At 40.6% G+C, this 72,089-nt stretch overlaps 1 long non-coding RNA gene across 1 annotated transcript; it reads left to right on the forward strand.

Annotated features, from left to right (window-relative positions):
- The first annotated feature begins 22,202 nt into the window (after positions 1-22,202).
- Positions 22,203-51,668, forward strand: LOC126934115 (uncharacterized). Its single transcript, XR_007718836.1, has 3 exons — positions 22,203-22,276; positions 23,790-23,895; positions 51,125-51,668. It is a non-coding gene; the product is annotated as an uncharacterized LOC126934115 (long non-coding RNA).
- Positions 51,669-72,089: the final 20,421 nt, after the last annotated feature.

Raw genomic sequence — 72,089 nt, forward strand, 5'->3', positions numbered from 1 at the left:
TTTTTTCCAGCCCCTTCTTATGCTAATAGATGTTACTGATCTCACTGCATGCTGAGTCCATACATCATTATCTTTAATAAACATTAATTGAGAGTTTCTCCTATTGTATACAAGGTTCTGTTCTGCACACAGGCAAATTCAGTGACAAAAAAGACATAACCCATTCATTTAAAGACCTTAAAATCTTCAAGAAATAACATTTAGGGTTCAAATACATAAAGTAGTTTAAAAGTTATGTGTTCTGCTCGAGAGGTATAATTCAGAGTGCCAGCCTACAGGCTAGGATGAGGTTTTAGTGCTGGCTTTCTGCCTTTATCCACTGTGACAACTTGAATTAGTCACTTGCTGCTTTTGAGCTTCTATCCCATCAGTTTGAAAACACTACTATTAATAATGTCCGTCCTTCCTTCTGAGTTTTGAGGCATAGATAAGATAAAATTGCCTGAAAACTGTGAAGTGTAGTAGAAATTAAAGGGATCCATATAAATTGAAGATCCCACTCTGTGGGCATGTGCCCACGGAGTGAAGAGTTAATGTCATTTATCATCCACTTATCATCATCATGATTTGTATCTTCATTATTATCACTCAATTCCTTTTATTGAATACCTCCTTACATGTGGTACTTTATTATTCTCCAGTACCCTACAACCAAACTCCTACTTTCACTTGACATATCCAGGTGGTTGTGAAAAATCAGGGTCGACATGATCTATTTAGATGTGGCAGTTGCCATATCACTTTTTGTATTTGTACATTGGTCACTTGTGTAGCAGTTTGTTTGATTTTAGTCACACTATGTTCAACAGAGTGAGACAGTTGAATCTTAATAATGGGACTTAATTTTTCTTTATCACTTTCATAGATGATGACTGTTGTAAATGTTGACAGTGCTGTGACCCAGGAACAATGTTGTTTCTATGGAGGAACTGTATGGAGAGATAGCACAAGTTTCAAATAATCTTAAACAAAGAATTCCTCCATCCAACCCAAGGCGGAGGTCCCAAGAGTGTACTGTGACCCAGTGGTCACGATGCTTGTTGTTAATGTGGTTGTCCAGGCTGAAATAAACATTCTAAGCTGGAAGTAACTCCCCTTTAGAGATGTCTGTGTGTGATTCTGAAGTAACCCAGGGATCAACCTGATATTCATCTTATTCTTCCTATTGTTCCTTTATAACAGGAACTGGATTTCGTTTGAGGGACAATGTGCTTAGCTTCCCTTGTAGCTAGAAGTTAGCAAATTAAATTAAGAAGTGATTCAGGAAAGCTTGAGAAGGGAACAATAGCTGACATGTACTTCCTTTTGTTCTTACCATTTTTTTCTGCTCCATGACTGGATATAAATGTGACTATTGGAGGCCCAGCCAACAGCCATCTTAGACCATGAGGCAATGTTGCAGATGGAAACCATGTGCTCACTGTAATGGAGCATAAAGAGAGAAGGATCCTGACACTCCAGCACTGCCATGTCCTCCTGGACTGCCTCGCTCAGGGCTTCATTCACACGAGGAGGAAGCACATCTATTTAATCACTGCTATATCCAGCCCCTGCTACTAACAGTCAAATGCAATTCCTAACTGATACAGATGACTTCCCCTCAATGAGTAGCATCCTTGTTTCTTTGGAGCTAGCTTCTGGAAACACTGTCTGTTGGTCTACGCTGATTCACAAGCCCCTACAAGAGCAAAGTTGGACTCAGCTTCTGCTAATGAGCAGAGGAATTGCTTGCGAATACAATGCTGGGATTATAAGGTGCTGGCAGCCATGCCAGAATAATAAGGTCAGATGGAAAATCATAGTAGTAAATATCTTCAGTGAATATCCTGTCCCACTCCAGTGCCCTCCAAATACCGTAGCCCAGATCTACAGTTCATGTGGTGGGATTGCAGCCTCTCCTTCCCAGAGTCATCATTTCTGTCTGTGGGGAGAATGATGAGGGTCTTGGGTACTACTCCAAATTTTTCTCTGTGTAGCTATTCAGCAGGAGCCCATATTTGTTCCAACTTGTGACCAAAATCCTTGTTTGCTTGTGTTTTTTTTCCTCTAGCAGTTTCATCTGTAATCTCAAAGACGAACATTGCAATTTGCTCTGCTAATCTCATCTACCTTTGGCTTAGCAATACCCTGTACTGGAAGAGGCCTAGAGGGCACCAGGTACTTGCTGGCTCACTATGTCTTTATATTACAGGATCATCCTCTTGACCATTTGCCTGTAGGCCTTGTAGAGCTATACCCACTTTTGACATGATTTTAAGGCTAAATTTCAGGGAGAAATTTCAGAAAGATTCCTATAATCCTTGAATTGCCGTCTCTTCAAAGAGGTCGTTTATCTTTCAGTGGTATCTTGGCACATTCCTAGGACCAAAATCAGCAGGACAGATCTGAGCCAGCAGACCCAGGGAAGAGGAAAATTCTCTGCTGGTCTTCCTCTTATGGGTGGGTGGGTTTGGTGGTCGTGGGCCAGATCTGAGTATGTTTATCAAAGGCAGTTGCTGGTGCAATTTAAACTGAATTCAGAAATTAGGATGGCAACGCTGCCCACTGTTAGTGAGTTTTCAGTGGATTGTCTAAATGCTATGGTAAGTTTGGTGGTCTGACTATATTTAGGGCCACATATTACTCACATAACCCTGTTTATCTCACATATCCCAAATTTGCTTAAAACCGGGATTGAGTAGGTAGGTGAAGTTGTCAGAGGAGGGAATGAGTAAAATGTCTTCTGTCTAATGACCTGAAAACAAATTTGCAAGATGGTTCTGGTAGAAGGGATTTTTTGCTCTTGGAATTACTTGTAGTTAAATACACAAAGAGTATAGCCAGAAGGAAGGGGTTTGAAAAGATAAAATACATCTTTCCTTTTGAAATCTTTTTTTTCCCCCAACATATGTGACCTTAACCCAAACCCTAGTCTTTAATTCCATTTTGCTGAGATTTAAATAAAACAAACTAAAAATCGCAGGGAAGGCTGCCATAGTGTGTGTGTAGTTTTTTTTTAAACTTTCCCCTTTTTTTCAGGAGATTTGGGTAAATGAATAAATGTACTTAAGAAAAAAATCAGCTCAGCTGGCACAAATCACTAATACCATGGGCTAAAGATTCCGCTATTATTTTTACAAGTCTTGATAGTTATGTAACTGTCTAGACAGCACTGTACAGTAGAAATATCATTTAATGTGTATGATGCATAAGTAATTTAAAATTTTCTAGCAGCCACATTAAAAAAGGTGAAATTGACTTTAATATATTTAATTTACCCCAATTTATCCCAAATACTATCATTTCAACATGTGGTCAATGTGAAAAATCAATGAGATATTTTATACATTGTTTTACAGAATATCCCAATTTGGACTAGCCACATTTTAGTGGCCAATAGCCACTCGTGGCTGGTGATCCCTGTATTGGACAGAATAAGTCTAGAGGACAGAGATCGTATCTGATTTACTCTATTCCCTTCCCAGTTTAACAAACCAGTGCCTAAATAACTGATTATTATTTTTTAAAGGACTAATTTTTGATCATGAGCGTTTAGAGTACTAATGTCTCATTAGACATTCTGGGAATAGAGCTGGTCAACTAGAAAAAGGAAAAGTTGCTCCCCAGAGTTGCTGGAGACCCAGGCTTTTTGAATAGAAGAAGAAATGTCCCTAGAAGAAATGTCAGGCTGTGGGTTCCATGTTTTCTAGAAGGAAGTTACCCCCTTACAAACAGGCAGGTTCAAGGCATCCATTTTTTTTCTACCTGTAGGGGGAGCTCTTGGCCCTTCACTCTTAATAAATTCCAAGTCTGGTTCTCAGAGGCCGGCAGTTTGGAGTTCTTTCACCTGGGTCTGTGGAGAGTTTGTTTTTGGCTTCAAACCAGCAGTGCTTTCGCAATCTCCACACGTTACGGCTGCTGAAATGCGAGGACACCAGCCGGGTGGCGGCTTGAGTCTTGTGATTCCCAGGCAGTCCGGCGAAATGATAAACAAAAGTCTTTTGTGCAATATTAATAAGCTTTAAGCACTCCCCAGCCGAGCCCCTTGTCATCCAAGTAAGTCATGTGTATCAAAAGCCCTTATATGTGAAAGTTTGTTTTCATATCTGGCCAGCGTTGAATGGAGCCCCCTTTGCCATGTTGTAAAACAAACATTTGTTTATTTTGTGAACAGTGCTGGCAGTATGATACAGGAACTGGGGGCTGAATGCAGAGACCCCTTTCCAAGGAGGCGCCTTTGAAAACCTTTCTGCTGGACCATTCCAACTGTCAACTGATCTTGAGTTCTGTTTACATTAAGACAATAACAGTGTTTCCTAAATAAATAAGTTAGGGACACCCGTGGGCCTTAATGAAACCCCATAAATGGGATGGAGGGGTGGGAGTGGGGGAAGGAGGCTTTTGTGCTGTGCAGAAACAATGGCTAGTTCATCTTACGGTGTCCCCAAGGCTTGTGTTTTTAAGACAGAAGGGGGCCTTTGTGTTTATTACACTGATAAAAACTCCCCTGGCAGGGCTTCCCCGGACCGATGGCATAAAAGATGTGACATTCGCCTGTGTGAATGCCACACTGCCAAGCAGACATTTTCCTAAGCAGAGAAGGCCGGCCCCCACCCCCCGTTCCCCACCAGTTGATCAGCTAACCTCTCCTGGTGTGTAGAGAAAATAAATAAAAACTGTAAGACTAAACCATCTGCTGCTGGGGGTGTCTGGCTTCTTTCTTGGTTGTGTTAGAGCTTCCAGGAATCCATCCATTTTGGTTTCTGAACGGTCCAAGTTGTCTTCAGGTAGGATGGACATAGAGGCAGGTGGTTGGTTGGTAGTGGAGGAGGAGATGCTGGCCTGGGAGTTTGGGTTTCAGTGGCTTTTCCCGGGAAGCAGGAATTTCACCTTGTTTCTGGAAGTTACATTTCTGAGTAAAAGAGGTATGCTAGGTGAAGACTGAAGGCTGAAGATGAGGAACCAGCAGGGCTCACTGCTTGTAAATTAGAAAATAATTTTCTAAATACTATGTTTCTAAAACAAACTTTCACATATAAGGGCTTTTGATACACATGACTTACTCGGATGACAAGGGACTCGGCTGGGGAGTGCTTAAAGCTTATTAAAGTCTCTAAAATAGAGACTGTCATATAAATATTTTCAATTGTAAGGATTTCTTATTTGTTCCACAGAAATATATTTCATATACATTTAATGTTAACATTCATATAATTGAGACAAATCTGCAGGCTGTGATTACTTATGGCTTTTTGACACATAATAGCATCATAGTTTCCCAGAAGGATTTTCAAATAAAGTAGTTTACTTTTCAGACTATGACAGTTACCTCCTTTTACAGTGGTTTCTTCTCTACTTTCACTCCCTTCTAGCCCTTCTTATTTGTTCAGGACAATCTTTTCCCCTTCATGGGCTCCTCCAAATATCCCCACACAAATATTACCTGTTCCTTCTTATAAGGCTGATTCTGGGATATATTCATATGTTAAATGCAACTTGTAGTCACCATTATAAAGTTTGAATGTGTAATACATTGAATAAATTCCTAATTGTCATAGTCTAGATATGGGTAAGATACACTTAGTTTTAGAGTAATTTCTCATTTATATACTATGTCCTCATCCTCCAGTAGCTTGAAATTTTTAATGTGGTCGGTATCTTTTCAGAAGTCTGCTCAGTTCAATGGTCAGAACTTCTCAATCTGTGAGAGTAATGGCCGTGTTTGACCACATGACTATGACCCCACTCTCCAGCCCATGTCTGATGGGACTGTGTGTGGACACTTGGAACAGACTGAGCCGTGTGTTGTCATGCAGATAGAGAGAGGGAGGGAGGTGGGAGAGTGGGGAGGTGGAGAAGAGGAAGAGAGAGAGGGGGGAGAGGGAGGAAAGGAGAGAAAGAGAAAGGGAGAGAAGGAGACAAAAGATGGAGAGAGGAGAGAGAGAGAAAAGGAGAGGCAAGAAAGAGAAATGAGAGAGAATGAAAGGGAGAGACGGAGGGAAAGAGGGAAAGGGAGGGAGGGAAAGAGAGAATGCAGCAGAAAAATGTTTCCTGGATTTCTAATTATTTTCCTGCCCATAGTTTCAGTTATTCAGTCATTTCACAATGCTGGCTGCATATTTTTGGCTTTGAATTTGGAGAGACACCCCACCCTAAAAGAATTCTTGTAATAAATTTCTCTCCCCTCTTTCTTTCTCTCCTTTCTCCTTTCCCTCCTTCCCGCCCTCCTTCCCTTCCCTCCCCTCCCCTTCCCTTCCCTCCTTCTCGGTCTCTCTCAGTCTCTCTCAGTCTCTCTCAGTCTCTCTCAGTCTCTCTCAGTCTCAGTCTCTCTTAGTCTCTCTCAGTCTCTCTCTCTCTCTCTCTCTCTGTCTCTCTCTCCCTCAGTCTCCCTCCCTCCCTCCTTCTCTTTATTTTCTTTACTTTACCCTTCCTTCCTTCCTTCCTTCCTTCCTTCCTTCCTTCCTTCCTCCCTCCCTCCCTCCCTCCCTCCCTCCCTCCCTCCCTCTCTCTCTCTCTCTTTCTTCTTGTATATGCTAACTTGGTTACTAATACAGCCTACAACAAATGGAACTGGGAATAGATATCCCTTGGTGATGTGCAAATCCATGTAGCTTAATAATAAAATAATGAATTTGGATGTTGACAAAAGTTTTAGCTGTTCTTTCCTGCTGACATGTGGGGCTGTCAGGTTGAAACATGGTATAATTCCATTTATGATTCTGAAGCAATGGAACCTCTGTGAAAAACATTTTTTCCCCTTTAAATTATTGACACTGTAAAAAGTAGCTTATTGCAGCTGCTCCAAGTGCTGGACAGTTTGGATGATCTGACACGATGCTTTAATCTAAGACCTTGGGTGACCATATCCATCAATTGACCCAAAGGGCAAAATGAATAGAACGGCTCCTCGTGCAGCTCCGGATAAATATGTGCGGTTAACGGGAGGCAGAGCGTAAAAATTTCAGGGCTCTTTGGTCTTCTTTGACAAAATTAAAACAGAAATCCAAGAAAATCTTAAAAGGCCCCACACCTTCTCACCTGTGTCCTAGGACTTTCCCTCTTAAGGTAGCATGAATGCTGAAGAGCTGAGGCAAACTAGAATCTCCTCCTACAACGGATGCTCTCCAGAGGATGTTTGGAAAACCTGGCTGGACACCATGGGCTATTAGTGATCTTTTATTTTTCCTTTCTTTTCTTTGCTTCTATTTGTTTATTTGCTTTTAAATCAGGGAATAGAAAGGGGAATATTGGAAGATGAGAGTGGAATGTCCTCCTTAAAATCAGAGGAAGGCTTTTGTATTGGGAAACAAAGGACACAGATTTCACTCTTTGGAATAAATTGTAAATCGTGCCCCCCTCAACCTACTGGGTGGTATTGTCCTACTAAAAGACCTGACTCTGAAAAAACATACTTTCTCCAATGCCTCTCGCTTGGGAGCTTTGAAGAGTCTGGTAATGTGGGGAGGTACTGACATTTTGGAAACTCCAGACTGTTTCTGCCAATGGAGTGATTGTGTGTGTGTGTTTAAATTACACACGATTGGACTAGCCTTTATGACTGTGATTGTACAATAAGGAGCAATGGGCAAAGCTATCAAATCATTTTAAATTGGCCTCTCAGTATCTTTTCCCTTTGCTGACTAGCTGGAGTTTATCAGTGGACTGACATATTTCCTAGCATATGTGACCTCAGGCAGTCACTCTCCATTTTTTTTCCTGCCAGTGTTGTGTTCATTCATTTAATTAAAGTGTACCGAGTGCCCAGAAAATGCCTGGAATCGTGCTGGACATGATGATCGCTACTTAGAGCAGAACTGCGGCTGCTCCATGGAGCCCAGGCTGACCCAGCCAGTGTGAGCCAGGGAACCAAGCGGTCCGCACGTGAAGTACCCAATGCCCAGCCTCAGGCAACATGCAGTCTGCTTAGTGAGATGAAGGGCATGCCTATGAGGAGCTCCCTGAACAGTGCCATCTCCACGGAGGCAGCAAAAGGCAAACAAGGACTGCCCGCAGGCAGAACAGATCTTGCTGGAGTGGTCACCCAAATCTTCACTAAAGAGGGATTTTGGCTACATCTTGAAGGACAGGAAGGGCTGGGGAATGCATAAGTGGATGCTAGAGAAGGGAAAGGAGTCCGGGAAACAGTGTAACTGTGCTGGGGAGACCTGGGTTGGAGCTTGAAAGTTTGAGAGGATGAGACGTTGGTTTTGGACAGAGATTGAAGAGCCTTGAATACTGACAGGAGCTCTCCCTTGATCCTAAAGGCAACAGGGTGCAACTCTGGAATATTTCCCACCCTTTCATAGGCCCCTTTTGACTCCATCAATGAAGGTTGCAAACTTGGGCATTGTCTTCTTTCTTCTTCCAGGTGAAGATCTCCTCCCAACCCCCAGCAGACTCTCGTTTGTTTTTCTTCTAACTTTGTAGTTAAAAAAAAAAAAAAAAAAAAAAAAAAAAAAAAAAAGGAACTTTGGATTAAAAGCTCAGTTAAGAAAGTGCCTGACAAGCCGACATAGAATGGTGTGGAACTGGTTGTTTGCCTGGGGTTTAAAGGTGGTTTCCCAGAAAAGCTGTCTTACAGAGGGCCTTGCAGAATGCAATGCATGCATGTGCAAGGGGTGTGCGTGTGTCTGTGTCTGCGGAGGGTGGGGGTGGTATGGAGGAAAGGACATTTCTAAGAATATCTGGCAGGTTGGTGGTAAGTTTGCCAAGAAGGTTTATACTATCTTTGTGTGTGTGTGTGTGTGTGTGTGTGTTTGTTTTGAGATGGAGTCTCATTCTGTTGCCCAGGCTGGAGCTCAGTGGCATGATCTTGTCACTCTGCAACCTCTGGCTCCAGGGTTCAAGCGATTCTCCTGCTTCAGTCTCCCAAGTAGCTGGAATTTCAGGTGTCTGCTACCACACCGAGCTAATTTTTGTATTTTTAGTAGAGATGGGGTTTCACCCTGTTGGCCGGGCTAGTCTCAAGTATACATGTATACATGTATATGTATACATGTACACATATACACAAACACAACATATACATATATACACATATGCATTTATATATACAAATATATTGAAATATATCCTAGATAAAAGGTTTTAAAACAATCTTCATGAATGTATGTATTTTGGGTTTTAGGACAGATATTTGGTCTTCTTTCAGCATATACATCTGTTAAAAATTTTCCTTCTTGGATAATAGGTTTAGTCTGCAGAGCACTGTCTTTCTTTCCTTTGGATTATTTTGCTCTTCACCCAATGTATTTTTGACTTTGATGGCACCTGCCTTCTCCTTAGGGGTTGCATACTGTGTTGTAGAAAGAAAGGAAGGGCTTCGGGGGGAGAGAGTAGGGTGAGTACATGAGACCAATCTGGGTAAATGTCTTCCTAATTTAATCCTCTTATTGGAAAAGAGTGTTATGAATGAGCCCCCAAAGGTGTGCTTTTCACACACACCAGCCCTAGAGGGACGAATCATGGCTGTAAATGCACCTGTGTAAGCACCAAGTTAAGTGGGATTTTATTTTTGGTCTCCAGAATAAAGGTAGGTAGTGGTTCTAGCTGAAGGACTGGAGGTATGTGCAGGACATCCCAAGCTGTGACAGTTGGGCAGGCTGAGGGAGCGGTGTGAAGACCGCAGCCAGGCTGCAGAGGGCAGTGTGAGACCATGGCGTTGCCAGCCCTGTGGCAGGGCCAGTGCTGTTCTTAATATAGGCCACCTGTGGTGTTTCAAGATAAATTATGTTAGATGGGGAAACTAGTCTATTGGATTTGCAGTAAATGTGTGCCAGTTTGCTTTACCCCCAAAGAAAGTCTTTCTAGGATTTTCCTCTCTTCGCCAATTTCAAGACATTAAGTACTAAGACTGGCTGAGTGGCAAGCTTGTACCCGTTTCACTTTTCAAGGACATGAATGTGTTGTGACAATTGAGATGATATTTAGTGCCTTATGATGCATTAAAAATTAACTGCCTTGGGTGCTAATGCAGCTCTGGGTAGGGAGAGACACTTCTTTCATAATAATAACAACAACTTTGGCACCTTTTTTCTAGAATAGTAGGAACTGTAGCAAGTTTGCTGCAGGAGGTTTTGCTCTGGAGCCGGTTCTGGGTGTTGAGCATCCTGTGAAGGTGGGATTCCAGGAGGGGAGGAGGTTGGTGGCTCTCAGAGGGAGTGGCTGGTCTGGTGTAGAGGTTAAGTGCATGCTTTAAATTCAAATGGACCTGGGTTCAAATCTGCCTCTCATTTACTAGGTATAATACCTCCTCATTTTCCTCATCTGTAAAGTTTGGATAATTGTAGGAAAAGGATTTCCTGGAGTTGCTGGGTTAAGTGAGATAATATATGTGGAATGCTTAGCACAGTGGCCCATAGTAGGGGGCCTCTAGAATGTGGTATCATTACTGGCATTCAATTCCCAAATATTTATGAAACACCTGTTAGGGGATTTGATAGTGAACAATGTCAACAAGACCCTTACCCTCTGGTCTGGTGAGAAAGACATCGAGTACTTGCTGCATCGGGGCAGTTCTGAGGAAAGCATAGCACAGTGACAAGGAGTATGGACTCTGGTGCCACAGTGCCTGGGTTTGAATTCAGTCTGTTACTTCTAGCTGTGTGGCCCTTGGAAGGCCACAGACCCTACCGGCATCTACCTTCTGAGATCACTGCAAAGGTTAAATGAGTGAATACAAAATCTGAAAATGTTGCCTGGCATGTAGCAAGTGTCAGCATCACACGACTGCTTTTCATCACAGAGTGGGATGAGCTTTAAAAGGAAGAGGATCAGGATGCAGGGGAAGTGTAAAAGAGAAAGATGTGAGTGAAATTCATCTAGCGAAGTTCTACTAAGGAGGGGAATGAGTCACAAAGTCAATTCGGGGTAGAAAAGGAGAGGTAGATTTACACATGTGCTCTTATCACATAATCTCCAAGATGCATTATCAGGGGTAAAAAGCAATGGGACAGGCCAGTATGCACAGCATGCCCCCATCTAGGTAAAAATAAATTTATCATCCTATCATCTATGTATGCATATATGTATGCATGTATGTGTGTAGCATCTTTCTCCATCTCTCATCTATGTATCTATTATATATGTATCTATCTAGCGTCTATCCATCCATCTATTTAATCATGTACTATTTTAGGCAAGGTTCACTGAGGGATTGCTAATACTATTGCTTGGGGGTGAGGGGGTGATCTGGGGAATTGTAACAGAAAGAAGAAAAAACAAATAAACTAGACAAATGATCGAGTAAGAAGATAGACACCTTTATGACCTTCAGGCTAAAAGGCAAATAGCAAAACCAGGGCTAGCTTTAGGTTTCTGGTTAAAGAGTCCATGCCACTGGTTCCTGGTAGGAATGGGCCTACTAGTCTCGCTAATTTATTTTATTTTGGTAAAGGTAGTTATTTTTATTAAAATGCTATATATGCTAATATGAATGGGTCTATTATTATTTTCAAATAAATACTTAAAATATTTCTTCCTATTCATTTCTAATATGGGAAAGATGATGGATATAACCTATATAAATAAAAGTTATGTGGGGACATTGGTTATTTTTTATTTTTTGAGACAGAGTCTCACCCTGTCACCCAGGCTGGAGTGCAGTGGTGCGATCTCGGCTCACTGCAACCTTGGCCTCGCAGGTTCAAGAGATTCTCCTGCCTCAGCCTCCCCAGTAGCTGGGATTACAGGCACCCACCCCCATGCCTGGCTAATTTTTGTATTTTTAGTAGAGACGGGGTTTTGCCATGTTGTCCAGGTTGATCTTGGGCTCCTAACCTCAAGTGATCTGCCTACCTTGGCTTCCCAAACTGCTGGGATTACAGGTGTGAGCCACCATCCCCGGCTGGGGAGTTCTGATTCTTAACTGGCTTCACATCAGACACAGGCCAGCACGGTACTTATCGGCTTTGACACTTCATGGAGCCTCAGATGCCAAGTGATTTAGTTACAGATTTAGTAAGTCCTCTGCTGTCGATACTGTGTTTCCCAGGGATTGCAGCATTTCCTACCCATATTCTCATTGTTAATAGGAGCAGGCTGGAGGGCTCCAGGGAAGCTTAGCAGTTCAATGGCTCCTTACAAATATCACTCCTGCTACTGTTACTACTGCTACATAATATTTATTGAGCGCTTATGTTTTCCAAATACTGTACATGGGCCCACCCTATATTAGGCACCAGACGTTATTAGCAGGTGGAGAAGAGCACCTGCCCTCAGAGCTGATTAGAGGTATACTGGTTGGGTGGTATGGGGTTGGGGATGGATGGACTGGAAAAATGCTTGCCTGTGATCTGGAGAACTGAGCACATGTGCTCACCTTTTCCTACTTGCCCTTTCTTGATTTGAGAAAAGCCAAACAAAACAAAACTGAGCCCAGCCTGAAGCAACAGGAATTTTCAGTGTGGAGATATCTGGTCTGAAAAGCCTTCTAGCTTAAAGGTTGCTGTGGTGTGTGAATGTCTGTGTCTCTCTCAAATTCGTATGTTGAAATCTTAACCCCCAATGTAATGGTATTAGGAGGTGAGGCTGTTGGGAGATAATTAGGTCCTGAAGGTAGAGCCCACATGAATGGGATTAGTCCCCTCACAAAAGAGACCCCAGAGTGCTAGCTCACTCCTTCTGCCGTGTGAGGGCACAGAGAGAACCAGGAAATGGGCCTCATAGACACCAGAACTGCTGGCGCCTTGATCTTGGACTTCCAGCCTCCAAAGCTGTGATAAATTTCTGCTGTTCAGAAGCTACTCAGTCTATGGCATTTTGCTGTAGCAACCTGAACAGACTGAAACAAAGGCCGACGTGAAACATCCCTCTTTCTCTTCTGCTTGGAGAATGGTAGAGGACCACTTAATACATTTAAAAAAAATCTCTCTTAGTTTCATTTCAGTAAAGGAGAGGGGAGGGAAGGAGGGTGTCGACCTGTAACAGCAGACCTTCTTCTCTAGGACATGCCCTGCTGAAAAATCACACCTATTTTGTTTTTTTCAGTTTCACTGGGACATGGGACAGACATTGTTTACTTGTTATTTGAAAGCTACAAAAAGGTCTGCGTGACCCCAAGTTTTTCCCTACAGGCCTTCTGCGGTGCCTGCCACGCCCACCATTAGCAGGACTCCTCAGGGACCTCTGGGAGCTGTGTTCACTTTAACTGACTGGACACATTTTCACGCTCATTTGCACGGCTTAGACTCAGGCATTGGTCTCTGTTCAGCACGCCAGCCCTCACCCAGTGGCTGGCACCCAGTGCTCTCCAGCTGCCCTGAGTCCCACGCCAAGTCCCTCACCACCTGACACATAAATGTTCCTGACCTTAATTCTCACATTAAGACTTATCTGTTCCGTGTCCCAGTTCCCCTGACTGCTTTCCTAGCCTCTAGGTTATTTGTAGGTAACAACTGGGTATTCATTAGATCTGGGGCTTTAAACTGTATTCTAAAGAACCCAAGAGAGCCCACAAAAATGCCTTTGGGGATACAGTAGAGTTGGAAGAGGAACCAGGATGAGTGGGCCCAGGCCTGCAATTGATTATACCAGCATAGCACCACTTGTGTGTTTTATATACTGCTACCTCCTTATAAGTGTCCCTTTGAAGGGTCTTGTTGCTTTAAAAAATACTTGGGAGGCACTTCATGGGACTAACTTGTGCAAATGGGCATCAGAATGCCTTTCTTTGAGTTGTCCCTGTCACTGGGAACTTGACGGGGGAAATGATCAAATGGTTTCATACAAGAGAAGGTGCTAGTGGCTGAGATACATATTTCCATTTTTTTAAAATGGTTTTTATTGTGAAATAAACTAACAAATGAAAAGGTGCACGAAACAAAATCTCATTATTCAAAAATGGACCACAAAATAAGTGCTCACATAACTCCTACCCAGGTCAAGAAATAGAACATGACCTGTACTTCAAAGTTCCCTTTACCTTCTCCTGCTTCTACCTGTCACTATCCTCTCCAGCTCCCTGGAAAATTAACCCCTCTCCTAAGCTTTGTGGCAGTCACTTCCTGGTTTGTCACCTTAGCAGTCAGCCCTAAACATTACACTTTAGTCTTGCCTAGTTTTGAACTTGATATCAATGAAGTAATAAATTCTGGCTTTTTTTGTTGTTAAACATTATCATCTTTCTTTCTTCCTCATTACTCTCCTTTCCCAAGAAATGCATTCTACAAATATGAGGAAGGATCGCAGTAATATTAATATTTCTACATTATAAGACTGAATAATGAGAAAAACTAGTCAACAATGATTCTTAACAAATGTCTCCAGCTTGGAGGTAATTATAGTGGGCAGGTATTAAAATAAATATGGTGTCATCATAATTAGCATTTATGAAATAATGTTCACAGGAAGAACTTTCTATTTTAACTTCACAGATTCTTACAATTCTTGAGAAGCAGGTATATGGCAAACAAATATTTGCAGCTTCTTCATCTTTCTTTTCCAAAATATCCTTGGTAAGGGCACAAAGGGACATGCCTTATTCTAGGGTGGTCCAGAAAGACAGGGGCAACTGGAAATATGAGTGTCCCCCTCTGACTTGGGTCTGGCCTTCTGCCCCTGTGGCCCCTGCCTCTTTCTGATGGTAAATGCAGAGAGATGGTGATGGATGGTTTGTCACAAATAGTTTTCAGTTTACCAAAGTGCACCTGGCTTTCTCTGAACTTCTTTGAAATGCTTTTAGAGCAACATGGAGAATGGAATTCAGCAATTCTCCACAGCTGCGGTCAGAATACAGCGACCCCAGGAGCAGCTGGGGGCAGTTATTTTCATGTTTTGTAGTTGCTGTTTCCTTAAAAGCTTTTTCAGAATGTTCTGGAAGGTCCTGTGGTATCCATATTATAAGAGATGGTGTGTGGGGCAGACTCTTGGATTCTAGGCCCTCATCCAAAATTTGGCAAATATTTGTCTCCACTTCTCACCAGCAACATGTTGTCTCAGAAGTACTTGCCCTGTGCCCTCCCGTGTCAGCCCAATAGGCCCACATGCAGGAGTGACTCTCCTCTAGAAGCTCTGTTTAGTGAAGGGAACCCTCAAGTAGAAGCAAGGAACCCTGGGATCTGGCATCAGTCGAAGATTAAATCACCTCTTTGACCTTTTGTCAGTATCTCTCTCTTCTGGCCTTAGTTTCCCACATCTGTAAAATGAGGATGTCGGACAGAAGATCTTAGAAGACTCTTTCTGTAGGGAATTGGCAATGATGTTTTAAGGTAAGAAACTGATTGTAGGGGATGGGCACGGTGGCTCATCCCTGTAATCCCAGCACTTTGGGAGGCCGAGGTAGGCAGATCAAGAGGTCAGGAGTTTGAGACTCAGCCTGACCAACATGGTGAAACCCCGTCTCTACTAAAAATATAAAAATTAGCTGGGCATGATGGCATGTGCCTGTAATCCCAGCTACTCAGGAGGCTGAGGCAGGAGAATCGCTTGAACCTGGGAGGCAGACGTTGCAGTGAGCTGAGATCGCACCACTGCACTCCAGCCCAGGTGACAGAGTAAGACTCCATCTCAAAACAACAACAACAAAAAACCAAACAAAAAAAGAAACTGATTATAGCAGAAATCCGAACTATTTCCTTGGGCAAGGCTGTTTTTACATAGAGACAGATTAGTAAGCAGAATAAGTAGCCTCTCTTGAGGCTTTAATGGATGACAAAGGACTGTATTATTATTATTATTTTTAGATAAGGTCTCACTCTCTCACCCAGTCTGGAGTGTTGGCTTGCCATCTTGGCTCACTGCAATCTCCGCCTCCCAGGCTCAAGTGATCCTCCCACCTCAGCCTTCTGAGTAGCTGGGACCACAGGCATGCACCATCATGCCTGGCTAATTATTTGTAGTTTGGGTAGAGATGGGGTTTAGCCATGTTGTCCAGGCTGGCAAAGGACTGTATTTTAAAACAAAACATAACACCCCCATAATCTTTTCCAAAACAAATGAACAGTTCTCACTTTTTTAACTACCCCATTAACAGTGCCTGAAATATCACCAATGGATCCTTCCCTTTTTGCAGATTTTGTGATTTTCTAGAGTTCATAAAAAAAGATATAAATGGCTCTAAAAGGAGGAGTAGACAATACTATTATCAATGGGATTAGTGGACTTGACAAGAGGCAGAGATTCTAGCACTGTTCCTGGTTCTATGCTTGTGAAGCAGCTCAGGCAGTTCCCAACTTGAAGGGACATATTCTAAACCAGCACTTTGCAAGCTTTGATGAATCTACAAATGACCTAGGGGAACTCCTAAAATGTAGTTTCTGAATCAGTAGGTTCTGCATGGGACCTGAAAATCTGCATTTCTAATAAGGTTTCAGGTGATGTGGACGCTGCTGGTCCACAAACACATCTGGAGTAGCAAGAGTTTATAGCACATGACTCTCTCTTTTGAACATAGCTAACTGGACTGCAGGGGCCGAGCCCATGACTCCAATCCAGTCAGTGTGTAAGCTGACCTCTGATCACAAAGGAATATTGGGTCGATCAGGAGTTTAAACAGGAGAGGTGGGCAGTGGTTTAGGAGTAGAAGTTAAAAAATCTAAAGAAACACAGAGACACATACATAGAGAAGCTGCCTCATTTTAATGACAGAACATTAGAGAAGGACCCTGTGAAGACTGTCTTCTGCCGGTGTGAGTTATGTCTAGATCTTGAACACAGAGTGACCTTTGGCTCCTGTCTCCCCCATGCAGGCCCGACCCTACTCCCTCTTTATCCATCAGGGCTGTGTGCTGAGATTATTTTCAAAGTTCCTGGGGGGCCAACCAGGTAACTGGGGCTTTAATTGAATCCTGAAAACTCTATGTTGTGAAGGAAAAGCTGGAGTTTGGGTGGGGATGTACACGTGGGTTGGGTCTCAAAGTAAAGGGGCTTTGGATTGCTTGAAAGCCTTGGATGCTTGATGGCAGAGGTTTGTGTGTGAGCTGAGAGTGGGTGGAGAAATAATGGAAGATGAGGAAGAGTCATATGTGACAATTTTTTCAGGGCTGCTCAAGAATTTTGCCAGTAGTGCCAATCTATTTGTAGGGATTTGGATGACTAGCTCACCTATCTTTCTAGAATGTTTTCCTTTCCCCTCGCTTTCTCATGGTTGCCAACAGAGTACACGGCCTAATTCTAACTCCTTGACATAGTTGATTGGTCCAGCAGTGGAGAGCTGATCCAAACTGGGCCAATGTCCTCTTTTCCCAGGAATTTGGAATTGGTCCTAAGAGTCAATTTTGACTCTTTCTTGGTATCAGGATTTGTATCATGCAGAACTCAGGAACCACTGAAAAAACGTTTTCTGCTATAAAAAATGTTTCTGGCAAATAGGAAGAATGACTCTACAATATGGCAGAGGAAAATGGAGCAGATACACTGGAAAAAATCAAACAGATGCACAGAAAGAAGAAAAAACTGGTTCCCTGCATGATTCTAGTTCTTGTTCTAAATGGTTTCTGAGACTAAAGTGCATCTATCCTTGTATTCCCTGAGATATTCCAATATCCTTTCAACAATTGTTGTTTGTGGCTTAAGCCATTACAAGTCGGGATCTGCCATTTGCAACTGAGAAAGCCCTAATGAAAACATGCTTTAGAGAAGGTCTCCTGGAGCTGAGGCAGACCTTTCTGGTTCAACTGCAATGATAGATGGAAGGTAGCAGTGGGCCCAGATCAATAATATGCCATGGAGAGTGCCACTCCTTCTTGTTTATCAATAGTCTCATGATCACTAGCTTGAAGGATGTTCACAAGATACTCCATCCATTCATCCATGCATCCATGCAGCCAGCCAGCCAGCCAGCCATCCATCCATCCATCCATCCATCCATCCATCCATCCATCCTCTATCCATCTATCCTCTATCCATCTCAGAAAGATTTCCTGATTTCCTCTGTTGGCTAGACTCTATGCTAATGGCTACTCTGTGACCTCTGGCTACTTGTTTTCATGTTGTACCCATATTTAGTATGTGATATTATATTAAGTCCTAAAATTATGGTAACACAGAACAGGCCCATTCCCCCACAGTTTGATTACCCCCCATAATATTTCTTTCTATGTTGTACAAATGTGAAATGTGTAATTAATACTACCTCTTCTTGAGAAATGTCCTAAATCCAATATCCCAAATGCATTAAATACGTCATTTAGGGGTGTGTGTGTGTGTGTTTTTAGACGGAGTCTTGCTCTGTCACCTAGGCTGGAGTGCAGTGGTGCAATCTCAGCTCACTGCGACCTCTGCCTCCTGGGTTCAAGTGATTTTCATGCCTCAGACTCCTGAGTAGCTAGGACTACAGGCGCATGCCGTCACGCCTGGCTAATTTTTGTATTTTTAGTAGAGACAGGGTTTTACCATGTTGGCCACACTGGTCTCGAACTCCTGACCTCAAGTGATCCGCCCGCCTTGGCCTTCCAAAGTGCTCATGTAGGTGTTTTTATTTGAAACAGAGAAGAGGCCAGGTACGGTGGCTCACCCCTATAATCCCAGCATTTTGGGAGACAGGTAGGAGGATGGCTTGAGCCAAGAAGTTTGACACCTGCCTTGGCAGCATAGTAAGACCCCATCTCTACAAAAAAGTTAAAAAATTAGCTGAGTGTGATGGTATGCATCTATACTCCCAGATGCTTGAGAGGCTGAGGTGGGAGGATCGCTTGAGTCCTGAGGTTTGAGACCAGCCCAGGCAACAGTGAGACCCCATCTCTACCAAAAACAACAACAACAAACAAAACAAAACCAAAATTAGCCTGGCATGGTGGCACACTCCTGTAATCCCAGCTACTTGGGAGGCTAAGGGTGGGAGGAGTGCTTGAGCCCAGCAGTTTGAGGGTGTAGTGAGCTATGATCACCCACTATACTCTAGCCTGGGCCACAGGTAGAGACCCTGTCTCTGAAAAATTTAAAAAAATAAATAAATAAATAAATAAAATAGAGAAGGGTGTCTCAGAGTCCCTGTCCAGAGACAAGGACACCATTCCTGATGGGTGTTATGTTTGGGATCTACTGGCTCTTTGCCCAAGTTCTTCATTTTCTTTTTGAAGGCTTAGGTGCTGGTTGAGAGGGTGATGTAGGTTAGCTTGGTTTTCAGCTGTCCTAACCCCTGTTTGGACCATAGATCTTTTCCAAGTATCCTGGGACCCCAGAATCGTTCACTTTTATTTCATTTCTGCTGAAGACTCCTAAGAAGGGAAATTTTCATCTCTGAATTCAAGCCTAAGTCAGAGCTTCTCCCACAGATAAACTTTCTCAGGAGTTCTTGCCAAGAGACCTGGACTAGCAGGGCTGGACGTAGTGTGCCTTGTGTTAGCTGGTTGTAAATGATCTCACAATCCTGAGACACCTATTGTGTTGAGAAGCTTCAGAGCTTCTCTCAACTCTGAGATTCACAGAGAGTCAGTTCACTTGAAATGTAAATGTCTTAGCCTTTGGAAGAGAAAAAGAGAAACTGTCATTGCGTGTTGGAATATGATCTAGGTAGAGCAGTGGTTCTCAACTTTGAATCACCAGGGGAGCTTTTAAAAAGCATGAATGGCTGGGCATGGTGGCTCATGCCTGTAATTCCAGCACTTTGGGAAGCCAAGGCAGGTGGATTACTTGAGGTCAGGAGTTCGAGACCAGCCTGACCAACATGGCGAAACCCCATCTCTATTAAAATACAACATTAACTGGGTGTGGTGGTGCATGCTTGTAATCCCAGCTACTTGGGAGGCTGAGGCAGGAGAACTGCTTGAACCTGGGAGGCGGAGGTTGGAGTGAGTCCAGATCGCACCATTGCTCCAGCCTGGGTAACAAGAGCAAAACTCCATCTCAAAGAAAAAAAAAAAGAAAAAAAAAGCATGAATGCTGGGCCTCAACAGAGTAAATGAATCAGAGTCTCTGGGTAGAGTCTGGGCATGGTGCTTCTGAAAGCTTCCCAAGGTATTTTCATGTCAAAGTCAAGGATCTGGGTCTAAGAGATAAGTGAGAGATGGCCATTTAATATGGTTTGGCTGTGTCCCCACCCAAATCTCATCTTGAATTGTAACTCCCGCAATTCCCATGTGTCATGGGAGGAACCTGGTGGGAGGTAATTGAATCATAGGGGCGGGTCTTTCCTGTGCTGTTCTTATGATAGTGGATAAGTCTCTTGAGATCTGATAGTTTTAAAAATGGGAGTTTCCATGCAGAAGCTCTGCTTTTCTCTTTGCCTGCTGCCCTCCATGTAAGACGTGACTTGCTCTTCCTTGCCTTCTGCCATGATTGTGAGGCCTCCCCAGGCATGTGGAACTGTAAGTCCATTAAATCTCTTTCTTCTGTAAATTGCCTAGTCTTGGGTATGTCTTTATCAGCAGTGTGAAAATGGACTAATACAGCTATGTTCTAGCTCTCCTTTTTTGACATTCCTGGGATCCTGGAGAAGGGTTATATTTCAGGGATGTTGTAGAGCTCTAGGCTTTCAGGGCACATCTATCTTTTTTAATTTTATTTTTTTTTACATTTAAATTTATTTGTTATTTTTAAAATTTCAATAGCTTTAAAGGCAAGAGTGGTTTTTAGTTACATGGATGAATTATATAGTGTTAAACTTTGAGATTTTAGTGTAGTCAGGGCACATCATGTGGTCAAGTGTTTAACCAGTGACTCTTGATAGAGAAAGAAAAGGAAGATCTGTTGGTGTTTAAGAATTTGATATTTTGTAACTAGGATGAGTGGGCTGTGCTCTCTGTTTCCGTCAGGTTCCATCATTGCTCAGGGCACTGCATCTCAGCTTCCCAGAAAGAGCTGATAGTTTCTGGCCTGGCCTTCATTGTTTGGTTTGGAAGGGCTTTTGGTTTGTCTGTTACTTTGTCCGTGCCCTGTGAGTGAGTGACTGGCCACCCAAAATGAGTGATGCTAAAGGGATAGGAACCAGAGAATGCAGATTCAAGACCAACCTCTTTATATTAAGGAAGACTGGGCTTTGGGGAAAGAGGAGATCCAAAAAAATCAAACAAGAGAGGGGACATGTGTGGCCGTAATATTCTAGAGACATCAGGTATCACTCAAGCCATGTGGAAAGTTGAGAGTCTTCTTGTGGTAAACACACAAAAGTTAAGCTGTTCCTCACAAAAACTTGGGTGCTTGTAGAGAAGATCACATTATCTAGGTTATCATTTGTCTAGATTTTGCTAATCCCAGAGTGGCCAACTTTTGTGCTTGAATAAAGTCACTGCTGTGCGTTTGGAAGATGTCTTTACTTGCCAGAATGAATAGAACACCCTGAAAGTGCCTGGCTTCAGCATTTCAAAGTGAACTGGAACCTCAGGGTCCTTCATAACAAAACTGACTTTGGTCTTCTGGTCTTCATGAAATATTAGCGTTTCAGTGAATATTTCTCAATTTCATCCACCCCAGATAGTTCTTACTCAGCCATGCGCTAACAATTTTATTTGTAGTTGGTTCTTAAATGGAACTGGAAGTACAGCCTAGTCTATCAATTATTGATAAATTAACCAATAACATTTCCTTTGTTTCCTTGCCCGCAAAATCTCAGAATCAGAACCTTTGAAAATGGCCCCATGTTGTTTCTAAAGTCTCTGGGATGATCCACATTCTTTGTTGTTTTCATATGCCAGAGTGCACAGGACTTCTCCTACTTTGTAAAACGTTTCGACATAAATGTCTGGTTCTTCTGAACACTCTCATTCCAAGCACAGAATAATTATTAGCTTGGAGAGGCTCTGTTATTATTTTTGTTTTTCATTTTAGTTTAAGATGTTGGGATCCCTGCCTATGTAAATGAAGTCAGGAAAGACACTGAGATGTTAGGATATTTCTATTTTCTTCTTTCCTTGGTAGGTTCTCCTAAAAGATGTCAGCGTTCAATTGTTGGCTAGCAACCTGTGGCATTTAGTTATTCTTGACGTTTAATCCATCATGGTGTGGAAAAAAAAGAAAATGTAGCCTGTCTACTCCTCCTACTCTTCCAAGAGAAACAATAGAATAATTACATTGGTAACTAAAGTGCTAGGAATAATGAGAAACCACATAAAGACTAGCATGATGTTACTCTTAGAACATTAACAGGAAACAAGTTCTAAGGCTATCTCCTCCTACTTCATTTTTTTTCTCTTCCTGTCCAGATAATCATGAGTCATCATCCTGTATAAATGAATAATAGTTTAATTTAAAGAAGCCAGTATTGTTTGGAGGTCGTTTATCACTTCACGGCTCTCATTCACAGTCAAGTCATGTGGAACTACACAACTTTCTTTTTGTGCACTGGAGCTGGAAATCTTGTTGAGTTTGTGAGGCCTTACTTCTGCATATTTGAATCTGGTGACCAAATTAAACATTGTTCTAAGTAAGCGGGTGGGTGGGGATGGTGATGGGCTGGGACTGAGGTGCGGAGACGGAGAGCTGCCTTGAGAGATTTTGGGCTTTTGCACTTGTGATTTCAGGGCATGGAAGCGGGATTTGGGTTTGAATAGTAGTATGTTGATAGTGGAGTGTGTGATAGAGAACTGATCCTAAAACTTAATATTTCAATAAGAACAATCGTAAAGGACAGAAAATGGGACACTTTTTAAAGGCTAACTAAAGAAATTGGATTTATACTGTTAGGACTAATGATTGAAAGCAAAGGAAAACTCAAGCAACGTTCCTCAGCCGGCACATTCAAATGATAAATTGCATTTAAGCACTGAAAGAAACAACAGCTGCAGTTAATGAAAAGCCAAATTTATCTAAATTTCTCCAGTTGATCAGTCAAAATAATCAGTACGGCTCTCACTCCGTAATCACTTTTTGGCGGGGGAGGGGGAGGAGAGGGGAGATGGGAGACAGGGAGGACAAAGAGAGAAGATAGGTTTTTATTTTAAAAGGTATGGCTTCCAAAAAGGAACTGTAAAACTACTGAGTTGTAGAAAATTCATTTTCTTGTTATCAATATCATCAATACTCTAGATTTGTTGTTTTATTTTTAACTCTCCTAAGGATAATGCAGTTGGCTCTTGTATGGAAGGAAGCCTATAGACGTGGGCTGGAGGCGGGAAATCCAGGGGCGGGTTGTGATAATGATACAAATCTGAAATGCTTTCCAAAACATCATATGTCCATTGAGCTGTTTCATTATTACAACACCTGTGAAATAGACAACAGGTATTGTTCGTGGCAGTTTTACACAGACAGGTACCAAAGGTTTGGGGGGGCCAAGTGACCTACCCAAAGTCAGCTAATAAGCTCCTCTACAAGCTGGGGACAGAAGAAGATGTCCACACTCCTCACCAAACGCTTTACTAGAAAACGGAAATAAATTCTCCATGCCTCATATCCTTACTTGGTGAAAGCAGGAAAATCCTGTTGCAGAAACCACTTGGAGGAGCTGCCATCAAAGGCTGCCTGGGGCCAGCTTCCCTCCAGCACAGAGCTCTGTGCAGAGCCTGCATGTGGTGTGGAATTCCATTAGAACTTACTCACCATATGTTTGTCTGCTGGTGCTCAATGGAACCTGAGGGAGGGCATAATGGATCTCCGTTACTAAACCGTGTGGAAGGCTTCCAGAGATTTAATAGTCTACCTCGAGGTGATGAATAGAGGCACTCTTGTGTGCCTTGCATAATCAGGGAGCCTTGGTGCTCTGAATGCGCCACGCTCTCCTCCGACACCCTTCTGGAAAAGTCTGTACAGCTGGCACTCCTGGAGTCATTTCAAAAGTGGAGATGGGCGGGGAGGGTGCCTTCCTCTCATCTTCCTCGAGAAAAGATCTGCGGGATGAGATTGCACTGATAGCTGGAGATTTTGAGTAGAAGGAAATAGGCTAGAGGATTGGAGAGGAGAGGGAAGGCATTCGGTGACCTGGATTTCCCTCCTTGCAGATGTAGTGGTCTGATCATTCTACCAAGGCCATGACTGTGAAGAGCACTGTGGGTGATGGCTGGTGACCCACGGGAGCTGGCTTGTGCACGGCGCCCGAAGCCAAAGGTGAGGGGCCGCTGGTAGCACTGAACCATGAGGCTGCCAAATGGCCATGAAATTCTATTCCTTCCAGTTAATTTTCTCACTGATGTGCTTTTAATTCATATGGCGTAGGAGCGACAGAAATAGAACTATGGTAGAACTTTGCTGGTTTGTCTGCCAGGGAACTGAACACTTGAAAAGGTAGGAGCGCAAGGAGACTGAGCCCATGAACTCAGGAAGGGCAGAAACCAAGCTGCTTCTCCAGTGGATTCAAAGTCTAGATAGCTGTGAGAGTGGGGGACATGGAGAGTGCAGGTTATTCGTTCTTTTTCTCATTCCTGTGGCTCTTTACCATCCCCTCTGGTCTTCCGCCATCTTGTAGGTAACATTTCTCATTGCTGCCTCTTCTCTTCTCTTCTCTTCTCTTCTCTTCTCTTCTCTTCTCTTCTCTTCTCTTCTCTCTCTTCTCTTCTCTTCCTTTTTTTTTTTTTTTTTTTTTTTTTTACGGAATTTCGCTTTTGTTGCCCAGGCTGGAGTACAATGGCGCAATCTCGGCTCACTGCAACCTCCGCTTCCCGGGTTCAAGCGATTCTCCTGCCTCAGCCTCCCGAGTAGCTGGGGTCACAGGCATGCACCACCACGCCCGGCTAATTTTGTATTTTTAGTAGATACGGGGTTTCTCCATGTTGGTGAGGCTGGTCTCGAACTCCCGACCTCGGGTGATCTGCCCACGTTGGCCTCCCAAAGTGCTGGCATTACAGGCATGAGACACCGCGCCTGGCCTTCCTTTCCTTTTTTGACAGTCTAACCCACACATTAAATCCTACCATGAAAACCATAGCCCATCCCTCCAGTATGGACTGTGCATTGCACCAAAATATGAGGGCATTTTTGGTACCTGGAGCCATGTTTGAAGTGGATGGAATGCTGAAAGCCGACAGAGAGCCATCTTTTCATGGACTTGCCTGCAGGTCTGTGCATGAAGGAATCTTGTATAATTCTTCCAGTTTAAGCAAACTATGAGGTATTCGTTTTTCATTTATTCAGCATCTACCATGTAGCAAGTACTTGTCAGACATGCAGAGTACAACAACAAACAAGGCTTGGTGCTTGCCCTCTAGAGGCTTTCTGGGAATGCATTAAAATAAACCAGAAGTTGGTGAAGTGTTAGATGTGTGGCAGAATTTCCTTTTCCTATCTCTTTGTTTACACAGGGAACTCCAGGAATTGGGAGAGGATAATGGGGCTAATTGTAATGTCAAGGTAGAGAGAGAGTTTGTAATGTGACTTAAGGTTGGGAAGGGGCAAATTTTCTTTTAGGATTATAAAGTAAAATTATATCAGACACTAGCCAAGGGTGCAGTTGGGCATGAATCACTTATCTAGACCTAATGGGCAGTTATTGTCAGATTGATCTCCCATGCCAATGGGAGATGCATCTGAAATTGTTTTCAGATACTTGAGGAGAACAAAAGAAATAAAAGAGGAAGCTGAGCCAGAGAGTGGGCCACCTCCGCTCCCTCAACTCCTGGGGTCCAAAGCTCCCCTTGTCTTTCATCTAGAAGCAAAAGAGGGAGAGAATAGCTTAGACCACAACACATGGCAGGCTTTGAACCTTGCAAGGTCAGGGATGCACCAAAGCTAAAGGAAGAGAATTAATTTCAGGAATGGAAAAGTTTGGGACTTCTGGAGCAAAGAAACTAGGAGAAAGAACGTCAGAAAATTTGGGTAGTTCAACTAGCCTTTACTTGTTTATACTTGTAGTGCTGGTGTTATTCTCAGGGTGTACTTGAAGATCAAAATAAGAGTTTCCAATCCAACTAGGGTAGGAGGGTTTAGGGGAGAGTGGAAGAAGTGTACCATCATCTGTAAATCCTGAAGCATCGTAGACATTAGCACAGGACAGTCAAACAGAGGCCAGCAGATATTAGCTCTGTTCGTTATTCTTCACAAATTCCTGTGCTTTCTCTGTATACACCTTGTCTTTTCTCCTTTGCAACATTATCTTCATGAGGATTCTTTGTTCTTTTCTACCAGGCTAGTGGTTGTGGATATACTTGGGACTCTTCCTTTTCCCAGTGCTAGACTCTCTAGTTAGGAGGATCAGTAGGTCTCTGGGGAGAGAGTAGGAAATTCAAAGGTCATAGAAAGATGAGGCATGGGACAGAGAGCTGCAGGGAGAATCATTACTCTTTCTTCTCAGCCATAAAGTTTTCTGCAGTGTGACACCAAGTTGGCCTTCCAGGCCTATTTCTCAGTCCTGCTGTAGTCACCCTGGCTTCTGGGCCTTCCCTTGACGTTCCTTGGCTTCTTTGTCATGCTATTGTTTACGAAGTCTCTGGTTTCCTTTACCAGTCCTAAAGGGGATGCTATCCATTTTCTCTCAATCCTACCTGATGTAGCTTTCGGAAACGCACAAAAGACTCTTTTTACAAACTCCTTGAGCATTTATTGGCAGAATGTTGTTCCTTAGAGGTAGCTAATTTTTTTTTTTCTTTCTTCTAGATGCTTTTGAGATTTTTTTCTATGATTTGCTGTTCCAAAAATTCATGAGAATGTGTCTGGATATGGATGTGATCCCCCTTTCAAAGTTAAAAACCCAAATTCTTCTCTCTAGGCCTTTTCCATTTTTTATCTGCAAAGTGGAAATAACTACTTACCTTCAGATTGTTGGGAGAGTTTAATAAGATGAAAGACATAAAAGCACAGTATCACCTGCAAGTTTACCCCCTCCCTACGTCAGCAAATCCATACCTGGCCAATTAGCAAGAGTAGAAGATTTCTAAAGGTTCCCCAGTAGCCTTACATAGGGAAAGGTGGTGCTTTCAGCTACAGAATATCTTCTCAGCATTTGTAAGCTTCTTTAATTGGTAACAGATCCAATGATCCAATCCAGCAGCTGCAGCAGGTAGAAGGGTTGAAAGATTCTAGAAGCTGCCTACTCCTGCTGCGTTAGACATTTACATTATAATCTTGGCCTCGTTTTCCTGTTTATCTCCTTAAACTTTTTTTTTAATCAGCTTTTCCCTCCAGGTGTGATTTACATACAGTTATATTCACCCTTTTAAGTGTTCAGTTCATTAAGTTTTGGCAAATATTTATCATCACTGCCTCATTATACTCACGATAAAGAATATTCCCATCACCCCAGAATCTACTTCATGCTTCTTTCCCTTTAATCACCTCTGCCTCCTTCCAGTCCCTGGCAATCACCGTTGGGCTTTCTATCATTTTAGTTTTGCCTTTCCCTGTATTTCTTATAAATTGAATCATACAGTTAGGTAGTTGTATGTCTTGGGTTTCTTTCATTTAGCAAACTGCTTTTAAGATTCATCGATGTTGTTTTATGTAGCATGAACTATTTCCTTTATATTGTTGAGTAGTATCCCAATGTGTAGATATACCAGAATATGCTTGTTTATTCATAGTTGATAGACATTTGGGTTATTTGCAGTTGTTGACTATTATTAATAAAGTGACTATGAACATTTGCACACAAAACATTGTATAGAAATATGCTTCCATTTCTCGGGTAAATACTATGAGTAGAATTGCTGAGTGATATGATAAGCGTATGCCAAAATGGTTTCCAAAATGGCTGTATAATTGTATATTCCCACCAGCAATGTATGAGTTTCAGTTGCTCCATATTCTCATCAATCCTAGGTATTGTCAGTCTTTTTAATTCTAGCTATTTCAGAGAGAGTATAGTGGTATTTCATTGTGGTTTTAATTTGCATTTCTCTAATGACTAATGACGTTGAACATCTTTTTATGTGCTTATTTGCCATTCATATTTTCTTTGTTCAAATCTTTTACTCATCTAAAAAATCAAGTTGTCTTATTATTGAATTGTGTTTTTTAGTATGTTCTGGATTCAAGTCTTTCATCAGATACAAATTTTGCAAACATTTTCTCCCACCCGTTTTGTGGCTTGTATTCTTATTAATAGTCAATTTTAAAGATCAAAAGTTTTTAATTTGACAAAGTCTAATTTGTCATGTTTCTCTTTGTATTTTCTGTGTCCTATTTTTGAAATATTTTCCTAACCCAAGATCACAAATATTTTTTCTTATGGATTTTTTTGAAGTTTTATAGTTTTAGCTCTTATATTTAGACGTGTGATGCTTCTTGAGTTAATTTTTATGTATTGTGAAAGGTTAGTGTCTAGGCTTGTTATTTCTCCAAATGGATATCCAATTGTTCCAGCACTATTTGTTGGAGAAAACTATCTTTCCCTATTGAATAACCTCGACATCTTTGAGTAGATCTATTATTGGACTCCTTTTTGTTCCACTGATCTGTATGTCTATCCTCATATAAATACTATACTGACTTAATTATTATAGCTTTACAGTAAGTCTTGAATCAGGTGGTGAACACTTTCTAACTTTTTCTTTTTCAAATTTATTTTAGCAATTTCAGGTCATTTCATTTCCCTATAAAATTTAGAATCAGCTTACCAGTTTCTGCAAAAAGACTGCTGTGATTTTGATTGCGATTGTATTAAACCCTTAGATCAATATGGAAAAGTTGGTACATTAATAATTTTGAGTCTTTCATTCATGAACATAGTATGTCTATTTATTCAGATCTTTAATTTCTTTTAGCAATACTTTATTTTGTAGTTTTTAGTATGTCAGTATTACACATATTTAGACAAATCTCTAACTCTTCATATTTTTGACACGATTGTAAATGGTATATTTATATTTTAAAAGTAAACGTCCAATTATTTGTTGCTAGTATATATAAATGCAATTGATTTTTATATATTCATCTTGTATTCTGTGATCTTGCTAACCTCACTTTTTAGTTCTGGTAGCTATTTGTATATTCCTTGGGATTTTTCATGTGGACAATTGGGCCATCTGCAAATAGAGACAGTTTTACTTCATTATTTTAACTCTCTATGATTTTAATTGTTTTTTCTTCCCTTATTGCACTGGTGGAATATCAGTACAATGTTAAATAGAAGTGGTGTGAGCAGAGATCCTGACCTTGTTCCTGATTTTAGGGAGAAAGCATTCAGTCTTATCTCCACATATGTTAAAATTCCAGAATACCATTTTCTTATTGTTTTAGATAGTCAACTATCTTTTTAAAGACATTAAAAAATCAGATTAAAGTCTTTTATACTCGCCATTTCCATTGCTCTTCATCTCTTTGTGAAGATCTAAATTTCCATCTGATATTTTCCTTCTGCCCGAGGAATTTTAACCTTTTTTTGTAATGCATGTTTGCTGACAAAGAATTATTTAGGCATTTGTTTTTCGCAAAACATCTTTATCTTGTCTTCAGTTTTGAAAGGTAAGTATGCTGAGTGTAAAACTCTACATTGACAGTGTTTTCTTTTAGTATTTTAAACATGTCTCTCCATTGTCTTCTGTCATGCATATTTTTGGAGAAGTCTGCTGACATTCTTATTTTTGTTTATTTGTATTAAGTGTGTCATTTTTTATTTGGCTGCTTTTAAGATGTTCTTTTTTTGGCACTTTTATGATAATTTGCCTTGGTGTGATTTTCTATGTCTATTTTGCCTGAAGTTTGTTGAGTTTCTTGGATTTGTGGATTTACAGTTTTCATCAAATTTAGTTTTTTGGCCATCATTTCTTCAATTTTTTTTTTTTTCTTTCTGTCTCAATCCCTAGTCCTTTTTTCCTTTCAAAACTTTAATTAAATGTATGTTAGACTGGCTGATATTTCCCCAAATGCACTGAAGTTTTGTTTTGCTCTGTTCATTTTTTAAATTCTTTTTTTCTCTTTGTGCTTTACATGGAATATTTTTTTATTGCTACGCTTTCAAATTCACTTTTTGTTTTTGCAATGTTTAATATGCTGTTAATCTTGTCCAGTGTATTTATCAATACATATCCCTAGAAGTTCATATAGTTCTTTTTTATATCTTCCACGTTTTTTCTCATCCCATTTATGTTTTGAGAAATATCCTTGAATATATGGAATATATTTTTGATAGTGTTTTTAAGTCTTCTCTAATAATTTAATTATTTCTGTTGTGTCTGGGTCAGTTTCGACTGGTTGAATTTTCCCCTAGTTATAGGTCATATTTTTCTGCTTTTTAAAACATGCTTATAACTTTTTATTGGACTCTAGTCATTATGAATTTTATGTTCATTCATGCTGGGTTTTGCTGTATTCTTTAAAGCATGTCGAATTTGTTCTGCATATAGTTATATTACTTTCATATCAGTCTTATCATTTCCAGGCATGCTTTTAAGTTTTGTTAGGGCATGTCCAGAGCAGCCTTTATTCTACTGATCATTTAGCTTCACTATGAAACCACCCCCATTCTGAGGACTCTTCAGTTTCCTGTGTATCATGAGATCCCTCTTCTGTGGTGGTTTGGAATTTGAACATAAACTCTTCCTAGCCATATGTGAACTATGAAAATTATTTGATCTATTACTTTCCAAAGTTTCACCCCATATTATGTACAGATTATTTTTCAAAGACTTGAGGGCATCCCTCTGTAGTTCTCCGGAACCCTCTATGCAGCCCTACTTACTCTTGTCTGCAAATTCTAGACACATTGGCCTCCCTGTCTTTGTTTCCTAAACTTAGTGAGAAAAAGTCGACTGAATTCTCTTCCTGTTTGAGTTCTCCCTCCTGTACTGAGGCCTGGAAACTCTCTCTAGGCGGTGATTTGGGTTAATTTTACTGCTCATCTCATTTGTTTCCTTTCTCTCACAGATCATAGTCCCGTGCTATCTGCTGCACATGTCTGAATACTATTTCATATTTTTTGTCTGATTTTCAGTTGTTTACAGAGACATTTCCCATAGCAGTTAATTCTTCATTGGCAGAAGTGATAGTCCTAGACTTTTAACAAAGGAAGCAATTGATGCACAAATACGTTCCTTATATTTTTTTAAAAAGGGCAAATAATACTGGTTAAATGCAATTCCCTCTAGACTTCTTCACCTGTCCCCATCCAATGTCACCTCTACCCTACATCAGTCCTTTCTGTAGAGGTAACTACCATTACCAGTTTGGTGTTTATTTTTTCTATTTTTTCTGATCTCATTCCATACATTTACAAATTTATATTTGTTTAAATGGGAATATGCTATGGTTTTATATTTTTTGAGATTTGACCATTTTTGTATAAGTGAAATTTGTACAACTTGTCATTTTCACTTAGTGTACGTCTGTGATATATTGCCATATGGGTTTAAATAAATATTCTTTTAAACTGCTGCATAGTATATTAATATGAATATGGACATATGATATACTATATAGTATCTAGTTTATCCATATGAATATGTTTTAATTCATTTAACAACTTCCTGTCTTTAGACTTCTTAACTTTCTGACCAATAAGTAGTTATGGACTACTGAATATTTGATTTAAAAAAACAAATTGTAACCAATATTAATCATTCAGAATGGTGGTTAATATGTCAATTGAAATAACATAAGATTAAAGCAAATAATCCCTGCCCCCAGGTTATAAAATGGAACATTGCTAGCTTTTTAGAAATTTTCTTTGTTTCTTTCTGACATAATTCCCTCTACCCTTCAAACATAACTACATACTACTCTTCTGTGGTAATCATTTCTCTTGTTTACTTTATACTGTTACCACTAATGCACATCAGTAAATTGCATTGCATTTCCTTCTCTTTTTGAACTTAATACAAATGGAATGACACTGTAAATATTGTTTTGTCACTTGCTTCTTTTTCTCATTTCTGTTTGTGAAATTCATTGACATGTATTATTGATATGTACTTAATTTTATTGTGGTATATTATTCTACTTTAAATATGCTACACTTTATTTTTTCCACTTCTACTGTTGATGTACATTTGGGATGTGTCCAATTTTAGGCAATGTTCCTATGAACGACTGGTACAAACCTTCCAAGGCATGAGTTTCTCTGGTGTATATATCTAGAATTGCTTGGTCTTAATGCATGCATGGGTGCTACATTTTTAGGCATGGTCAAATTTTTTCCAAAGGAGTTTTGCAAATATATACCTCCACAAACAGTGTTTGAACTTTGACATTGCATCCACATCCTCACCAGCACTTGGTATTGTAAAACGTAAAATTTTCTTTTTTTCTTTTTTTTTTTTTTTTTGAAACGGAGTCTCGCTTTGTCATCCAGGCTGGAGTGCAGTGGTGCGATCTCAGCTCATTGCAAGTTCCACCTCCCGGATTCACCCCATTCTCCTGCCTCAGCCTCCCGAGTAGCTGGGATTACAGGCGTCTGCCACCTCGCCCGGCTAATTTTTTGTTTTTTTTTTTTAGTAGAGACGGGGTTTTCCCATGTTGGCCAGGATGGTCTTGATCTCCTGACCTCGTGATCCACCCGCCTTGGGCTCTCAAAGTGCTGAGACTACAGGCGTGAGCCGCCGCGCCCAGCCAACATAATTTTTTCAAATCTCATACCAGTGTAGTAATTACTAAGTGTTCTTTTAATTTGCATTTCTTTATTAGTAAGGTCAAGAACCTTTTTATGTTTATTGACTATTCAAATTTCCTTTTTATAATTAATTAATTAATTAATTAATTTTTATTTTTTTGAGACGGAGTCTCGCTCTGTTGCCCAGGCTGGAGTGCTGGAGTGCAGTGGCGTTATCTTGGCTCACTGCAACCTCTGCCTCCCAGGTTCAAGCGATTATCCTGCCTCAGCCTCTCAAGTAGCTGGGACTACAGGTACACGCCACCATGCCCGGCTAACTTTTGTATTTTTAGTAGAAATGGGATTTCACTTTGGTGGCCAGGCTTGTCTTGAACTCCTGACCTTGTGATCCGCCCGCTCTTTGGCCTTCCAAAATTCTGGGATAACAGGTGTGAGCCACTGTGCTGGGCCTCAAATATTGTTTTTTAAAGTTGAGTCTTTTGTTCATTTCTTTTTCTTGCTTCTCCTTTCTTCCTCTTTTTTTTTCTTCATCTTTTTTTTTTTTTAAGCAATTTGCAGAAATTATACTATAATCTGGATTGTCATTCTTCTTTAATTACTTGAGTTGCAAATATTTTCTATCAGTTGGAGGTTATCTTCCCACTATCTTTGTGGTGTCTTTTGATGAACAAAACTTCCTAATTTTAGTATAGTCTAATTTTTCATTTTATTTATTACAAAGTTTACTTTTTGTGTCTTATTTAAAAACTCTTATATACCAAGAAGATATTAACTAAAATATTTTATCTTTACTTTTCATATATAGGTGTTTAGGATTAAATAACTGGATTGATTACCTGTATATGTATATGTAGATAAAGGTAAATTTTAATTTTTCTCTAAAGAATACCTGATTCTGATAGCACAATTTTCTTTTGAAATTTTGTTATTTTTTCCACTGAACTACAATGCAACTCAATTATATATCAGTTGTCCTGGTATGTATTGTTGAGGTTCTGGGTTCTCTGTTTTGTTTGATTTTCTCTGTTTCTACCTTTTAGCCTATACCAGGCTGTTTTAATAATAGTAGCTTTATAATAATTTTTAATAATTAGTAGAACAAGGTCCCCTCTCCCCAGTTTTCTTCTTCATGCTTATCTTGGTCAAGAATAGCCAACACTTTAATAGTTTCACATGAATTTTAGAATCAGCTTTCAATTTCAAAGCACTCAAACATACACGTACATGCACATTTCTTTCCTCACTTCTCTCTTCACCCTCCCTGTGCCATTCACACACAACAAACTGTTGAGATTTTGGTATTTATTCTATTGAATATATAGATCAATTTAGGGAGAATGAACATCTTTATTACTGGAGTCTTTTAATCCCATATAGTCTACTTTGTATTTATTTACATTAAAAATCTTTAAAAGCAGTGTTATTTTTTCTGTAGAGTTTTTTTATTATTTTAGTAAATTTTTCCCTAGATAATCCATATTTTATAAATGGTGTTTTAAAAATGTCACCTTCTAGGTAACTGTTGCTAGTATATAAAAATGTAATGGTTTTTATATGTAATTTTATATCAAATATTCTTGGTAAACTTGATTCCTGTTATGTATCTGAACAACAGTTTTATTTTTTCCAAATCTTTATCCTTTTTATTTCTTTGCAGTATTGTCTAGGATCTCCAGTATATTGTTGAATAAAATTAGTGATAGTGGATATTTTTGTCTTATTTGTAATCACAAAGGGAATACTTTTAATATTTTACTCTTAAAAATGGGACTTAATATATATTATATATATGATTATGTATTTTTAAAAAAATTATTTATTTTCCCCATAAGTTATTGGGGTACAGGTGGTATTTGGTTACATGAATAAATGCTTTGTGGTAATTTGTGAGATTTTGGTGCACCCATCACCTCAGCAGTACGCACTGCACCACATTTGTAGTCTTTTATCCCTCATCCCCCTCTCACGCTTCCCCCCAAGTCCCCAAAGCCCATTGTATCATTCTTATGCCTTTGCGTCCTCATAGCTTAGCTCCCACATATCAGTGAGAACATATGATGTTTGGTTTTTCATTCGTGAGTTACTTCACTTAGAATAATGGTCTGCAGTTTCATCCAGGTCACTGCAAATGCTGTTAATACATTCCTTTTTATGGCCGCATAGTATTCCATTATGTATCTATGTGTGTATATATATATAAATATGTAAATCACAGTTTATCCACTTGTTGGGCATTTGGGTTGGTTCCACGATTTTGCTATTGTGAATTGTGCCACTATAAACATAAGTATCCAAGTATCTTTTTCGAATAATGACTTCTTTTCCTTTGGGTAGATACCAGGTAGTGGGATTGCTGGATCAAATGGTAGTTCTACTTTTAATTCTTTAAGGAATCTCCACACTGTTTTCTATAGTGGCTGTACTAGTTTATATTCCCACCAGCAGTGTAGAAGTGTTCCCTCTTCACCACATTCATGCCAACATCTACTGTTTTTTTTTTATTTTTTGATTGTGGCCATTCTTGCAGGAGTAAGGTGGTTTTGATTTGCATTTCCCAGATCATTAGTGATGTTGGGCATTTTTTCATGTTTGTTGGGCATTTGTATATCTCCTTTGAGAATTGTCTATTCATGTCCTTAGCCCACTTTTTGATGGGTTTGTTTGTTTTTTTTTTTTTTTGCTGATTTGTTTGAGTTTGTTGTAGATTCTGGGTATTAGTCCTTGGTCAGATGTGTAGATTGTGAAGATTTTCTCCCACTCTGTGGGTTGTCTGTTTACTCTGTTGACTGTTCCTTTTGCTGTTTAAAAGCTCTTTAGTTTAATTAGGTCCCAACTATTTTTCTTGGTTTTTGTTTCATTTGCTTTTGTGTTATTGGTCATGAAATCCTTGCCTAAAACAATATTTAGAAAGGTTTTTCCAATGTTATCTTCCAGAATTTTTATAGTTTCAGGTCTTAAGTTTAAGTGCTTAATCCATCTGGAGCTGATTTTTGTATAAGAGACGAGGATCCAGTTTCATTCTCCTACATGTGGCTAGCCAATTATCCCAGCACCATCTGTTGAAAAGGGTGTCCTTTCCCCACTTTATGTTTTTGTTTGATTTATTGAAGATCAGTTGGCTTTGGTTTATTTGGTTTATTTCTGGGTTCTCTATTCTGTTTCCTTAGTCTATATGCCTGTTTCTATACCAGTACCATGCTGTTTTGGTGGCTATGGCCTTATAGTATAGTTTGAAATCAGGTAGTGTGAAGCCACCAGATTTGTTCTTTTTGCTTAGTCTTGCTTTGGCTATACAGGCTCTTTTATGGTTCCATATGAATTTTAGAATTGTTTTTTTCTAATTCTGTGAAGAATGATGATGGTATTTTGATGGGTATTGCCTTGAATTTGTAGGTAGCTTTTGGCAGTATGGTCATTTTCACAGTATTGATTCTACCCATCCATGAGCATGGGATGTGTTTCCATTTGCTTGTGTCGTCTATGATTTCTTTCAGCTGTGTTTTATAGTTTTCCTTGTAGAGGTCTTTTGACTCCTTGGTTAGGTATATTTCTAAGTATTTTTGTTTGTTTGTTTTTTGCAGCTATTGTAAAAGGGGTTGAGTTCTTGATTTGATTCTCTGCTTGGTTGCTGCTGGTGTATAGAAGATGGGAAATTTGCTGAATTTTTTTATCAGTTTTAGGAGGTTTCTGGAGGATTTCTTAGGGTTTTCAAGGTAAATGATCATATCATCAGCAAACAGTGACAGTTTGACTTCCTCTTTGCTGATTTGGATGCCCTTTATTTCTTTTTCTTGTCTGATTGCTCTAGCTAGGACTTCTAGTACTATATTGAAGAGGAGTGGTGAGAGGGGGCATCCTTGTCTTGTTCCAATTCTCAGAGAGAATGCTTTCAACTTTTCCTCATTCGGTATTATGTTGGCTGTGGGTTTGTCTTAGATGACTTTTATTACATTAAGATATGTCCCTTGTATGCTGATTTTGCTGACAGTTTTAATCATAAAAGGATGCTGTATTTTGTTGAATGTTTCTTCTGCATCTATTGAGATGATCATGTGATTTTTGTTTTTAGTTGTGTTTATGTGGTGTATCACATTTACTGACTTGTGTATGTTAAACCATCCCTGTATCCCTGATATGAAACCTACTTGATCATGGTGGATTATCTTTTTGATATGTTGTTAGATTCAGTTAGCTAGCAAGTATTTTGTTAAGGATTTTAGCATCAATGTTCATCAAGGATATTGAGCTATAGTTTTCTTTTTTGGTTATGTTCTTTCCTGGTTTTGTTATTAGGGTGATGCTGGCTTCATAAAATGAATTAGGGAGGGTTCCTTCTTTCTTTATCTTATGGAATAGTGTCAAAAGGATTAGTACCAATTCTTCTTTGCATGTCTGGTAGAATTCTGCTGTGAATCTGTCTGGTCCTGGACTTTTTTTTGTTGGTAATTTTTAAATTACCATTTCAATCTCTCTGCTTGTTATTGGTCTGCAGGGGGTGTCTAATTCTTCCTGATTTAAGCTAGGAGGGTTGTATTTTTCCACCTCTTCTAGGTTTTCTAGTTTATGTGTGTAAAGGTGTTCATAGTAGCTATGAATGATCTTTTGTATTTCAGTGTTGTCAGTTGTAATAACTCCTGTTTCGTTTCTTAGTGAGGTTATTTGGATTTTCTCTCTTTTTTTCTTGGTTATTCTTGCTAGTGGTCTATCAATTTGATTTATCTTTTCAAAGAACCAGCTTTTTGTTTCATTTATCTTTGTTTAAGTATTTTTTTTTTTTTTTTTTTTAATTTCATTTAGTTCTGCCCTGATCTTAGTAATTTCCTTCCTTCTGCTGGACTTGGGTTTGGTTTGTTCTTGTTTCTCCGGTTCCTTGAGGTATGACCTTAGAATGTCAATTTGTGATGTCTTTTTGATGTAGGTACTTAGGGCTGTGAACTTTCCTCTTAGCATCACCTTTGCTGTATCAAAGAGGTTTTGATAGGTTGTGTCATTATCATCATTCAGTTCGAAGAATTTTTAAATTTCTATCTTGATTTTGTTTTTGACCCATTGCTAATTCAAGAGCAGATTATTTAATTTCCATGTACTTGAAGAGCCTTTTTTTTTGTCATATTACTAGGCTTGGCTTCCTTCTCATTTGGGTAGGCTCCGTCAGAGGGAAGGTCTAGGGTGAAGGCTGCTGTTCAGATTCTTTTGTCCCACGGGGTATTCCCTTGATGTATTACTCTCCCCCTTTTCCTGTGGATGTGGCTTCCTGTGAGCTGAACTGTGGTGATTGTTGTCTGTCTTCTGGGTCTAACAACCTAGCGAGTCTACCCAGCTCTGGCCTGGTACTGGGGGTTGTTTGCACAGAGTCCTGTGATGTGAACCGTCTATGGGTCTCTTAGCTGTGGATACTAGTGCCTGTTCTGGTGGAGATGGCAGGGGGTGTGCAATGGACTCAATGAGTGTTCTTAGCTTTGGTGGTTTAATGCTCTATTTTTATGCTGGTTGGCCTCCTGCCAGTAGGTGGAGCTTTCCAGAAAGCATCAGCTTTAGTAGTATAGAGAGGGACTGATGGTGGTTGGGGTCCTAGAACTCTGAAGATTATATGCCCTTTGTCTTCTGCTACCAGGGTAGATAGGGAAGGACCATCAGGTTGGGGCAGGGCTAGGCATTGAACTCAGATTCTCCTTGGAGTTTGGGTGGATCTTGCTGTGGCTGCTGTGGGGGATGGGAGTGATGTTCCCAGGTCACTGGAGTTGTGTACATAGGAGGGTTATGGCTGTCTGCTGAGTCATGCAGTTTGTCAGGAAAATGGGGGAAAGCTGGCAGTCACAGGCCTCACCCAGCTCACATGCAAAATGAAGGGGTGGTCTCACTCCCACTGTGCTCCCCCCAACAGTCCCCATCTGTTTCCAGGCAGAGGGCATGATGGAGGGCGTGACGGGGTTGAAAACCTGCCCTAGGCTTTCCACCTCCCAGCTACCAGAGAAAAGGGCTTGGTTCTTCCCCTGCCTGTGGAGTCCGCATGCCAGATTTGCGCCCTCCCCTGAGTTCTGGCCAGGAGGCTTCTTGCCCTATTCAAATTGTTAGAGTTCAGTTAGAGATTTCCTTCTCCCTGTGGAGTTGTAACCCCTGCTCCTCTTTCAGTGGAACCCTGCGGTGTTAGGCAGGAATAGCCAGCTAGGCGACCCAGCGAGCGCCCACAGCCTTTCTGCTGCTTCCTCTATCCCTGTATTTCACTCGACTCTAAATTGGCTCAGCTTCAGGTAAGGTTGGAAACTTCTCCCACAAACAGACCTTCAGCTTCTCTAGTGTGTGTTTGGGAGATGAGGGTCTCCCTTTCCCACCTCTGCAGTTGGGGCACTCACAGTATTTGGGGTGTTTCCTGGGTCCTGCAGGGGCAGTCTGCTTCCTTCAGAGGGTCTGTGGGTCCTCTCAGGATTGCTGGTTTGTTCTTGCAGTCGATCTGGAGTTAAAATTCACACTGCGAGCTTCCGTAAACTGTTCTGTCTGGAGCTGCAATGTAGTCCTGCCTCCCATCTGCCATGATGATCTCTCTCTCTGTTATGTATTTTTGAAATTATTACTTTAAAAATTAGTTAAGAATGTTCCCTTTTCCTATTTTTCCTAATAGTTTTTACTTTAAATTATTAAAGGATTAAAACGCTATCAAATGCTTTTTAATGCAGTTACTGTGATAATCACATGATTTTTCTCTTTTGCTCTCTTAATGTGTTGGATTATGTTAACTAATATTTTTAGTGTTAAACCAAACTTAATCATGATGTATTATTCTTTTTATACACTGTTTTATTTTGTTTTCCAAAACTATGCTTAGTAATGCATGCAGTACTCTTTCCTTGAATGGTCCTTTTATATTTTGATATCAAAGTTAAGTTAGACTCATGCTCAGGATGTAGAAAAAGTTAGGAAGCATATGAAAAAGCAAGAAAAAAAATACAGCTTCAAAGACAAAGCAATCATCAGATCAGAATAAAATATGGCACAAATGTTGGAATTACCTGACAGGGATTTAAAATAAATATAACTAATACTTTAAAGGATCTAATGGAAAAAGCAAACAACATGCAAGAGCAGACAGATAATCTCAGTAGGGAAATGAAAACGACAAAAATCATCACATGGAAATACTAGAAATAAAAAACACAATAAAAGAGATGAAGAATGCCTTTGTCAGGCTCATCAATAGACTTGACACATCTGAGGAAAAAAAACAGTGAATTTAAAACTAGATCTACAGAAATTATTCAGACTAAAATACGAAAAGAGAAAAATGAAAACGAAACAAAAGCATCAGAACAGACTATTCAAGAATTCTGTGACAATATCAAACATTTAAACATATGTATATCTGGAATTCTAGAATGGGGGAGAGGAGGAGGAAAAAGAAGAAGAAGGAGGAGAAAGAGGAAAAAGAAAAATTGGAAGAGGAGGAAGAAGAAGGAGGAGGAGGAAGAAGAGGAGGAGGAGGAAGAGCAGGAAGAGGAGAAGTGAAAAAAATGGGGAAGGGGAAGAATAAGAGAAGAGGAAGAAGAAGGAAGAAGAAGAAGAAGGAGGAGGAAGAGGAGGAGGAAAAAGGAGAAAAAGGAAGAAGAAGGAAGACGAGGAGGAGAAGAAGGAAAAGGAAGAAGGAGGAGGAAGAAGAAAGGGAAGAGGAGGAGGAGGAGGAGGAGGAGGATGAGGAAAAAAAAACAAACCCAAAGCCGAATAACTTGAAGTCTGATGTTCGAGGGCAGGAAGCATCCAACATGGAAGAAAGATGTAGGTCAGAAGACCAAGCCAGTCTAGTCTTTCCGTGTTCTTCTGTCTGCTTTTATTCTGACCATGCTGGCAGCTGATTAGATGGTGCCCACCCAGACTGAGGGTGGGTCTGTCTTTCCTGGTCCTGACTCAAATGTTAATCTCCTTTGGCAACACCCTCACAGACACACCCAGGAACAATGCTTTGCATCCTTCAAGCCAATCAAATTGACACTCAATATTCACCATCACATGGAAAGTCTTGATTTTTCAGAAAATTTTTGATGACTTGGAGTTCCTTTTTATTCTTCCTATGTATAGTGTCATCTTGATTACACTTATTACATGAACAAACCTCGACAAACCCTAGTTTGTAGCTGGCTGGCACCTCTTGACTTTCAGAGTGAATGACTATTTCATCACTGTTATATAGGGCATAGGTTTCAAACCAAAATGTTTAAATGATGGGTCAGTGAATGTACATGATGGAAGCATGCAGTGAGTATAACAGACTTGATATTCTCTTGGTGTATATCCCCACTTTTCATAGTGACACAAATAACAGAGGAATAGTTCTCTATTACAAGAAAAACAGCAGCAGAAGCATGATGGTAAATGGCAGCTGGCATTGGGTCTCAGTGTCAGGGAATCAATATGGAATGGTGGCAACTGGCAAACTGGAAAGCACATGCCTTGTCTAAAGGGAGCAATTGTTATTAGGCAAGCTGATTGTTGCCAGGTGAATGGATAAGCCTGTTTAATAGACAGATCTAGTTTTCAGGAGATGTCTGGAAATCAGGGTATATATGTGAAATCTCTCATTTTGAATATGCTATCAACTAACATATTTTTTTTTTTTTGAAAGAACAGTTGAGGCAGGAGAACATAGGTGGACCAAATAAGAACTTTGTGTTTGCTAGTTTTCCTGCAAGCAGAGTTATTCTCATGCAGACCTTTTGAAATGGAATCATATAATCAACATACAACTGAAAAGATCAAGGCTTAGTTTAGCAGAAAGTTGAATGACACATTATTAATCATATGATATTTGTTGTTTGAATTAAAAATGCTTATATGCTCTCCTCCCAGCATTTATTTCAATTAGTGACTGATTTGGTTCAGAAAGTTGAATTTCAGTTTCTTCTTCAGGAAAAAGTGAAAATTATTAGAAGTAATAGGTTTAGGGAAGAGACTAAGTCCCATTTGGACATCATAAGGTGGAAACAACCTTGTTTTCATTTAGGTAAGCAAAACTTTGGTTTTCTTTAAGCAACATAACAAGAGAGGTTGTCATTTTCCAAGTGTGAAATATTAACCTGACAGGGCTAGGGGACAAATATCAAAGTTAACACATGGGTTACATTTGCATGTTTTCTTTCATCACTGTCCTGAGAAACTGTAAGTGATTTTCAGCTATATGTTAAAGCCTGTCTGTGTATGTAAGAGCAAGACTTCAGCAAGTTTGTTAAGTGCCTCCTTCAGTTTTGTTCCAGAATAGTGGGAACTGTTTGCAGAAGGTATGAAGCCATGAGAACTTTCTCAATCCTTTTGTGTAAATGTTTTGATTAATACATTGTACAGGATCTAGTATACTGAGAATAGGAAGTAACTCATTCTTAGCTCTATAATTTTTTTTTTTTTTTTTTTTTTTTTTTTTTTTTTTTTTTTTTTTTTTTAGATGGAGTCTTGCTCTGTTGCTCAGGCTGGAGTGCAGTGGCATGATCTTGGCCCACTGCAACCTCTGCCTCCTGGGTTCAAGTAATTCTCCTGCCTCAGCCTCCCGAGTAGCTGGGATTACAGGTGCATGCCACCGCACCTAGCTAATTTTTATATTTTTAGTAGAGACGGGGTTTTACCATATTGGCCAGGCTGGTCTCGAAAACCTGACCTTGTGATCCACCTGCCTTGCCCTCCCAAAGTGCTGGGATTACAGGTGTGAGCCACTGCACTCGGCCAAAATTTTTTTTTAACTAAAAGTGTGTGTGTGCATGTGTGCGCGCACATGCACGTGCGCATGAGGGTAGAGATAGGAGAAAAGGAAGACTGCGATGTAGTATTTAATGTATTTTTATATTTAAAATGGGTTTTTGTAGACAACATATAGTTGTGTCTTATTGTGTATCCATCTGACAATCTCTGACTTTTCATTATGTTTAGATCATTTATATTTAAAGTGATTAGTGACACAATTGGATTAATATCTACTTTATTTATAACTTTTCTTTTCATCACTTTTTCTTTTCCCCCATTTTTTGCTTTCTTTCATTTTAGTTGAAAATTTTATATAATTTTTTTCCTCTTTTTGCATACCAAGGATACTTTTAAAAGTGTGTTTTTACACTTGCCCTATATTTGCAATATAAACTTATTTACTAATTTAATTCCATTTTCAAATAACACTACCTCACTTCATGTGTAGTGCAGATATCTAATCATAACAGAGTATTTCCAATTCCTGGGATGTAGACTTTTTTATTTCATTTGTTCAACAAAATTAATGTAGGATAGATTCTATGTCAGGCACTGTGCTAGTTTTGAAGAGTACGTTGGTACGTTGTAACACTGTCACAGTCTGCCCTTGTGGAAACTGTTTTTCAGCGGGGAGACTGACATGAATGAATCTATCACACAGATACAGATTGATACATGCTGATCAGCTTTATTTAGTCCTAATGCAGGCTTGCCACTGAGGGCAGTTTAGAATCTCTTCTGGGAAACTTCTCATTTCACTGGCCTCATGTCTCTGTAGCCATTGGTTTTCCTGAAGATGACAGAGAAAAGCTAGATGATTTCTTGATCAAGAATTCTGAGAATCCTTATTTCTGAACTGAATCAGTTTTTGAAGGGCACAGGGAAGTATAAACTGTCTTTTCTTTTTTTTTTTTTTGAGACGGAGTCTTGCTCTGTCGCCTAGGCTGGAGAGCAGTGGCGCCATCTCGGCTCACTGCAACCTCTGCCTCCAGGATTCAAGCGATTCTCCTGCCTCAGCCTCCTGAGTAGCTGGGACTACAGGCACCTGCCACCAAGCCCAGCTAATTTTTTGTATTTTTAGTAGAGATGGAGTTTCACCATGTTAGCCAGAATGGTCTCGATCTCCTGACCTCATGATCCATCCGCCTTGGCCTCCCAAAAGTGCTGGGATTACAGTTGTGAGCCACCACACCCGGTCTATAATCTATCTTTTCTTTTGACAGTTTTATTCTCACTACCCGCCCCACTACCCCAATTCCCCCCAAATTGGATTACTCTAGAACGGTTCTTTTTCTTCTCTTCTCTCTCTTCTACTTTTCCTCAAATCTGTAATAACAAGTAGTGGCAGGAGGGTTGATGAGTTTCACATGGGATATGGGTACATGGTTTGGGTCCTTCTTTTTTCCTTTCCCTAAAATGGACTTAAAGCTTATTTCAAATGAAATAATTTGCATAATTTTTATGGGGCATTTCTGAATTGGTAGCATGATAGAATAACCAGTTTCATGCAAATGGTAACTGTGAAACTGATTATTGCTGTGAAAAAAGTAATCTTTATTTTTCTATAACTCACTTTACCCTGACTTTGGGCTTCTATATATCATGCCTGATGCAGAAAGCTTAATCTTGTTGCCTTTTTCCTTCATCACCGAACTTGGATTGTCATTCTTTATTGCCTTCTTTCCTCAGCATTGATGGTAAGTTGTATGTGGGCAGCTGACACTCTGAGATTGTTAGAAAAAAAATGTTTTTATTTATTTATTTATATATTTTTAACTCATCCATTTTGTTACTATTCTGTTACCTTTGAAATGTCACGTATCCCTTTGACCCTTGGGCATGTCATCCATCCACTCTGGCACATATCCCATCCAAGATGGCACTTTCTTGGATCTGGTCTTTGCTGTCTGTCACCACGGCACCCATCAGAGGGGTCTCCTTTTTGTATCCATCACCATGTCTGCTGTTCATTCTCCAGACTGAGAGGGAGAGGTGAAGGGAGTGCAGGGGAACCTAAACACGCTGACCAGCACTTCACAGGAGCATCATCAGGGTAACTTCTGGCTCATCTCTAATGGTCTATAGAGTTTTTCGAAAAAGGCATTGGCTTTATGGGTTAGGGCTATTTATGTTCAAATGATTTTTTTTTTTGACCATGGTGAATTATTTATCTTCTTGAACATTAGTTTCTCCATCTATAAAATGAGTGTAATAAGATCTACTTCAGTGAATAACTGTAAGTTTAAATGAGATGCTATTTGTAAATTACGTGATATACTTCCTGGTCCATAATAGACTTATGTTCAACTTCTACCCTCTAACAATGATCTGTAGGGTCTTAAGCAACTTCTTTTCTCTGGTTTTGAATTTCTTCCTTGACAAAATTAGGTCTATGGTAAAGGTGGGAAGGAAGGGTGGGAGTGATGAAAAAGAGGAAGCCATTAAACCAAGTAACATTTAAGGTTCTTTCCATTTTTAAAGTTCTATGATTCTTAGTTGAGGGGACAGAGGGAGTCTGTTTTATTAAAAGAAGTAGCCAGCCCCCTGGAACATAGAGCCAGCCTTGCCATGTACTTCTGTGTGATTCCCTGGCTCTGGGACTTCAGCAAAGGCCTTGGCCATGTTCTGGAGCTACAGAGTTTCCTTGGCTGTAGCTGGTCACTCACAGCATTGGGTGCACAGAGAAATGATGACTCTGCAAATGAATAAAAACAAAGATGCTATTTTTTTTTTAGAGGTTCCTAGGCTATCTTCCTTCTTACTTCCTCCCTCAAACAGAACTTTGAGAGCATCAGGCATTAAGACATTACTACCAGCCAGGCATGGTGGCTCACACCTGTAATCCCAGCACATTGGGAGGACAATGCAGGATTGCTTGACACCAAGAGTTCAAGACTAGTCTGGGCAACATAATGAGACTCCATCTCTACAAAAAATTGAAAAAATTAACCAGGCATGGTGGCCCATGCCTATAGTCTCAGCTACTTGGGATGCTGAGGCAGGAGGATTGCCTGAGCCCAGGAAGTGGAGGCTGCAGGGAGTCATGATCATGCCGCTGCACTCTACCCTGGGGGACAGTGAAATCCGGTCTCAAAAAAAAAAATCTACTGCTATTCAGCTACCACTTGCTGCTAATTTTCCGTGAGTCTCCTTTGTGTCACTTGTGTTCAACTTATGGCAATGTTTTCTGAGAAACACAACACTGTGACTGAGCTGAGCATGGGGGCTTGCCAGGTAATAGTTAGCCTGACTTGGGTGGAACAGAGCCAGGCAGAGCCTGAATCATGCCCCTGACATTTGCTGGCTCTGTGACTTTGGAAAAACTTCTTATCCTCCCTGATACTTAGTTTCCTCATCTACAAAATGGAGATGTTGGGTACCATGTACGATCAAGCTCAATAGTAGCACAGAGAGTTGTAGTGAGGACCAGTGAGATAATGCCTGGGGCATTGTAAACCTGAGTCCTAATTCTCATCCAGGAGAAGACTGCCCTGGTGGCAGTTGCAGCTCTGTCACTTGTAGATGGGCTCTGGAGCAGGGAGTGGTTTCTGAGATGTGCCCCCTTTCCTGTGGTCCTCACCGCTGTCCTGAGGCTTGCTGTTCCTGGGTTGCACTGAAGGATTACAGCTTTGGGTTCCCTTCTTCCTGACTCACAGGGCCTGGGCAGGCCCCTTCATTACGTGATTTGTAGTCATCATGATCATCTTACTCGTGAAAAAGAAGCATGCTTTAAAATCATCTGGGGCCCTGTTGAATGAGTAAATACTTTCTTCACCAGGGATTTCTAACCTGGCATCCAAGGACTTTGGGCTGCAAGTCTGTGACTCCATGAAGTGGTCAGTCAAATTTTGATGTCAAAGACCATTTTTTCTGAGGAGAGGTCAATGTTTCCCACAGTTTCTCAAAGGCAGCTGTGTCTCCGAAAAGGCTGCAGGCCACTGTTTTCCCAGCACAGTACGCTTTGTTGATAGTAAAAGTGCATTTGACATGTTAAAAATCACACCTTGTGGGATGAGCAGAACTCTAAGAGGATCCTGGTGGTGAGGCCTAGAAACCAGGAGATGTGAGAGGAAGGCTATTCAATGGCCCAAGTGTGAGTGACTGGCCTCTGTCATCCTCCAGAGTGACTGGAAGGCCGTTCTTTCACTGAAGATCAATTGAAGTCCACATGCTCCAAATGCAAATTATTTGGTGGTGACCTCCTAGGACAGCATGGAAAAGATAATTATTTTTTGGACTTAAAACTACAAGGGAGCTTAAAAATTACCTAGTGTATGACACAAAGGAGACCTCAAGAGGTTAAGTGACTTGCCAACAAGCCAATGGCAACCTATGGCTTGAGTTGTACTCTCCTGACCTCCCCTTTCCGTCTTCCTTTTCTGAGAAAATTCTTGTAATTATTAGCTCCTGCAGACTCACAGATCATAAGTAGTTGGCTATTAGGGAAAATGCACAGAAGTCTTCAAGAAACCATAGGAAAACTGTAGAGATCATCTGGTAGCAGAAGGCTGAAGCAGGAGGACCGCCTGAGCCCAGAATGGGGAGGCCGCGGTGAGCCACGATTGTACCGCTGCACTCCAGTTTGGGTGACAGAGTGAGACCCTGTCTGAAAAAACAAACAACAACAACAACAACAAACACACAGAAAACTTATGGCAATTGAATTCTGGCAATTGAAGCTGCCAGAATTTAGAATATCTCCTGTTTTCCCTATGATTAGACTTCCTAACCTGGTTTAAACAGTTAACAATTCTGTGACAAAAAATTTATTTTTTTCTGACTATAAAAACAAGGTGGGAATATATAATAACAGGAAATTTTAAAAAGATGAAAGAAATCATTTGTAACCTCATAACCTTCATAACTAAGGGGTAACCCCTCATCGTGACTTGGAATGTTAACTTTTGATTTTCTCTTTATGTGTGTGTGTCTCTCTCTTCCTGTAGCTCTTTCTCTGATGTAGATTTTGATCATCCTGTGTCAAGTGCACTGCATCCTGCTTTTTTTCATTTATCATTATATCATCAAATATCTTCCATGCCATTAAAGAAACTTTAAAAAATATCACATGTAATGGTCACTGGGAGGCCATTGCATGACTTGACTTTGATCCCAGCTTAATTTAAACTTGACCCTGTGCCTGGGCATGTGTATCCATGGATATTGATATTCTAAATAGTGCTGTGATGAACATCTCCACCATAAATCCTTGTTCATACCTCTTATGACTTCCTTGGGGGCAGATAACTGGAAGTTGAGCTACTTGGGCAAGAGGCATGACCTTTTCCAAATCTCTTGATATCTACTGTCAAATTCAGAGACACTTTAAATGTGGAGAAAAGGTCAATGGAAAATGCTCTCCTCACACTTCTTTTACGAGACCGATTTACTGAACTTGCTGACCCAAACCAAATTTTCTTTCCCTAACTTTAACGTATCTGAAACTTGATAATTATTAAAAAGAATCCTATGTATATGGTAGATGCTCAATGAGGTGATTTCCTATACATTCATAAGGCAATTACTGAGCACTTACTGTGCTGAACAATGAGGGCAGTTGAGGATAAACAGATGATGAGAAAAAGCAACTCCCTAAATGATGATGTGTTTGAATGCTATTGCTGACTGAGTGGAAACTTTGGCTTCTAGGCACCATCTATGCCTTAAGTGAGGTTTCAGAGGCTGTTAGGATTAGTTATTGTATTTATTTACACAGTTTATTTCTTTGAGTCTTTTCCTGACCCTCCCTCAATTCTGAAGAAGTTATGTATGATCTCTCTCTCCCTCCTTCCATATGCTTTCCCCTGCTTACTGGGAACAGTATGGAAATACTTAGTTTACTGAGTGGTATTTGGGAAAAAAAAATGTATACACACACACACACACACACACACGTATATATATATATAATAATTTGCCCTTTTTTCCAGAAAGACAAAATGCTTACCCTTTCTCCTGTCTCTGTCTGCTTTTACCAAGGGCACTGAAGTTTTAGAAGGGTGCAGCAATTCATTTGTTCCCTACAGTAAGTCAGGGAGCATTTAGGAAATAGTCCTTTCCTCCCATTATGCACTCTACTCTCTCCTTCCCATTTCGTTTTCCTTCCTGCCTAATGGTACTTATATTATTTGGATGGAAAGGGGGCAATTACCCACATAAACATGACCACTATAGCGATAAAAGTCATCTATAATGTGATAATGGGTGAACAACAAACTAAACTTCTTTCCAATAACACCAGCCACAATCTATGTTTAATAAGGTTAATGTCTTCATACTGCTATTGGCTGAGGCTAAGAATGCCAAGGACAAAAGAAAGACCAGCCGGAACCATGATTTTCAGAAATGACTGAACCTGATTAGCATGCAAGCCCAGGGAAATGGGAAAGCAGGTGATGTTTGGATGAAGCCAACCTCATTTTTTGAGCTTAGGCGTCCAGTCCAATCTGGGAAGCCCCATGTCTACTGAAGAAAGGTGTAGGCTTTTGTTTGTTTTTTTTTGTATTTTTAGTTTGCTTGTCTAAGAAGAAAGCGAGCATGTGCCTTTAATTACTTTATCTTTATGTGTATCCCTTTGCTAGAATCCAGTTTTACTGAACATTTAGAATGTCTTTGCTCTAAAAGCAAAAACTTGTTTGAATAAGGACTAATTTTTCAACATGTAGACAAATATTTGAATAACTGGTGGAAATAACAAATTACTAGCAGAAAGTGACTTCATTGCTCTTTAAAGCAAAAAAGCACCCTTGGGAATTTCAAAGAAATGACTCCATTTTCATATCACTCCCTGTGGTAGCCATTTGATCTTGCTCTGGGGTAGACTGGGATGCAAGTTTATTTTTAATAAGAGGGCACCTACACATTTTCTCTGGGAAAACAAGCAGAGGAATGGATATTGGGTGAAATCAACCAAGATCTCTAAAAGTAATGATTATGTTTTAGTTATTTTCTTCAAGCAAAACTTGCTTGTAGGCACTGCCTTGAAGCAGTGTTGTTCTTTCCAAGAAGTTTAACGAGTGCTCATTATTTTGGCCATTTGCACTTTCCTGTTTCTCAGATTCCAACTGCATAATCCAATTACAGTTTGTGGATCTGGTTGGAAACTGGGTCAACAGGGGAATTCAGATTTTGAGCCATGTCAGTTTTGGGGAGAGAGAACTATTGTTGGATCCAGAATGGTGTTAAGAAGCAAGCCTTTGACAGAGTCAGGCCATCTGGTTTAATCTTGGTCTAGTTCATCCCAGTTTCGGGTTCTAGGACAGCAACTTAGCCATTCTTTGCGTAAGCTCTCTGGGTCTCAGCCCTTCATTTATATGAATGTCTGCCTCATAGGGTAAAGAAGGGATTTGAATGAAACCATGCACATGAGGTGCTTGGCATATGGCAACCGATGAATCTGTGTTACCTGATACTATTACACTGAAAACACAAAAATGGTAATTTTCTTGTTTCAGGATTGGCAGAATAGCACTCAGTAGATAAAACCAATACATTTGCAATCCACATGTGGCTTTTTCTCTAACCTCACACACATGCAAACCACTCCTCACACATATCACTGAATTTTCTTTCTCTGGTGCACAGACGTTTTTACATGTTGCCTCTAGAGTAGGTTAAAAAGTTTATATTCTCTTTTAAGATGTTTTCCTTTTATCTGCCCAGTGATAATCATTTCCTGTACTCTATCTACGACATCATTTTCAAAATATGTTAGTGGCTGGTTTTTCTGGCATCGAGCCGATATTGCTGGCCTGAAGTTTCTGGAATCAAAACGTGGATTTCACAAAGTCTTGCTGAAGGTTGGGCATGAGATGTGTACACAAAATATAAAGTACGCAAAGTTGAGCATCCTAAAACACATACCACCTTGCCACTTGGATGAAGTCCAAGTTTTGTTGCATTTTCTGGCATTGAAGCCTTTTGGACTGGCGCCCAAACCCCGCATGTTTCTCTACCTGAGGTCTCTGGACGTCATCCCCTTTAGGCTTCATGAGTTCTTCCACGTGCCAGAAATAAATGCAAACTTTTGCTTGTTTGGGCATTTTTCTATGAGGACTTGTTAGATTTCGTTAGATTTTCAACATGGGCTTTGACCTAAAAAGGATAAACATCTTTGTCTTACCTGAACCTTCCTTCCACCCTTCTCATGCTGGCATCCCACTGCTATCTGTAGCTACATGCTCGTCTCTACCCCAGGGTCTCTTCTCACAATATTTAACATATTCTGCTTTCCGACATGCCCACCACCCCCTGCTGCATCAGCATTTGATACCATCATTTGTTCTGTGACCACATCCACATTTTTTGGTTCATCCTCTTATTACCTGAACAATTTTTTAATCTAATATTTTTTCCTTCAAATCAACTATTCACTTCAATATGTTTAAAAAAGAAACTAGTGGATAGGTAACAAAAGATAAGTATGAAAGTTGGAGAAGACTATGGCCTCAGAGAAAAAATATTTCTATTGAAGCAGAAATAAAAGCCAAAGACTGGTGATGTCAGAGGAGAGGAGAGGATGTCAGAGGAGGGGAGACCCAGAGAGGATTGCGTGTGGCACTGGTCATCTCTATTCTAGGGGATGAGAGCAAAAATCATCAAGAAAAAAGTGGGAACTGGGGATGGGCAGCAAATGAGGGAGTCTGGCTGACGTGTGGGAAAGGAGCTGGCACTCGTGTGGGAGAGAAAATGTATGTAGGGCAGGAGTGGGAAGGAGGGGAGCTGGGAGACAGGGTTCCAGAAATGGACACAAAGTGTTGGGTGAAAGATAGTGCCTAGGGTGAGGCTGTAAACGCAAAAGTTTTGGAAGCTGCAAAAAGATAGAGGCTGAAGAGGGCTAATGGGGGATGGGTGAATATGGAGGCGAAGGTGATACAGACTGGAGGCTAAGATTTTAAAAAGTGCATTTTATAGAGGAGGGTGTGGGGAGGGAGTGCAGAATGTCCCAGAATAGGGGTCTGGGGAGCTGGGAGAGACACTGTGAAATGGGCAGGGGCAGCGTGTGTGTATGTATGTGTGTGTGTGTGTGTGTGTGTGCGCGCGCGCGCGTGCGTGTGATGGGGAGAGGGTATGAAGAAAAAATGGGAACCATTTTCTTAATGTTGAAAACTACTGCGTTACAGTCTGTTCTTAAATCTGGTACAGAAATCTGAAGACCCGACTTTACTATTGGCAAAGACAGATAAACACTCTACAAATAGTGCTTGAAAAATGCCACTGTTTGGTTCAGATGGTGAAGAGGAACTCAGGAAGCCCTGGCAGTCTCTAGGAGGCTAGGGCAGTGGTTCTCAAATGATAGGGTGTGCAGAAATTCCCTGGAGGACTTGTGACAAAAAAGATTGCTAGGCCTACTCCCAGGGTTTCTGATTCAGCAGGTCTGGGGATGGAGCTCCAGTATCTGCATCTCTAGCAAGTCCTCGGTGGTGCTGATGCTGCCGGCATGGACCAGTTTTGAGAACCATACTTGGAGAAACACTTGGTTAGGAAAACTATATCTGTTACAGATTGATCAAAAGGCTCTTAAGTTCCTTTTGTACAATAAATCACTGCAATATAAAATGAGGTAAATGAACATTCTCTTTGAACTCTAAACTTCTAGACCAATATAAAACATTCTAAATGTGAAATGGAAACATTTACAGTTGTTATTGATTCTCATCAATGCAATGGTCAATAAAGATAAGAATCATGATTTCAGTCTCCACTCTTGATTTTCTGCTTTGGTATGGATTTTTAGTTTGTTTTCTTCTGATATGCTGTGATTTCAGATTTAGTTTATGGTGGTGGCCCATTTATGGCATGAAGGAAGGGGGATGCAGGGGAAGGCCAGGGAGATTTATCTCCCTGAGCCTTGGATTCAGTACAATTTTATAAGGATGTGATATCCTTATATCTGTGATCCTCCCTTCTAGCCAGTCAAGGGCAGGATAGCCAGTGGTGAGGGAGAAGTCTGCAGATGTGAGCCAGGATGCTCTTTTGGCCTGATAGCCATACTGTGGGTGTCTGTAGAGCTCTCCTCTCTGCCTTCTGCTCACCATGGTGGCTCCGGCCCTTCCTCTTGGTCTAGGCCTGAGTTTGGTGTGCTGGGAAGACACTTTGGGGGAAGGATAGGGCCCATTCCCAGAGCTTAACCAGAACAGATTTGACTGTGTCAGAAACCACTGCATCTCCTTGTGCACGTCTCATGATAAATTCACACAATGTGCTTACCTTGATAGATGCTGGCAGGGTAAACAAGCTTTTAAATATTAGCATATATTTCACATTTTTCCTTGTTCAGCCCAGACAGAGTTGTCCTTGCTCTTGATAAAGGATTCCAGGAATTGAGGCGATGATTAAGAGAGTTGTTTAATCATGAAAAGGGAAATGGTCCAATCAGTAACTAATAAAAATAAACAACAGACAGGATGATGGATATTGACTTCTTAGTGCTCCTTGTTTTCAGCCATCAGTGACCTGAGTATGTTGTTTGCTATAGCTGTCTGTATTTGATGTATCTTCTGTAGAAAAGAGAAAAATACAGATAATTAGGGCACATCAGACTCAGAGATTGACTGCTCCAGGGTAGAGCTGCCAGATAAAATACAGGATGCCCCGTTAAATTTGATTTTCAGATAATGAATAATTTGCTGTATGGGACATACTTATCCTTTTGAAATTCAAATTGAACTGGGCATCCTGTATTTTTTATTTGCTAAATTTGGCAGCTCGACTTAAGGGGGAACTTTTGTTTTGGAAGCAGCCTCGATCAACACTCAAGACTCAGTTACCACTTGTCCTGCTTTGCTTCATCCAGAATGGTGACATTCTGTAAGTAGAAAGATGCAAATCTGCAGGTGATATTTATGAATTTAGGTTGACCTTAAGAATTCAGATTCATGATCTTAGAGGAGGAAAAAAAAATCAAGGCTGGTATTGACAGGAAGCCAAAAGTGACCCTTTCTGCCCTTTTTATGGCTGTCAGCTAATATCATCAGTTGGACACAAGCCGTAACCGTTGAGTAACAGACGGGCCACCTATGGATTAGCTGTGCTGCATTCAACATCTCTTTGAACAATAATTATAATCTGTTGGGTGGAAATATCAATTTAAAGGTCAAGTGCTTTCATAAAAAATGTGATTATTCAGTATTTTATACTTTGAACCAAAGCACACACCAGAATTCACTGTATCACTGTCTTCTGTACAGCGCATATATGCTGAGAAATGGATTGCTTAATTATATGATTATCTGTCTTTAGGGAGGATATGTGAACGTGAATGGAAGCCACCAGGAGAGGTACATTGCTTTACTTGTGATCCTTAATCTATATCTATAGCCATTACAGGTTACAAGTTGACTTTTAAAACAAATATCTAAAATATAAATTACTTTTACAATGCGAAGTAGGTGTTTTGGTGTAAAAGAGCTCCTTTGGCAGAAAAATAGACACATTACATGAGTGGGGCTCCAGGCTAACATCATTCCTTTCCCTTCCTCTGGTTTTTAGCAATAAGCCAGTCAAGAAGTGGGGATTAGGGGAAGACCCATCCTCCTAATTAACCAGGGCCGGGAAAAAGGCCATGCAGTTAACCTTTGCAAGTGAATCACCAAGTATAATAATAGAAAGACTGTCTTGTAGTGCATGAGAGTCCCAGGGAAATCGATGGATATCCCAGGAGTCATAAGAGCCAAAAGACTGGAGATGTTAGGGATGTGTAGCAGCCAAATGCCATTAGTCTGTGTGTTTCCCCCATCCTCTGGGGTTTATTGTTGAGAGGGGGTTCAGTGTGCGGGAGAAAATTAAGACTGTAATGTAGGTGTAAGCTAAAAATACAGCAGGGAAGCTGGGTCCAGCTACAGTGGCACATGAGGTAGTTGGTGAACGGGCAACCAGGTACCAACAGTTCTTCCTTCCCAAATCCAGCTCCAAATGATACCTTTGGCAAACTATTCCAATGGCCTTCTGATTTTTGGGCTAGTTTGGCTTTAACTTTGTATTTCATAACAAGAAATAGGAAGTAGTTGCAAAGGGTAGAAAAAAGAAACAAAACACTTGACAATTATGTTGCATTATGTCTCTTGACCAAAGGGTTCCATTGGCTGTTCAATCTTGAAGATAAATGCATTGCTTCTGCCCCCAAGGGCATCGAGTGACTTTGAACATCCTGTGCAGGGTCATTTCCTAATATGTGACATTGACTCCCCCTCACCCATCCTGTTCTTCATGGAATGCAAATAATATATGCATGTTTATCTATAAATTAAATTCATCTAATTAATTCCTTATCTCCATGAACTTATTTACAAAATACAATTTGCCAAGGAGCAGGAAGATCTTCTCACAAAGCTGAAAATATTTTATGATCCAAAGATGAGCACCAGAGACAGGAGAGTAATTCATTCTGTGAAGATTGCCAAGAAAAGCTTGTTTTGAAATCCCTGTGCCCGTGATGACATCATGCCAGGTGAGGCATCCACCTTTGGAAACAATAGATAGACATTTGCTCTTCTCAAACTCTGCTGCCTGGTTTCAAAGGGCTTTTTATTTTATTTTTTGCCTCTTTTGGCTCTGAGTGGTGGTAACACATGGTAAATCTTTAACTTCAAGTGTCCTTCTGTGGTGACCAACTAAAATATTAGCAAAATAAATGTTTTATGGGAAAATGTTGGCAGGAACCCCAACAGAAACAGGTGGTATTGGGTTATTTCAATATAATGTAATGATACAGCCAGGTTTCCATCTGGACAGCATGTGGTTGGGTCTGCTCAGAGAGTATCAAAGAGTGTGAGTATGCACTGGGGAAGGCAGCGGTGCACAAGTGTGCAGCTAGATGGCTACTTTACAAAATAATAGTCTGGGTTTCGGGTCCTCTGGGTTAAATATTTTTACTGTCAAAATCTGAATTTCTTCATAAAATATTAAAGGCGAAGCAAACCTCTGACATGCAATACTGAGCGGCGTAATTATAAGGCAGTTCCTGGAAACCAAAGAGAGCGTGCATTAAAGTGAGGCGTTTATTATAAAAGAGTTCATTACCCTTGGAAGCAAAGACGTGTTTTAGAGGGAGCCTCGGAACAGAGAAGCTTTTTTTTTTTTTTTTTCTTTTTTAGCAAGGCTTACTCTACTGTGAAAAAAGCTGAGCTGTGTTGGTAAGAATACAATTAGAAAATAAAGACAGAATGGGATTAGTTGACTGCTAAAGACCTGATTGTGATCCAGAGCTAAAAAGAAGTCTCCTTAATTTACCACCAGGGAAGACTCTCCCTCTTCCATAAAATTCCTGCTTCGGGCACTTCAAAACACATGGAATTAGGAACACTTGGAACATTTGGTTTTGCACTCAGCTCTCCTCACTGTATATTCATGCTAAGCTCGATAATAAACTCTTGGCTCAGTAACTCCCTGTATGAATCCCAGAGAGGGGAATCAAATTATGGCTATGTGCAGAGGTAGATCCTCTTCACAGGCAGAGACCTTACTCCCTGGCTCTCTCAACTGTAGCCAGAGGAAGAAGAGTGGAATATTGCATACTGAGAGCAAACAATTTGGAAGTGGCTTGCAATATCCTTGATGCTGACTAGAAGACCCAAGAAGTCATGGGAGCAATCTGCCAAAATGAAGGAGCCACTTGGACCCCAGGGTATGTGGCCAGGAAGGCTTGGATTCTAGGGAATTCTTTGCAGCCATTAATTGATAGTGCAGCAGACATGGAGATACTGAAAGCAAGTGCCTAGGTATGAAATCTAAGGACTGATGGATACATATAATGGAGCAGGGAAGGCTCAGGTGGAAGAGGTAATAAAGTCAAAGCACTTAATTATAGTGCCCTCATGCCACGGGGATCCAGCAGGGACATGCATTCATGAGACTCTGGCCTGCTACTCAAAGAGTCAGCTGCCCTATAGTATCTACTGCATTTTTCTAGATCAGTGGAGAGAAACAGAGGAGATGGCATGATAAGAGACCTGGAAGCCCCAGGTCTGATTCTTTCACTATTACTTTTGTGGGGCTGAACTGAAACCAAGAAGAGAGTGGTGCCCTAGAGGATAAGGCAAGGTATAGCGTGGGCCCTGATTTACTTGGGAAAACGATTTTCTCCATCTGGAGCATAGTGATATGAAACAGTAACAGCATGTCTCAGTTCTTCCTTCCAAAATGTATTGGGACAGCTATTGAATGCATCATAGGACTTTGGCTCCTGGGTTTCTAAAAGGTGGTAGCAGACATAGTCTTCCTAATTGAGAAGCTTATGCTACAGTGGGGAAGAGTGGATACCAGAGAGGAAATGGAATTTGAGCTATCCCAGTCAAGAGACTGCTTTATTTTACCCCTATCCTATGGCAAATAGTAACTGCTAAGATACAGACTGAACTGAACTAGGCTAGAAGACAGGGTTTTGCAGGTATCTGATGATGTATCTTAGAAGTTATGACTAACTCCAAATACTGAGTCCTTTCCATTATACATCAAACTGCCTTCTACCCCTATGCTAAAGAAATATTAGAGTGAACGTAATGATTTAAGAGAGAGGTGGAGCACTTGGTAATAAAGACCCAATTTATGCCTCCAATTTAACTGCTTGGCTTTTTAATCAGGTAGTATTTTTTTTTTTTCAGTCTTTAGAAGTTATCTGAGATTGGGACAGTTTGTTAAATTAATTGCACAACAATTGCAAACTCTCTGAGTATCTTACCCTGGAATTCTTTCCTCCACTGTCCTTTTCTCCTGAATCCCAAACTATCGGGACCTCCAAGTGTAACAACACTAGTTCTTCCTTAAGGGAAAATAAATACCTTAAGCCGTGGAGTAAAGTGAGTCATCTTCTGTGAGTTAGGGAGGAGGCTGGAGCAGAGTGAGTGTTCTGCATGCGGGGAAGGCAATGATGTTGACCTGTGGTTGTGGATTCCTCTCCCTCTGCTGCTGGCTTCTGGTGGCTTACATTAATAGGCATGGGGTGAAAGGGAGGCTAGAAGCTTTGTGGAGAAAAGCAGTGATCTGATTCATTCCCCTTGAATTGTCAATGCGCTCTACATAGTCTGGTTGAAGGGAGGAAGGTTGCCTCATGAGCTAGGTTCAGGCTACTGAGGAAATTTTCCAGACTATTTCTTAATATTGCAGTGACAACCAATCAGGTGCAGATGCAGAGTTTGTGTGGTCATTCTGAGATCTAATTGAAAAGGTTGCTAATGTCTAATATTGATCGAGCACTTACTATATGCAAGACCCTTTGCTAAGTGCTTTGCAGGTGAGAGAATTGAAGCTTAACCAGGTTGAATAACTGGTCCAAGGTCACAAAGGTAGGAATGGTGAGTTTGAATCAAGTCTGTTTCCCAAACCAAAGCTCTTAACCACAGTGCTAAAATTACAGACCAAATATAGTACATAAGAATGTTGTGAATGTATACCATATCAATGGCGTAAGTTAGGGCTCAGACTTAACCATTTACAAAAAGTTGGAGGGTTCTTTCCTATTGCCGTGGCAAAATAAATTTCAGATGGATTAAATGTGTAGGTTAGTGACAAAAGCAAAACACAAACCAATAGATGTAATGGGAGAAAATGTTGAATAAATGATAACTTGAGGCAGGGAAGGGCTTTATAAGAGGAATAAAAATATGGGAGAAGAGAGGGATAGATTTGGCTATGAAAACCTTCTAAAATTTCTATATGTCAACACTATGAGGGAAGTTAAAAGACAAACAGTGGGAAACACATATATAATCTATATGTCACCTAAAAGGCACATATCCCTAATGCATACAATATTCTTACTAATCAAATAGACAAATATCCTAATAGAAAAATGGATAAAGACCATGAATAAATAATTTAAAAGATGAGACACAAATGGACGATAAACAAACAAAAACAGGTTCAATCTCATCAGCAATAAGAGAAATTAAAATCAAATTGATATGCTTTTGTTTGATATGATTAAAATCAAATATGATATGCAGGCATTGCAGCAAGGTCTTTTAAGTTGGCAAAGAGAAAAAAAATCATACTAAAGTTAGTGAGGATGTAAGGAAACTGACCATACATTAGGACATTTACATATATTACTGGTAGAGTGTGATCGGTGCAATTTATTTGTAGGAAAATTTGCCAACGTGTATGAGCATTTAAAATTTGTTCACATCCATTGTCCCAACGATTCTATGTCTGGCAATTTGTCCTGGAAAATATGAATGTGAGCAATGACTTCTCTCTGAGGGCAGGCATTGCAGCAAGGTTTTTTTTTTTTTTGGTCACCCAGGCTGGAGTGCAGTGGTATGAACATGGCTCGCTGCAGCTTTAACCTTCTGGGATCAAGTGTTCCTTCCACCTCAACCTCCTGAGTAGCTGGGACCACAGGCATGTGCCACCATGCCTGGCTAATATATTTTTAGTTTTTTTTAGAGACAGGGTCTTGCCATGTTACCTAGGCTGGCCTCGAACTCCTGGGCTCAAGCAATCCTCCCACCTCAACCTCCCAAAATTCTGGGATTATGGGTGTGAGCCACCATGGCCTGCTGAAGCAATGTTTTACTGGTAAAAAATTAGAAACAACCTGAATACTCAATAATAGAAGATTGGCTAGAGTAAACATATTTGATGGAATATTATTCAGTTACTCAAAATAAGTTTGTAGAAGAACATTTAGTGCCATGAAAAGTGTTCAGTATGTATTCCTTAGTGAAAAAGCGAGCTATAGGCCGGGCGTGGTGGCTCATGCCTGTAATCCCAACACTTTGAGAGGCCAAGGTGGGTGGATCACTTGAGGTCAAGTGTTTGAGTCCAGCCTGGCCAACATGGTGAAACCCTGTCTCTAACAAAAATACAAAAATTAGCTGGGTGTGGTGGTGGGTGCCTGTAATCCCAGTTACTTGGGAAGCTGAGGCAGGAGAATCACTGGAACCCGGGAAGCGGCGGTTGCAGTGAGCTGAGATCGTGCCATTGCACTCCAGTCTGGGCGACAAGAGTGAAACTGTTTTGTTTTTGTTTTTGTTTTTTAAAGTGAGCTACAAAGCAGTATACATTTTTTCTAAAACTTATATGTGTCCATACCATTTCTAATGTGACTGACAAAAGAAACACCAAAATGTTAATGGGGTCTAGGATCTAGCTCTCTGATCAAGGGAATTGTGTGTGTGTGTTTTTTTTCCTTTGTTGTATGTTTTTCTATAATTTTCATAAATTTGAAATTATATGCATAAAATATGTAATCTAGAGCAAAATGGTATTAAAAGGTGGACTGCCTATTTTCTATGTAGTTTGATAAGACATAGTATGCTTGTGTGTAGGGGCAGGGCTAAGAATCAAGTGCTAGAAAATATATTATTTTAAATTGTTGCTGTCATTTCTGGTTTTTTTTTTTTTTTTTTTTTTTTTTTTTGAGACAGAGTTTCACTCTTATTGCCCAGGCTGGAGTGCAATGGCGCGATCTCTGCTCACCGCGATCTCAGCTCACTGCAACCTCTGCCTCCCGAGTTCAAGTGGTTCTCCTGCCTCAGCCTTCTGAGTAGCTGGGATTACAGGCATGCGCCACCATGCCTGGCTAATTTTGTACTTTTAGTAGAGACTCCATGTTGGTCAGGGTGGTCTTGAACTCCCGACCTCAAGTGATCTGCCCGCCTCAGCCTCCCAAAGTGCTGGGATTACAGGCCTAAGCCACGCTCCCGGCTTTTGCTATCATTTCTGAGCTTATGATTGAGGACATAATTACAGTTTTGGAAAATCCAGTATTTCTAAGGAACACAAAGATGAATATAATGGAAGTCCTACTTTGTGATTTCTAACTGAAGGCAGGGGGTTACTAATTTACTGATCCCATCAATATCAAGAACTAGACAACTTAACAAGGTGCTAAGCTGACCTGGCAATGGACTCCCCAGGAAGCACAGGTTGGCTGGGTTCCTTCCTTACTCTCCGGTGTGAATTGGACTGAGATAGCTTCTCCTAAATTCATGATTTCAGGTTCCAAGTGTTTATTTAATCACATCTAGGAACAGGTTAATTGTCTGTCTGTCTGTCTGTCTGTCTATCTATCTATCTATCTATCTATCTATCTATCTATCTATCTATCTATAAATGAAGGTATGTGAGGAGGTGGGAATTGTAAGCCTTTTGGTTTGTACTTTTGAGCAGAAGTCTCTTGCTTTGATTAGTTAATGCTCCAGTTTGGGTTGAATTTATCAGCTCTGTTGAAAATCCCTTTTTCAAAAGAGCTTAATTAGCTATTTAATGAAGAAATCTACTTTGTGGTGAAAATTCATGCCTCGTTAAGTCCTGGCTGGAGACTATGGAAGGCTGGATTGGGATTCTTTGCTAGTGGTCTACTTAGTCCCACAAATTGCCTTTTGGTGTTCTAGAGCTAGGAAATGGAGTTCTGCATTGCTCACTCCCAGATTCGGAACCTTGAGCTTTCAGGGTGGGCTTTTGATATTAAATAGAATGATTAACCTGTCACCTTTGCTGGGGGAAAGGATTGCCAGTTAGCTGGTGGAGTTAACATAATCTTATATTATCTTCAGAGAATTCAGAGAAGCTTGTAGTCCCCTTTCCTTTTCCCTTCAACCAAGTGTTTCTTTTCTGTCAGTGTCTTCATTTTGTGTATTTCTTTGCACGTTCTCTGTTAAATACCAACCTGTGCTCAAATGAGCCATATTTACTAATTAAATGAAGGCATTTACATTTTATTTATGCTTTTTTGATATGAACAGTTCCAACCCATCTATTGCATCTGTACATGTAAAATATCAGCTATTCATTTATTATTTTATAAAGATTTTAAATAACATGAGAACAGATTTCAGAAGTCTAGTCTGCTTACTATCTTGAGGGTTTTTGAACAATTAATTTCCACTTGTAAAGTGTTAGTAGATCCATGTTATGTCAGCAATATAAGGTAAGCAAAGTTAAGATAGAAATGTTGTGTAGAATGGTATCAAATATCTCATTAAAGTTCAGATGAGGCTGGGCATGGTGGCTCACACTTGTAATCTTAGGATTTTGGGAGGCTGAGACAGGAGGATCACTTGAGGCCAGGAGTTTGAGACCAGTTTGGGTAAACCAGTGAGATTCCATCTCTATAAAAAAATAAACAAAAGCCAGGCATGGTGGTGCAAACCTATAGTCCTAGCTACTGGGGAGGCTCAGGTGGGAGGATCCTTTGAGCCCAGGAGGTCAGTGCTGCAGTGAGCTATGATTGAACCACTATACTCCAGCCTGCATGACAGAGCAAGACAGCGCCCCACCAAAAAAAAAAAAAAAAAATGCATTCTTTTTTTTTAATTTCTCCATTCTAGGTACCTAAAATGAGATATGGTGAGGGAAACTAGGAGTTGAATTTATCTTGATTAATACATTTCTCTATTGAAAAATGGTTATTTTCTCAGGTCAGCCCGTCTCAGTTGCCTCTTCATGGGAGCCAGAAATGGGACACTCTATTTCTATTTAATCTGGCAACCAAGAACCATCATACCTCACCAAAGGGATGACACAGTGGTATGGAAGCCCTTTGCTCTGGCTTGAAAAATGCAAGCACCTTCTGCTAGATAAATCAATGTGTGGTGGCCCCAAATCAAGTGCCTTCATTTCAAAGTGGCTGAACTTCTTTTTAGAGCTATGGGAAGGAGAGAAAGTCTAGAGGATTGGAGAAAATCCAAACCAGTTCATCAGCCCTTAATGTTTTCAAGTACGTTTTATTTTGCTACAGTGTCTAGTAAAGAGTTTAAAAAGAGTTTAAGACTGTCCTGGTGAGGGATGAAAAGCAGAGCTATTTTAGGACTGATGACTTCATAAGCTTCAGAACGTGGACTCAATTAAACTAGAGACCTTGTAGAAGGTATGCCTTTGGGGTATTTATTGCAAGTCCAGAATATTGTAAAATTAAATAAATTATTCCCTCTGGAAGGAATATCCACATTTTTAGTCACGTATGAGTAACATACTAGTTTATTTGGGGTAGATAAAGCTTTTGCATTTTTAGCACAGATCTGGAATACTGTTCTTCCAGGGTCCTTTGTGCATAGCGCAAGTCTGCTTGGGATATGTGTAAAAATCCAAAAAGTAGTTGCATTTGGCTACGAGTAACATAGATCAGTAATAACAGTGACTTACATAACTTACATTTTTCTTTTGCCCCCGCTGCAATAGAAGATCAGAGACAAGCAGTCTTGAGGCTAATTTGGTGTCATCAGGGTCCCAGGTTCTTTCCATCTTCCTGTCCCTTCATCCTCAGCCCACGGCTTTCATCCCCAGGGCTGACTATGGTTCCATCTGACTGCTGGGGTTCTAATCATCACTTCCATACTCAGGAATGGAGTACGGGGAAGAGGAGAGTGTGAGAGGAGGAGATGCCAGCTGTCTGTGCCTCCCTCAAGGAGGTTTCCTGAAAATCTGCTTCAACAATTTCCATTTGTGTATTGTTGGCCATCCTGACCTGCAAAGACATATTTTAGCTGGGCATCTACAACTGGATTCTTTTGCCAAGGAATACAGGAGAATGCATGTTGTCTGCCACAGCAGGAGGAGTTCCAGGGGCCAGTGTCATGTATTTCCTGAGTGCCAACCTGCCAGTCACAGCTCCCATCCTGAAAGCTTTAACTCCCTAAGAACTGGATCATCTATAAAACAGATGAACCTCAGAATGCTCACTGTTTTGCTATGAGATACACAGCAATCTAAAGAGAAATTGGAAATTGGCCCTAAATGCTAGAAATAGACATCAAAGGCAAGAGCAAACTAAAAGCCCAATTTGAAATATTGTCACTGATGTCATCAGTTCATCAACGACCATAGGATGTAGACATGCTTAAGTTTTAGTTCTCCAATTTATCCCTAGAATAGGAATTTCCAAAGTAATAGCTATCTTTTAATAGCACTTACTATGGGCCAGGTGTTACTCATCCATAATGTCTAATCCTCATATGAACTGGCATGGGAGGCATCAATATCCCATGTTTTCAGCTAGGGAAATAAATAGGAAGTCAGAGGGGTTGGATCACTTATTCAAATCACACAGCTAGTGAGAGTGGGGATCTGGACTCACATTTCTGACACCAAATCTGTGACCTCTCTTCTGTTGCATGCTGGTGATTTAATGCTGGTGTAGGAAAGACGTTGAGATTCTGGAGAAAAAAAGATTTGATGAACTTGTTCTCACACTGGGAAGCAGTACTAAGGATGATGTGAAGTTTTCCTGCCTTTTCTCAGTGGCAACTGTTCATTGACCATTATGCATGCATCATAGGCCCACAGCTGGGTGCTGAGAACAGTGTGAACACGTAGAACCTCCTTCTCCTCATTGGGTCACATTGTGTGCCACTTTCCTCCCCAAGCATCACTCTGGAGTGGGCACAGGCATCATAAAAGCAGTCAGTATATTCTCATATTTTTTCTTAATGTAAAAAGATGAAGTCATGGCATATGGTCAGATTGCCAGCACTGTTAATAATAAACCTCACATAATTAAGCACTGATTTATTTCTTTATGTAAGTGAAACAAATTGCTTTAACTGCCTCTGCTTGAGACCATCCAGTCAGATGGATTATGTATAGGAAGTTGAAACTAAAAATTATGGGCACTCGTATTTCACTGTGGTGGAGGTTTATTGGAGGTACAATTAGAACCCTAACTAAATGTGTCCTGTATTCTCTTTGATGGAGAGATCAGATATTAATCTGGGGATATGACTAATTCTCAACACAGCTGCTCTCTGAGCTCTAATATTCCCGCTTTAGGTTCAAAACCTGGAAACATGTTTAAAAAATTGATCAGAGCTTATAATAGCAATAATCACCTTGAAATTGGTTGTTACTCCAGCTAATGAACTGAGTGGTAGGGCATGAGCCTCCCTCTGTGTCCCTCAGGCCTTTAACTAACAAGCTAGTTTTTAACCGCTGGGTTTATTAAAAAGGAAAAAATCTTTAGGAGATTGAATTGGGAAGAAGTAGGGGGCTGGATGTGTTCACTCAGGATCCTCTAAGAGCACCAGCCATTTCCAGCAGTCACACCCTTTCCCTCAAGGCCCTACCCTTCCCATCAGAACCAAAGCAGGGGTGACGCATAGGAGGTGGCATCTTCTCCTCCAGGAGTCAGGGCCTTGCTGCTCAAAGAGTGGTCGAGGAACTTGTTAGAAATGAAGAATCTCAAGCCCAATTCCAGATGTGTCGAATGAGAGTCGACATTTTAATATGATCCTCCGTTAAAGAAGTCCTAAGCAGGGTGAGTCCTCTTGCTCTGAGCCCCAACTTGGAAAATTGGGACCTCCCACTTAGAGGCTTCTATGCAACCTCTTGTAAGGGCTCAGCAAATTCTCTGCTTCTGCCTCTAAGTAGATCCCTGTGGAATAGGGCAATGGACACCAAAGCATTGCACATGATATTTGGTGAGGAATAGACCCTTGATAAATATCCGTCTAAAGAGTTATTATGCTAAAGTGTATCTCCTTTCAAGGAAGAATTTCTTGGAGAAAGGGGAAGGCAAGCTGGATAAGGTCCTGGGACTGGAAAGCAGCCAGTCTCAAGTGAGGAAGTCAGTCCCTGGGGTTTGGATTGTTAGCAGGTAAGGAGGGGCTCACATCCCTAGAACAATTTTGTTCTGTCCTAAAGTCCATATCCTAGGGCTTGGATTAAACCACTAAATGCCACTGACAAGTTTCACTGCTCAGTGTCTGAAGAGCAACATTCCTTTTATAGAGACTGCAGACTTCTAAGACCCCCTAGCCAACCCTTTCCAAGCGAGTAGAGTTTGGCTCCATGCTCTGCTTCGGTTCTGTGCTCTGCTTCTGCTCTAATGAGCTGGTGCTTTATTTCTTTGTTCTGTTTCCTTTACTATCTGTCCACCACAAAAGATTTTCCTGAAAAGCTTAATGAAACCCAAATAACAGAACTGCTGGGTTTTATTGATGTGCCACTGTTCTGGAATGGTGGGGTTAGCAGATTACAGGAGCGGCTTTAGGGAGCCACAGAAGGCTGTGGGAATGATGTCGTGGGTTAGCAAGGCTGTCAAGCAGTGGGAGAGAAGAGATTCTCCTAGAGTTTGGCATCTGCAGAAAAGCCTGGGAGTGAAAAAGAAATGACAGACTCTGGGTTAAGCAGAGCATCAGAGATTCGTGAACTATTAGGAGCCAGCTGGGATCAATCCATTTCCTTGCTCAGCCCTCCAGAGTCACTTAGGTTGTGAATCGGGCTTGGTGGGAAGGTGATGGGCGCTCTGTGCACAGCAAACCTACCAAGACCTCACACCCCCACTGCTCTGAAGGAAAATTGTTGTCTGCTTTCACTTCCTTTGTGGTTTTTGTAGGTGTTGGGATCACTCCGTGGACATGTTGCTCTCCTTTCAGATTTACTGGAAATTAATTTTGACTCGAGGGCTGGTAGTCCCTGAATGACCCTTTATTTCTCTCTAGAAAAGGAGACAGACATTTTATAATTTGTTAGCTTGTGAACAGACTAATCATGAGATTCTATGGTACTTTTCATCCATAAAAGTTCTTTTAAAATTTTAAGTTACAAACAAGAAGTCTCATTTTGTACTTCGCAGTGTAATTGTTTAGGAATTCAAGCCAAACAATCTGTCTCTTAATCTGTTTTATGTTGTATCCTTTATAAAATTCCATTCCATTTACATGCATAATTTTCCTCTTTTTCAAACATGGAGATTTGCAGACAATCACACGGTATGGGAACTGGGAGGACTCTGAGGACAATCTCGCCCAGGTCTCACTAGCAGAAGTGGAACCCTAGCTTCAGAGAGGTTGCTGCTTGCCATCACCACAAAGCTAGTCAGTGGCAGAGTTGAAATCTTGTTTCTCTTTTCTTTTTCTTTCTTTCTTTTTTATTTTTGAGACAGATCTCACTCTGTTGCCTAGGCTAGATGTGTAATCATGGCTCACTGTAGCCTCGACCTCCTGGACTCAAGTGATCCTCCTGTCTCAGCCTCTGGAGCAGCTGGGACTACAGGTGTGCAACACCATCCTGACTAATATTTTAATTTTTTTGTAGAGATGCGGGTCTTGCTCTGTTGCCGAGGCTGGTCTTGAACTCCTGGCCACAAGTGTTACTCCCGCCTAGGCTTCCCAAAATGCTGGGATTACAGGCATAAGCTCCCGTGCCTAGCCTTGTTTCTTGTTTCTGAGCTGGATTTTGAAAATTGTAAAACTACCATGTACTTATAAAGAAATTAGCTATTTGTCATAAATGTTGCCACCCCTACCCTTCATTGTTATTTATCTATTGATTTTTTTCCATTCAGAAATGTAAACATATAAATGAAGGTAAATTTAGTAGCTCTTTTCTTTATGGCATATGTGCATTTTTGTCATACTTAGGAATGTCTATTGTATTCCAAGATTCTTTTGAAAAATGTTTTCTTTAATGTATTTATGTCCCATAGAAAGGACTTATAAAAATAGCAGTTTTTTAAAAGACAGAGTCTCCCTCTCTCACCCAGGCTGGAGTGCAGTGGCACAATCTCGGCTCTTTGCAACTTCTGCCTCCCAGGTTCAAGCAATTCTTCTGCCTCAGCCTCCTGAGTAGCTGGGATTACAGGCACACACCACTGCACCCAGCTAATTTTTGTATTTTTAGTAGAGACGGCTTCCACCATGTTGACCAAGTTGGTCTCGAACTCCCGACCTCAAGTGATCCACCTGCCTCAGCCTCCCTAAGTGCTGGGATTACAGGCATGAATCACTGTGCCCTGCAAAAATAGCAAATTCTTTTCATTCTATATCTCCTTTGCTTGTGATTGTTTTGTTTCGTTTTGTTTTTCCAAATGGATAGCATGTACTTACAAAATTCGTAGACCACAACTACTCTCCAAATACAAGTTCAGTGAGTGTTCTGAAGATCATAAAAGTGAAAACACTGGCCCAAAATACAAGAAATCTTCTCTGCCAAATAATTTAATCATGTATGGCTTCTGTTGCTTCACATACAATGCCAACTTGCTATGCTAGGTATTTTATCTTTGCATCATTTTCAATACTAAAGGTATATTTGGATCTTCTTTTTTTTCTTAGTTTGGCTAAAAATTTGTCAGCTTTGTTTAACTTTTCACAAAACCAACTTCTTGTTTCAATGATCTTTTCTTTTCTTTTCTTTTCTTTTTTTGAGACAGAGTCTTATTATCACCCAGGCTGGAGTGCAGTGGCATGATCTCGGCTCACTGCAACCTCTGCCTCCCAGGTTCAAGCAATTCTCCTGCCTCAGCCTCCCAAGTAGCTGGGATTACAGGCATGTGCCACCACGCCTAGATAATTTTTTGTATTTTTAGTAGAGACGGGGTTTTGCCATGTTGGCCAGGCTGGTCTCGAACTCCTGAGCTCACTCAACCCCCCAGCCTCGGACTCTCAAAGTGCTGGGATTACAGGGGTGAGCCACTGTGCCCGGCCTGATCTTTTGTATTATTTTCATTTCATATATTTCTGTTCCGATGTTTATTATTTCTTCTAATTTTGAGTTTGGTTTGCTCTTGCTTTTCTAATTCTTTAAGATACATCATTAGATTGTTTCTTTGGAGTTTTTCCTCTTTTTTGATGTGGGCACTTTTAGCTATAAGCTTCCCTCTTAGTACTGCTTTTGCTGTATACCATAGGTTTTGGTATGTTGTGTTTCCATTATCACTTGTTTCAATAATTTTTTCAATTTCCTTCTTAATGTCTTCATTCACCCATTGGTCACGGAGGAACATATTGTTTAATTTTCATGTATTTATGTAGTTTCCAAAATTTATCTGGTTATTCTAGTTTCATTCCATTGTGGTCAGAGAAGATGCTTGACATTATTTCAGTTTTTAACATGTTTTAAGACTTGTTTTGTGACCTAACATAATAGTCTATCCTTGAAAATGATCCATGTGCTGAGGAAAAGAATGTGTGTTCCATAGCCATTGGAAGACATATTCTGTAAATATCTGTTAGATCCATTTGGCCTACAGTGCAGATTAAGTCAATGTTTCTTTGTTGAATTTCGTCTTTCCAGACAATCTTCCGATCTGTCCAATGCTGTAAATGGAGTGTTGAAGTCTCCAGCTATTATTGTATTGGGGCTCTACAATCACCTGGTGGCAAAGCCATCCAGGCCTGTGAACTTCCCTTCAGGGTGGTGAGGTTCTCCGGGCTCCAGGTGGGTCCAGAGGTGCTGCCTGAGAATCAGGGACTCAAGTAAAAAACCTTAGAAGTCTACCTGGTGTTCTACTGTACTGTGGCTGAGCTGGCACTCACACCACAGGATGCAGTTTTTCCCACTCTTTCCTCCCCTTTCCAAAGTCAGAGGAGCCCCGCTCCATAGGCCCTGCCCCCTACGCCACAAAGAGCACTGCCAGACTACTGCTGATGTTCCCGGAAGGCCCAAGGGCCCTTCGGTAAGCTTGTGCTGAATGCTGCCTGGCCTAGACTCATCCTTCATGGCAGTGGGCTCTTCTCTGGCCCAGGGAGGTCTAAAACTACCATCTAAGAGTGAAGTCCTGGAATCGGGGACCCCAAGAACCTGGTTAGTGCTCTACTCGCCTGTGGCTGTGCTGGTACTTAAGGTGCAAGACCAAGTTCCCTTTACTTTTTTTCCCTCTGCACCTGAAATGGATTTTGCTGTAAGGAGTAAGGTAGTTCTTCAACTCTAAGCACCCTCCCCACCCCCTTTAATTTGCTGCCTTTTGTTGTACAACAATTTTTTGGTAGGTCCATTCTTTCACCAAGGATTTAAAATGCCATTTTTATCACCTAATGCATACTTAAATTTATTTTGAACTATTCTTTTTCAGAAGTGTTTTTCACAAAATGAGTTTTTGTTATTATAGTCATTGTTATTTTATCATGCCCCCCAGCCTGCACCTGTGGTTGTTTTGATCGGGATTGGATCCCAGTCCTTCTGCTTCAGCGTCCAGTAGTCCTAGACCAAATTAGCTTGAAATTTAAAGAGGGCATCTGAAGAAGAAGTAAAATTATGATTATGAGCAAGATTGGATGTCTGAACCCAGAAACAACCAAATGATTCACATTTATTGAAAATATACTATCATATTTTATTGAACTTAAGATACAATTAATTATAAAATGTATTTTATGTATCATTATAGAATGCCAATTAATTATGTCCCCTCATTGTCAGATACATCCAACTTCAGAGATGCTAAAATGTCAAAAAATCTGTGTCTTAGAATCAATGAAATGCCATAGTAGTAGGATGTGTTATAAAAAAGAAACTTAATAGGAAATTTGCTTATGTAGTGATTTCTTCACTCTTTTGAACTTGTTTTTCAAACATCTCATTCTGTTTTGCCCTCATTACTTCTCTGTAGTATAGGAAGGACCAATGTTTTCATTCTCATTTTACTGATAACAACAGTAGTAACACGTATATAGCAGTTACCTAGGAACCAGGCACTGTTCTATGTCCACCGTCACAAAGTAAGTAACAAAATCAAGATGTGAGCCTAAGAAATTTGGCTGCAAAATTTGTGTTGTTAATCATGCATACTCCCCGTGTGATAAAGAACCTGAGACAGGAGAGCTTGGGAGACTTGCCATGATCCTCCAGTGGATTCTGACTCCTACACCAGGACATTTTATACACCACCATTTGAAAGCCATAGTTGCAAGCACTATGTGCCTGAATGTTTCTAAATTTTTGGTTTTGGCTCAGAAGAGCTTACAACCTGGCTCTATGGTGTTACTGGGAAGTCCTGAAGGATAGAAATGGGAGACATCTCACTGTAGACCACATGATCTGAACCTCAAAGCCCCAGCGTCTTCCAACTTCTCCTTTCTTAGCAGTATGGTGTCAGAAGCTCAAAAACTTTGTACACAAACGAGAAGCTAGTTATTGGCTAAAAGCACATATCCTTTAGTTTTTGTGGTGTTTAAAAAGTTTCATCCTGCTTAGAATAAGACATTGCCAGTTAAGCATGAGTTCATTGCAGTGACTTTGGGTTTCTCTCCTGGGGCTCTCACTTTGGCTGACACCAGGCAGAATCACTGATGGTGGCAGCTCTCTGAGACAGACCCTTGTACAGAATCATGGAGAACTGAGTTCTGTTGACCATAAGAGGATAGTCCTTACAGGTGAGAGATACAGCTTCTTTCCTTGGAGTTAACCATGGTGATTATCTTCCTGTCAGAATCTTTTGTGTGGGGTAATTTGCATTTATCTGGAACAAATGGCTTTCTGAAGTATCGGCTGATCTAATCTTTTGAAGTCATTTCCTTCCGCAGAGCACCCAAGGGCATGTATATGAGTAATTTGTGAGTCTTCCCGATGCTTTTGGGGTAAAGAACATTCCAGATGGTGTGAGGCGGCAGCAATTGCTTTTGGATCTCTTCCTGGAATTATGGCACCAACCTGGTTAAATGAGAATCAGGCAGCCCTTCTCCTCGTCCAGGCCACAGGGACATATTTCCTTTGTTCTATGACAAGTGCAGATCAACAATTTAATATTTTTACAGCAGTAGGTGTCAAGGAGTACCAGGCTACTGTACTCTCATCACTGGAAGCCCAAGATGTAAGTAGTGAAAAGAGAGTTTAAGTCCCAGACAGTTCAGCCAAAACCAGCCCCTACCTAGATTGATGCATTAAACCCTGTTGCAAGGGCTTTTACTCCCCATTTTGTCTCAGAGTCTCATCGTCTGAGAATTTGGAAACATACTGCTAAAGTGAGCATTGAGTACGGCACTTTTTAAGCACACTGTAAGGGCTTCTGATTGGCCATCAATGAGAAGGGAAATCTGCTGACTCCTATGAATGAGAATTTTCTGCAGTCCCATGTGTTAAACCTTAACTAATCATCCCTAAGAAGAGCTGCTCCCCAAACTCATTAACTAATTAAACAATTCCAAATAGAGAGTTACCCATGCTGCATTATATTGCTGAAATCACTGGTGTTCTTCCCCAGGTCTATAGTGATTTCTTAACAAAACCCAAGGATCCCTGGATCCTGGATCATTGATCACTGACCTGCCTATGAGCCATGCCACTAGTGTGGCTACTGATTCATGCCAGTGGTTTGATGTGCCCCCAGAGTTTGCCCTCTGGAAGCTGACAGCCAGGCCTCTAGGGCTCCCTGAAGGTTTCCCTAGTGTCCTCTTTTTCAGCAGGATCGTGAAAAAGGAAACTGGGTTGGCCTCTTTCAGCATGAGGGAGCCTTTGCTCTCAGCTGTGATTAAGAAAGCCGGATTTGCCCTTGTTTCGCTTTTATTGAGGATCCTGTACCCTGAGGTGTTTTAAATTAAATAGCTAGGTTCTGAAAATGTTAATTACTGCAATGTATTGGAGAACTTGATACTGGGATTCAGTTTCCTTTGAAATATCACAAATACTAAACCCACATTGCCTCCACTTGTGCTGGGCAGATGGTGACTCTAATTCAGTCAGTTTCGGTTGTGGTTATAGGGCTTGGTTAGGGTCCTGAGGTACTCTCTGGAATGTATAGTTTTTACTCTAATTCCAGATTTGGTGGCTTGGCCTTTGCTATACATTTGTAGCAGAGCCATACTGGTTGCATTTGTAGCTGAGAGAGGCAGTGTTAACTAGTGGTTAAGGGCTGGGCTTTGGGCATAGACTGGGTTAGAATCCCTGCTTCTCCCTTACTGTCTCTGTGAATTGGGGCAAATACCTTCACTTCTCCGAGTTTTGTATTTTCATTTGTAAAATAAGAAAAAATACAGGTCCAAAATTGCTTTCTGAACACTTAGGGCAAAATGTATTTTAGAATTGAGATTCTTTCAGATTTTAGAAAAACAAAATAGCACATATGCCCTATTTTACATTAAACTACCAGCAAGGGTGAGGTCTGGGTGGTATCCTGTAACCTATTAATATTTCTTCAGCAAAATGACAATTCATGTTAAATAAAGATTAGGAATAGGCTCACAGCAATTCAAATTCGGGTCAGATTTTACTGCCAAGTGAGTTTGTGGCAAAACTTATTTAAAAAGTAAATGGTTTTCAGGGCTTTTTGGATTTTGGAATTGTAGCTAAGGGATAGTGGATCTGTATTTATTTATATTCTTTTTAAATAAGGTATGTGTAAAGTACTTATTACAGGGGTTTTTACACACTAACTGTCCAATAAAAGCTAGCTAGCATTGAGATTCTTACTCCCTTGCTAGAACCCACTTCCTTAGTGCTTGTCTCTGAGTCTTCT

The sequence above is a fragment of the Macaca thibetana genome, chromosome 13 (genome assembly GCF_024542745.1).
Source record: "Macaca thibetana thibetana isolate TM-01 chromosome 13, ASM2454274v1, whole genome shotgun sequence".
Lineage (NCBI taxonomy): Eukaryota > Metazoa > Chordata > Mammalia > Primates > Cercopithecidae > Macaca > Macaca thibetana.